Below are 72089 nucleotides of genomic sequence, written 5' to 3'. Positions count from 1 at the left end.
GCACCAGAGCAGAGTGACACCCAAGGCAGGAAAGAGGAACTGCACGGGATGTGACAGGTGCAGGGTGCTAGAATGAACACTTTGTAAGTCTCTGAGTGCATCATTCCCAGGAGAAAAATGTAACGATACTGGATCAGAACCTCTATACACTCCTTCCTATACCTTCTAATGATGACGCTAATTTGCGTACGCAGTCATACAGTAAATAAAGACTTAGACCTGAAATCTGTGGTTCCAAAGCACAAGTATTATTCAAGTAAAAGTTCAGACAGTTACACGCAATTGATCCAGACACAATTTAAGCGCAAAAGGAATTATACAGACCCAAGTACAGTATACATACGCAGCGCTTCCGGTACCATGTGTTAGGCATCAGCAAGAACCCCCTCGTCTATCAGCATGCAGCCACGAAGACTAAAAACCCAGTGTTTGAGCACCCATATTTATACTCCCAGGAATAGACAAAACAATAGAGACGTTTGTTGCTGATGCTATTGGTTCCCAAGGGGGATCCGTCTGTTACGGAGCATTTAACAGGCTGGTTCAAATAGACTCTCCCTTCCCGCCCCCTGTAACATCCTAACAGTTAATACATTTTGTTGCTTGAAGTCTCTGCGATCCATAACTCGAGAATGCATGATGCGATCTCCCCACCGATAACACCGGAATACTGTGGAAAGAGTACGCATCAGTACGAAACCAAACACGGCTTGTTTAGCATGTATAAAACCTTAGTTATCAAATATCTTTATTTCACAGCGTTTATATTAACTGAACCAACTTAAATCGTATATCTTAAAGCTAATGGAACCTTGTAAGTGAATATGTAATGTGTGAGTGTACGGGGTTTGCTATGAAGACGCTACTTAACTTGGTGCGGATGCATGCGCATTTAGCTACTAAACAGTGTTTTCATTCGGGGTCTTGTGCATTCGCTAATATGCGACTAGTTAACAGCGCTATTATGCGTATTATTGTGTATATGAGAAATGATGGGAGATGCAATCGCATGGTGCTAATAGTATTATCGCCACATGTACTAAAAAGTGAGTTTATCTAAAATGGCGCTTAGGCGGCCATTCGCAAAACGGCGTCTTTTGCGATCTCATTTTCAAGATGGCGTCTTGCGGCAGGTCGCAAGATGGCGTCGCCGCGATTCAATTTTAAACTCAACTTGTCTCAGCCAATTACTCAGCTTCGACAAATGATAGCTAGATAGCTAGATATACCATGTATGACCACTGATGCGTTTGTTTTGATTTTTCAGCCTAATAATGGCTTGCTTCACCGATAGTGACAGCTCTTTGGATCTCATATTGATAGGGGTATTCAATATGGGTGCGATAACATCGTTTTTTGCGTTAATATCGCACTTTTTAACTTTTTTGCGTTAATATCACTGATTTTAGTTTTACACTGTATTCAATTTCAAAGACTTATTGCAGTTTTGAAAAGTCTTTGATAAAAAACGGTGATAACTTTTCACCATTGAATAGGTGTCGAAAAAAAGTGCAGAATTGGGGTTTAGGGGTGCAGGCTTAAAAAAAATAGCCTGCACCCCTGAGATTGACATTTAAAAAAGAACTGTGTAAAAAAAAGTTTTAAAAAAAATAGGGACACCCCAAAAAATTTATTTAAAAATTGGGGTGCAAAAAAAAAAAAATTGGAAAAAATTGTTAAACAATAGGGAAATAGGTTCAGGGCTATTCTGCAAGTATGCGGCAGGTGTTTTCTAGAATAGAATTATAGCGGCAGGTGCACAAATGCAGAATTTGTAAAAACTGACTTTAGGGACTTAAAAATATGCTAGTACCCATTTTCATGTACCCCAAATTTGATGGGACCACTTAAAAAAACAAAAAAAATAACCTAAGTGCTCTTCTGCATCACTTCTTCAATGTCGGAAAAAAAACACCTGCTGCAGCTATTTAAATCCCCGACTTTCAATTAAAGGCTAAAACGGGGGTACCCATAGTGTTCCCCCATGTTTTTACAACTTTAGGGGGGTCTTACAATTATTTAAAGGAAAAATTCGTAACTTTACGCAAATCCAACTTCAGAGTTTTCCGTTTTCGTTAATTTTATTTTGAATACGGGGATAAGCGGGAGCGCGCACCATACCTTTACGCAGAAAAAAACTCTGATATGAAACGTTAACTTCGCCAGGGAAGTTAACCTTTCATATTGAATACCCCTGAAATGGGAGGGGCTGGGCTGCACATCCTAATATTAAACATGATAATAGGTGCTACTATGCTGAGACCAGTAGTTCTACAGCAAAAAGGAGAGGGAGGGGGGGGGAAGGAGCAGGTGCACACTATAAGCACTAAGAATACAAATGATCAAAATATCTATAATAGACTGCAATAATTACCATGGTTTTAAATGTAAGGTTTCTTAGTACATGTTTGGCCAAAGATGTTTGCCCACCTACCACGTCACGGTGAACCTTATACAGGTGGGTCCCTAACATCTCTAATACTGACACACTAATTAATTTATCAAGGACTTACCTATCATAGAGCCCATTAGATGTGTGTACTGCAATGCAAGGACCCAAACCAGTTAAAATCACCTGGGGCAGGCAGGAAGAGTGTTAGCCCAAAGAAGGGGTCTCACCTTCAGAATGTACCTTAAATACAAACACAGGAAATGGGAGGGTCTGGGCTGCACAGCCCCTCCCATTTTGATATTGAATACCCCTCTCAGAGTCGACAGCTACTGATTCCAAATGCAAATGTTACACCTAGAATCAACTCCAGACCTTTTACCTGCTTAATTGATAATGAAATAACGAGGGAATAGCCCACACCTGTCCATGAAATAGCTTTTGAGTTGACAGTCCCATTACTTTTGGCCCCTTAAAAAGTGGGAGGCACATATAGAAACCGTTGTAATTCCTACACCGTTCACCTGATTTGGATGTAATTACCCGCAAATTAAATCTGAAAGTCTGCAGTTAAATCACATCTTGTTTGTTTCATTTCAAAGCCATTGTGGTGGTGAATAGAGGCCAAAATATGAAAATTCTGTCAATGCCCCAATATTTATGCACCTGACTGTATATATATATATATTTTTATATATATATATATATATATATATATATATAGCTAGTATGAGTGGCACTCCAGATGGCTTTAACAATCACTTAGAACTGAAAGAACTGTGAATTAAGTTCTGAAATGTTGAAAAGTCAAAGGGGCTCTAAGTGATCGTTACTGACGTGGTGAGTGTCGCCCATGCAAGCTTTTTATGAAGTCCTTTCCTTGCAAGGAGATGTAACATTTGGCAGGTCACCGGACACAGTTACCTTTATTACAGTAGTAACGGAGCCAGGGCCGGTTCTCCCGTTACGCATGGTACGCAGCTGCGTAAGGCGCCACATAGCGAAGGGCGCCTCAGCTGCGTACCATGCGGGCCGCGGGCAGACTGTGTCTCTGTGACACAGCTGCACCGCGTGTGTAGCACTGACCGGACGGAGTTCAGTCAGCACTACACAGCACAAACACACAGCCGCCGGCGCCGGCAGCCTGGTGTTTGATTTAGCAGCTGATGAGAGTCTGACAGACTCTCATCGGCTGCTGCTCCCACTGCCGGAGCCGGACATCTTCCAGCTCCCGCAGTGGGTAATGGGAGTGACGTCATGATGTGACGTCACTCCCATAATGCAAAGCAGCGGACAGAGGAGCTGATATCCGTGGCGGGACCAGGAGCAGGAGCGGGTTTCAGGTAAGTGTTTTTATTTTTTTAATTTTTATTACGTCTCTACTACGGGGGGGGGAGGTGGATTACTACTGGGGGCACTACAAGGGGGGGCTACTACTGGGGGCACTACAAGGGGAGACTACTACTGGGGGCACTACAAGGGGGGGCCACTACTGGGAGCACTACAAGGGGAGGGCTACTACTGGGGGCACTACAGGGGGGGAATACTACTGGGGGCACTACAGGGGGGGAATACTACTGGGGGCACTACAAGGGGGAGGTGGGAAATACTCCTGGGGGCACTACAAGGGGGGGATTACTAATGGGGGCACTACAATAGGGGGGACTACTACTAGGGGCACTACAAGGGGGGCACTATATAAAGGGCACTGTATAGGGGGTACCACTACTGGGGGAACTGCATAGGGGGGGAGTACTACTGGGGCACAAGGGGCACTGCACAGGGGGGACCACTACCAGGGGCACTGCATAGGGGGTACCACTACTGGGGGCGCTGCATAGGGGGACTACTACTGGGGGCACTATATAAGGGGAATACTACTGGGGGCACAAGGGGCACTGCACAGGGGGGACCACTACCGGGGGCACTGTAAAAGGGGTACTGCATAGGGGTTACCACTACTGGGGGCACTGCATAGGGGGACTACTACTGGGGGCACTATATAAGGGGAATAATACTGGGGGCACAAGGGGCACTGCACAGGGGGGACCACTACCGGGGGCACTGTAAAAGGGGCACTGCATAGGGGGTACCACTACTGGGGGCACTGCATAGGGGGACTACTACTGGGGGCACTATATAAGGGGAATAATACTGGGGACACAAGGGGCACTGCACAGGGGGGACCACTACCAGGGGCACTGTAAAAGGGGCACTGCATAGGGGGTACCACTACTAGGGGCACTGACTAGGGGGACCACTACCAGGGGCACTGTAAAAGGGGCACTGCATAGGGGGTACCACTACTGGGGGCACTGCATAGGGGGCGCCAAAAAATACACTCGCTTACAAAAAAAATTGGGCTAGGGCCGGCCCTGAACGGAGCTCAGTATGCCATACATGGTAATCAAATTCCCAACCTCCTACACCACAGTCAGACACTTAACAGATGAGCTATTTGCTCCTGTACTGCAAAACTAGTAACACTATTAGACGCATATGAAGCTAGTTGTAATTGTCAGTTTAAATTTTATTGAGCCGGCCACCGCTGGTGCAATGAAGTTAGACTCCCCATATGGACCTTGTACATGCCTGCGATCTGCTGATTATGCAGTTGCCCACAGGTATTACCTGTGGGCCCCAAGGACCCCTAGAACCTCAGTACAGCTGTGCCCCTAGTCTAGTGTTGGCTAACCTTGACACTCCAGCTGTTATGGAACTACATAACTCAGCATGCCCTGCTACAGTTTTGCTATTAGGGTATGATAAAACTGTGGCAGGGCATGCTGGGATATATATTTCCACAACAGCTGGAGTGTCAAGGTTAGCCATCACTGCCCTAGTCCCTCCATTGCCAGACCTGCCCACACATTGTACCAACAAATAAGCATATTTATACAAATAATCGGGTACACAGACATGGAGCCTGATTCATTATGGATCGCAACTGCAACAACATGCGCAGTTGGCCGATTGTTGCGCACTGTGCATGTGTATGCATCGCAGTGCGCGAATGCTACACTGCGATCACACTGCAATTACGTAGAGCACGGTAAGCCATCGCAGAGTGGGTGACCGGTAATCAGCGTTTGGGGAGTGGTTGGAGAAACGCATGCCTGCCTGTCCGTTTGAACGCCATTGCATGGGCGTGCATAATTTAGCCAGTGCGATGGCATACGCAGCTTGTGCACTTACTGCGTGCAACAAGGTTAGCAATTTCTGAGTAAGGTCAGGGCTGCTGTAATTCTGCGTGAGGGGCCAATGTTACCGATGTATACACAGGACTGCAAGGTATTACACATGTGAGATAGCGGCAGTGGGCCTCCCACTGCTGTGCGACCGCATTGCGATAGCAATCATTAGTATATTTTCGCAGCAATAGCGAATCTTACTGATTCAGGCCAACAGTTTGCCGTGTTTAACACTTAGGTGGTGTATTAATAGCATTCTGTTTTCTGTGTATGGGATAATCTGGTTTGGTTGCTGAAGAGACTTTTTATGTAATAAAAAGATACTTTATATTGCTGTATAATTCACAGAAGTCACCATTATCAACAGAATCGATCTATTGTTGACCTTTTTCTACTTTTATCTAAACTCGCATACTTTTAGGTTATTTGGAAGACGCACAGTAGCCAATAGAAATACATATATTCTGTGCTTTTCTTCTGATGTTACTCTACAGTACGCAGTACCGTCACCTGTTTTTGTGGTATCATTTTCCATTCTTGTAACTAGTTACAGAAACTGGAAGAAATCAGTGAAATCATTTAGTAATTCAATAAAGTAATTGGGGTAAATGTAATAGGTTTCGAGAACATGCAAACTCACAGTAAAATCACATAAATTCTTCTCTGGGAAATTTCTGGTAGCAGCAATAAGGGGCGGGTCTGTGGAGGGGGCGGGAAACTATGTCCTGATTCCGGTGCTACAAAGCCCTTCCCTGGTGTACATCCGTGCGTCCGCATATGCAAGGACTGAGACGCCCACTGACAGATGCTTTGTGCATCTTTAAACACCAACATCAGTCTCTGTATAGCGCTGCGGAATATGTGTGCGCTATATAAATAACTGATAATAAATTAATAATCTGTCTGAGTATGGCCCCCAATGTGAGCGATTCAGCGTCTCTGAACGCAACCACTTTTAGCAACACACGTGTGTAACACGCCCACTGCTACATCTGCGTCTGATTAGCCAAACCGCTGTAACCACACAGGAAAGCCCAACACATTTCTGCTGCACTTTCTGTGTCTGTATCTGTACTGCACATCTGTACAAGCACCATCGGGATGTATGCACGGTGCAACTCAGACAACAAACTTCACTGCGTCCAACATCGCTGCTGCGTCTGACTCAGAATACGGCCCATAATGCTGTATACTGTGCCATAGTGGTGCTCGCTATATAATATAACTACATAAGGGACATGCATATTTACATAATGTCACTGCCAGGACATTACAGTGACCATCACACCAAACATGCTGCAGCATACTATATCATGTATTGAAAATATATGTCACATATACTCTATCCATCCATCGTCTATCGGCACAAAAGCCAAAGGGTATATTATTACAATATATATAACTCACTAAAACGATTGGACACCACAGATTACATGACTGTGCATTATTCCCCAATGACTACAATATCCAGCATAACCGCACACCTACATTACTTCCAACTGTCACAGCACCATCTGTAACCAGGTCCAACTATAAACACTAACATCACTCACAGTGACACTACTGACAAAATGGCAGCACATCACCGCCTCACTGACAGCAGCAAGGGAGTAACTAGGTATTTGAAGGTCTCTTATTCTGTGTGGGGGACTTCAATGAACCGTGATAATGTGAAAAACACACTGTTCTTGTGCGAAAAACCGCTTATCGCATCTATGGATGTGGGAGCCAACCGGGAAACTTGCCCTCTCTTGCAGGGAGCCCAGAGCACCACCCGATTTTCCTGAGTTTCCCAGCCATTGTGGGAGGGTCAGCAAGTGCTGTCTGCGTGTACAGGCTGCTTGTTGTTGCAGAATATAGGGAGATGGTCCTGGGGGCGGGCTGGGGATGCGCTGGAGGCGGAGCCATCAGTGGTGACTGACGGGCACCAGAAAGGCTTATGGGAGGAGCTACAGCAGTTCACCCATCACCATTGCTCTTCAGTAAGCTTCTGCACAGGCGCAGCTGCCTATTCGGAGCTGAGCTCTGATTGCGGCAGCCAGGCCAGCGGAGCGATGGGGTGGGTGAGTGAAGGGCGGCCACCGGCCAATAGAGGGAACAAAGGGACCGGCCTGGCAAAAAATGTCATGGCGGTCCAATCCGCCCGTGAATACACCGTCCAGATGTTTTCCATGTTAAACATTCAACTCTCCGTGTACGATAGGTTGCAAGTCGTAAACTCGCACAGAACTAGCAGTAATACCATTGTATGCACTAGTGCACAGTTTTCCTCGTAGGAAAAACACACATTTGCCCTGTTCTGGTTTTGCCTGGGCCACATGCTGTAGGGTTTTCGTCTACCTCCTCTCCACCCTACTCCACTAACTCAGGGGGGGCCTGTAAAACCTCCTCCTCCTCCTCGGAGAACACTTACTGTATAAATAAGGACAGTACTAACACTTACTAGCACACACCCCTTACACAGCTCACACTCACTAATAACACAGCACAACACAACAGACAGATATTAGACAAGGACAAAAATTTTTGAAAAATAAATGAAACTCTTCTTTGGATTCGTGGGTGTTGACTGTAGCAAAGCTGCATGCTGTCGCAGGCGTGTTACGTAGCCACCTTCCAACTCCAGTGCTATTACATGCTGACCGTTTCGGTACAAACTCGAAGCACAATATGATTTATATATATATATATATATATATATATTACTATCTTGAAGCACAATATGTTTTATTTTAAATATATTTTACTGATCCTTCCTACCATATTTGCTTATTGAAGCAAAAAAATATTTTACATACTGTATGTTTTCATTAAGTTAATGAATGGACATAAGACTTTAAATGGCAACAATAACTTCCAAGCTATTATTCCTGCACCCTATGCAGATATATTACACATCCTGACTGGAGATTCATATCACTGGTGTTACCCACCTTTCTAATACCTACATTTCTGTTACCTATGCTCTAAATATTAACACTATATGCATATAGAACAATGGACCACGACATCCCAGCAGTTTCCTATTAGGAAGCCGTGTCTAAGCCAATCCCTCCTCTCCATTGGTTCCCCTTGAATGCTTGGGGACTAATTTCATCCAAGGGCTCACAATGACAGGATGCTGCTTCTTAACCCCTGGTTGTCTGTTTCCTTTCCAGCTGGGCCCTGCTTGCCCTTCATGAGTTCAAGGGTTTAAGTCGAAAAATCTGGAGAGAACTGAGGGCCTGATTCAGAGCAGCTCGTAAGCGGCCGCTCATTCGCTCCGAGCGATGTTTGCCCAACTGCGCATGCGTACGGATCGTTATACGCATGCGCGAACCAGTCAGTGTGGTCGAAATTCATGTGCTCGCAAAATAGCGAATGCCTGATAATTTGAGTGACAGAAAGAGGCGTATGTGGGTGGTAGCGGGGGAAGGTGCTTGAAAACGGGGAGTGGAGATCCGAACGCAGGCGTGCTTAAAGGTCAAAACGGGCGTTTTATGGGTGTGCAGAATTAAAACAGCAGCGTCATTGACCACGTCACTGGGTTATTTTATAGTCAGAACTGCTCGCAAAATTGTGGTAGGAAAAACCAACCCGAAGAATAGCGAGCAGTTCATACCCTGGTCGATGTACTCGATTAATCTAATAAATAGCGGACATGACGTAGGATGCGAGCGGCCAGGGGGCGTATTTTTAAAAAAAACGACCGCAAGTTTGGTTCACTCGTTCAGACCTAGAGGTGTGAACAGACCGCAAAGAGCGAACGGTTGATTTGAATAGCCACCCCTATTTTCTGGACGAGCGAGCGCTAATTGCGTCCGGCTCTGAATCAGGCCCTGAGTCAATAATTCGGTCCTTAAACGCCCAGGGCGTAAAAGCCGGGCATGGGACTATGTTATCGTCCTAAACCTATCACCTACCGTCTCAGCTTCTGATGTTGTGGCAATAACTCTGTAAGGCAGGGGTTTCCCAACCGCCGTCCTCAAGGCACACTAAAGCTCTGTACACACGGAGCGATCAGACATCGATGTCTGATCATCCTGCATGTGTTGGATGTTCGATATCGAACATCCAGCACATGCACCAACCCCCAAACAACTATAATGACCTACGATCAGTAACCAGGCTAACCTGGTTGATATCGACCATCCATGCCTGTACATCGACCATCATTTGGGGGTTGTAAGGGACCAAAAACAGGACAATATGAACGATAACGATATAATTGATATCGTCCTTATCGTCCTGTAATATCTGACCGTGTGTATGTAGCATAACAGTCCAGGGGCGGGATGCATGACACATCGCACTCGCGATGCATTCCGCCAGTCATCGTATGCATGCCGGTGTTGGTAGCACCGGTATGCATGACGATCACCGCAAAGGACCGCTCTGTTGGTAAGAGCGGCCCTTTGCAATGGAGGGACTTCCGGGTCTATGACCCAGAAGCCCCTCCGGCGTCCTTCTGCGCACGCGCCACGGGGGGTGCTGGGAGGGATCAGATTGGATCCCTCTATCAGCACACTGCAGACAGAACCCCATAGGCTTCTATGGGTAACGCGTCTGGAAGATGTCATTACCCACTGCAACTGAGTCCTGGAGTGCATCGCATTCCGGGGCTTAGTTCATATGAGAAATGTGTTCAAACCCGCATTTTGCGGGTTGGACCGCACTTCTCCCCTTCCTGCATCTTGCCCCAGGTTTTAAGGATAGCCATATTTGAGCACAGATGACTTAATTAGTATCCCAGTTATTGATTTAACCATCTGTGCTGAAGCATGGATATCACTAAAACCAGGACTGTTCATGTGCCTTGAGGACAGAGGTTGGGAATCACTGCTGTAACAGCAGCTGCGTCTTTCCCTTATACACAATGACGCACACTTATGTTTTCTCGTCCTGTTTTCCTGTCACTCTGCACTGCAATTCTTCAATTGTTCTTTGAGAAAAATAGTCCCAAGTAAATATTTTTGTGAGAACTTATCTGACATTCAAACATGGTAAGTCACAGTTATTGGCTAATAGTCATGGTGTTTTCTTATGTATTTCCCTGTTAAGCAGGTTAAGGGTGTACATTGTATATTCACAATAATATGTCTGTCATTGAGATGTTACATATGGAGCCACCGCAATGACTCTGCACTTACAGTATACCCTGCACACCTGCTGGCAGCCATTTTGTGAGCTGAACCAATATTCATTGCAGTATAGCCAATCAATTGACTAGGAACCAATGACATCACTGAGGCACCAAATCTAGTTTCTAGGGAATAGTCTCATGACTGTTATATACAGGTATCAGCATGCAGGCCCGGATCAAGGTCTGTGGGGCCCCTGTACAACAAACGTGTGGGGGCCCATATATATATATATATATATATATTGAGTGTAGACACACATATATATATACATACACACACACAGATAGACACAGTACACATATACTGAACATAACTTACTGTTTCAGAGGCAGGGAAAGGCATATTGGCCAGCAGCAGAAGGGGGCAGAGCCAAATCCGGGCGGCGGGCCTTAATCGCGGGCCGCGGCAGGCGGCTCCGATGAAGAAAAAGAAAAGAAGACTGTTCATCTTGGGAATTGGGGCCGGGGACAGTGAGTGGGGGCCCGGGACGACCACTCCTGTCACCCTCCCTATGATCAGGCCCTGTCAGCATGGGCGTAACTACCATAGGTGCAAGGGGTGCACCTGCTATGGGGTCCACAGCTGACGGGGCTGTCTCCATCTTCCTTGTCAAAAGTTACATATGTAATATACATTTTTCACCATTGGGTGTTACTTAGGGGCCCTTACAAACTTTTGCTATGAGGCCTTCAAATACCTAGTAACGCCCCTGGGTATGAGGTGTGCTTTAAATAGATTGTAAGCTAACAAGTATAGGGCCTGATTCAGAGGTGGACACACCGATTTTTACGCAGACTGAGCGATTGTTCGTCATTGCGCATGCGTGTCAGCCGCACTGCGCACACGTAGCAATCGCTCTGCGATTATGCCCACAAGAGGACCCAAGATTTTGCCCGTACTGCTTCCTGTCTTTGGAACTCTCTCATCAGACTCTCCACCTCTCTACAAATCTTCAAACGGGCTCTCAAGACCCACTACTTCTTCCAGGCCTATCAGCTCTCATCCTAACCCACTACTACATGCTCTTTGCTCCCGGTCTACCCATCTTGGTCACACCTGTTTGTCTGCCCCTCCCCTTTAGACCGTAAGCTCTCACGAGCAGGGCCCTCTTCCCTCATGTGTTTCTCCTTATTCTTTCTTCTACTCCTTACTCTCCACGAGGGCATCTAACACTTCATTGCTGACTCCCTGCTGCTTATTTTGAGCGTTATGATCACTAATGCAGCATGTCCTTGTCCTGTATTGTATTGTACTGCAAGTCACTGGTTTCTTGTTCACTTATTTATGTACTTTGTAAGGCGACGCAGAACACTTGTGGCACCATATAAAGGATAATAATAAAGTGAGTGCAGATACTGTAGCAAAAAATATAGTGGTCGCTCACATCAGCTTAATGATATTGAACCACAGAAAAGGGTATTCCCTCCAGCACACTGCAACAATATCAGCAAAAAACACTTTAACCCTACACGATAATAGAAATTCAGAGGTATTAGTTGCATACATTTTCTGTGGTTCAGTGTAAACCCCGCCCTTTACAAGCACCTGTGCAATATCATTAAGCTGATATGCAGTTCTGAGAGGCATGAAGGGAGCCAGCATTGGGAGGATGTGCTGGGCCGTATAGTGCCATTTGGAGGTTTCTAGGGTACCTCCGAGGTGAGTCAGCTCTCGGCTTATATATTTATATATTTGCTGTTATTATGCAGCACATTAATATGTAATTATATGCTACTATTATGTAGCATTACTTATTTTGGGGTGAAAGTTTGGGCGTGGGGCCCCCGAAGTGGCTCTGGCTGGGCCTTTTTCAGGGCATCACCACTTAATTCACATAGATACTTTTTCATCACCTTTCTATTTGTTTGTTTATTATTTATTTATTTTAATTCTTTATTATATTAAAACTTATTATCTTTGCACATCTATACTTTACACTTCACTATCTCCTTTTTTCCATTTTTCGTGTGATGCCCTGGGGATGGTCCTTGGCTGGATTCTTTTGGGGTGCCCTGCGCCTCAGATGTGAACCCCTGAATGTTTGGGACACCGGTATAGAGGAGTCTTGACGCTGGCCCGGCCCTTAATCATGTATTTGCAAATGTATGCAACTAATTTCTATTATCATTTAGGGTTCAAGTATTTTTGCTGATATTGTTGCAGTGTGCTGGAGAGAATATTCCTTTTCTTCTGTGGATCAGAGTAAACCCCGCCCTTTACAAGCACCTGCGCAAAATCATTAAGCTGATGTGCGCAACCACTATTTTTTACTTACATATTCTATTGAACCCATGTTGCACCTTATACATTAAAGATAAAAAATAATATACTGTCAATACGATTTAGGGCTGTATGCATAAGGGCAGTAATACGCTATTGTTTGCACTTGGCATAATACTGCATATATGCGGTTGATACTGTGCTGATCTGGAGATGTGCTTTCTTCTGTATATGGCAAAAATACATCCATTTTTATTATAAACAAGTAAAAGAAACATCCCGAGTAAGTTCATGCAGCCAGCGGGGCTGGAGATAGCAATGGCGGGCTTGGGTAACGGGGAGGCGTGGCCAAATCCTGGGGGCCTAGAAAAAAAGAGCAATAAAGATTATGTGCACCACCATACATCACCAGTGCACACCAAGGAACCAAGGAGTGGTTCTTTAGACAATCCCGGGCCTGAGTAATTAATACCCGCAACCCCCTCCTCTCGCTGTGCCCCTGGCAGCCGCAATCTACTTGGGTATGCTGGAGCTTGTAGAACTACAAGTGCCAGCCTACTTATGGCTGATAAACCATGATGGCACTTGCAGAACTATAAGTGCCAGCATGCCCTGGCATGCACACTGTAATAACCACACATGCATCGTTACACAGTTGGAGTGTAACTCGTTGCAGTTAGTGATAAGATCACACATGAGGTTTTAATTAGAGATGTGCGCTTCTGTCCTCTAGAAATCCGAATCCACCTGAATTTCGTGAATCCAGATAAATCAGAGTTGCGGTACTGATCTTTTCGCCAATCAGAATTCAGGTTTTAAAGCCGAATTTCATGTTTTGGTTTGCATAAATTACATGAGTTATGCTGGACATACACTATACAATTATCTGTCCAATCTGGCTGGTTGGAATGAAAACCTGGTAATGTATGGGAGCAAATGACAATCGATTATATGGTTTTAAACACTGGAAAACAGACAAAAAAACGATTGTTAAAGTTTAACCAATTTGTTTTATTTAACCAATTTGGCTGAGCGTCCATTTTTGTCTGTTTTCCACTGATTGTGAGCAAATGTTCGATTGTAATTTGCTCCCATACATTATGAGATTTTCATTCCAACCAGCCAGATTGGACAGATATCTGACAGATAATTGTATAGTGCAGGCCTGGCCAACCTGTGGGTCTCCAGCTGTTTGTGAAACTACAAGTCCCAGCATACCCTGCCACGTTTTTGTTATTAGGAAATGCTAAAACAGTTTGCAGGGCATGCTGGGACTTGTAGTTTCACAACAGCTGGAGAGCCACAGGTTGGCCAGGCCTGTATAGTGTATGCCCAGCATAAGCCGTTATCAAATTATTATTATTATTTTTGTTAAACCCAGATCCAAAACCAAAACACTTAAGGCCGGTTTTGCAATACCAAAACATGAATCCAGATCCAAAACCAAAACCCGGGTCTCTGCGCACATCTCTAATAATAAGGTGTGTGACACTTAGGAGCAGGAGACAGGAAAACATTCCATAAGCACAATATTTAGATTTGGCACAAAATGACTTTTGTTTTCTAACAATGGCCGATGCTGTAAATAACAAAACATGAAGAATGTCTAAAACACATTAGCTTGTGGCAACAGATATGAAAAACAAGTAAATAAAGGGAAGAGGTAATGATTGGCTTCCTGTAGGTTTGTGTCTTGTGGTTAATGGCAATCGGAAGAGCGTAGGATGATATGTCCGCTGCGAGCAGCAAAACAAGAAGCAGGCTGGGCTGACGTATGGAAGCGCAGACCGGAGGGAGCTCGTCTTCCTTACCCTGCTAAGGAGAGATCCATCATCTTATGGGACCCTTTTAGCATCAAAGGCAGACAGCAAGAAAACACAAGATGTTTGCAAATAACACAACACCAAGCAGCAGAACTTATACAGTCACACGATTATCCAGGTGCTTCTCTTGCCACAATATTATGTGCTATATGTATAAGCTGGGTACACACTGCAGCGATTAATGAGGGATGGAACGATCACTAATTTCGTCCTTATTAATACGCATGGTGACGTATGTGATAGCGTCAGGTTTGATGTTTGGGTGGAAATACTGAGCAAAACCCTTCATCAAAGACTATTTACCTAGATGGAGTGCAGTAAACTCTGTGGCCTTCTTCCCACGCCCACTAACCCTGTCCATCTGTGCTAGCATGCCAGGTGGTGACCAGAGGCCCAGACATGGGTTAGGGAGAGGGGACCCTTCTCTCCCATGCAGCCTACAAGGACAACAGCACTCTCTGTGTGATGCACTGCTGTCATTCCCTGTTCTTCTAGTGCTACTGTAGTGTGAGAGGAGCAATCTGTAAGCTACTGCTGGGTGCAAACGCCCAAAACCTATCCTTTATATTTATTGCATCAAACTACACGTAGGAGCAGTTATGTTCTCATGTAAACACTAGTTGAAGTCTATAATAAATACAAATATATAACTGACCAAGATGATCATATGCCCCATTCCACCCTTACTTTGCGTCTAACTCCATATTTAATACATGCAGAGCATACGAGCATACAAATAATATACAGCTAAGCATGGTACATGTACTTTATTGCACAATACTGTATGTTTGACTTAAGAACTATGCATAGCCACCTAGTGGTCATACATGGTATATCCATCTATACATTTTCTCCTGGGAATGATGCAGAGACTTACATAGTGTTCATTCTAGCACCCTGCACCTGTTACATCCCGTGCAATTCCGCTTTCCTGCCTGGGGTGTCACTCTCTGCTCTGGTGCTTCTAGCACACTCAGCTAATGCTACAAACCATTGAGACAGGGACAAGTGTGCTAGAAGCACCAGAGGAGTGTGTGACACCCCAGGCAGGAAAGAGGAACTGCATGGGAAGTGAAAGGTGCAGGGTGCTAGAATGAGCACAATCTTACACAACAAAACTACTAAACATAATTTAGTGACCCAGGATACAGCCAAAAACACTGTTCCTGTCCTGTTACCAAACCCCCAACATATTATTAGCACCTGGCAGCTAATATGTTACTAGTTTATCCTACTGCCAGCAGCTCACTTTATATACAGTGTTTTGTGATCAGGAGGTCGAAATAAAGTGTGAAAGTTTGTATTGGATGACACGGATACATAAAATTTTCAAATTATATTATTTATTATAAAAATTTCACATTTCCATACATTTAAAAAGGCACCAACATTAATGACAGCTAGAAAAACACAGATAGTGCCAGTCTATATAAAGCTTATTACAGCTCACAGGGTTTCTTGCAGTGTACTGGATCTACCCCATTGTGCTCAGCTTGTCACCTGTACAGTTTCTTTGAACATTTTTCATGAGGGCACCGTGAGCGGGTAAGGGTACGCAATCCCAGCGCACACAAGGCCGGCGGTCAGAATCCAGATGATGAAATCCCAACGTTGGAAATCCCAACACATGTAGGCAAGTAATCAAACCCTAACCCACCTTTCCCACAGCCTAACCCCTACGCCCAACGCTAATCCTCCCCCTAGTGCCTAACCCTAATACTAACCATCAGGATCGCAGATGCTGGGATTCTGACTCCTGTCGGGATTAGAGCGTCGGGATTCTATGCGCCGGCATTGCGTTCCCTGGGATGTCTGACTTCTTCCCCCGTGAGCTATCCTTCCCAATTAGTATAATAAATTTACCCATAAACTAAACCACATAAACAGTCATTGGTTTGTGTCATTTGTAAATGAACAATTCCAAAAAGAAAACGTGCTGAATATCAGTAGCATACAGCTCATATGAAAACATGGACTGCTGCCAGTAAGTGCTATTAATGTTACACTGCTCATATCAGGACAACCATGAATAGCTCGTGTATTTGTGCGTAACAAGGATATTACCCTGATAGAATATTGCCGTACAGTAATAAGGACTATGATACGTTCTTACACGGATATCGCCTAAATTGACAAGATGCATATAAACACATCAACTTTTCTGTTGCCTTTGGGTGGAACAATAAACACATACCGTGATAAACAAATCAACCAATTTGTTTATGTACTATGTAAGGCGCTGCGGAACACTTGTGTCGCCATATAAATAAACGATAATAATAATAATAGAATGACAGATAGATAAAACCTAATTGTGTGCCGGAGATTGCAGAGGACATTTATCATGTGTGACTCTCATTCCTATAATAATGTTCCTGCTGTCAGGGTAACCGTTTGCGCTGGAGAAAAGTCCCATCTTTAAATCTTGTTTTCAGCCGTAAAGCAACAGAAAAAGTGTTGTGCAAACAGTCACGTTCATTGTTCAATAAGAGGATATGAATTTAGAAAAGAACAATAAGATACAAAATTGCCTTATTCTTTAGAATTTGGGACTAAGTCCTGCCAGGGTTTTGTATCTCATTTGCAACAATAGTACAACGCAGTACCCTGGACACTGACATTGCATGCAGCTGTTGTGAGCGACTCGGACGGTACCCTGGGTAAAAAGACAAAAGACTGACGACCCATACAAGTGACTTGTGCCATGTATCCCTCCATTCTAGGCACCTTGCTAGCCAGATGAGGCTAGCAGACAAAAAGCTCCGGGGGCCAGATCAAATCACTCCGCGGACCTTATACGGCACCCGGGCCTGAGGTTCCCCATCCCTGGTTTAGATGCAGCTACAGAGCAAAGCTAAGGGAGAGATTCATTTTGGTGAGTCCGGGGATACCCCGCAGCTAATGAAAGAACTACTCCATTTAATTAGCTGGGGGACCTCGCACGCTATGCCCCAGAGGCAGGATATTTCCTCGCAGCCTCTGGAGCTGCGAGGAAAACAGAATGAAAATCCAGGAACCGTTATCTAAGAGTCATGCTATGGGTCTGAGCTGCACACTAACCGCACGCAATGCGGACATGCAAGCAGCTTTCCGATGTTGTTAGTACTGTGCTTGTGTCCGAGAGCACATCTGTATGGCATTGGGAGAACATTATGGCATTTGGTTTAGATTCCATTGTGACGGAAAAGCTTAGACTATAATTACAAGGATGAAATGCTTTGGTGTCTGTGAAGCTAATATTCCACTTACTCGTGAATAGGCTGCTGGATGTCTGGAAATATATCAGCGTCGCAGCCAGGTAACGGTTTGGCTGCTATATACTGATTGAGCAGCATAGTTCTGGTTGTGGTACAAAGCAGCAGCATTTGTTATCCTCACTCTTACTATTCACCCTTTGCAGTTACTATTTGTAGAGGAGCAGGATTAAGGCACATAATGCACATTGCTTGGCTACTATTTCCGTCATACAGCCTGCTACCACCATACCCAGACATAGCCCCCTAGTAAGAACATGATGCAAATCTCTGCAGGGATTAGTGTGTCATGGCTGTGACTAGAGGCAGGAAGCCATAGGGACATTGTTGTGTGGGAGCAGGAGAGTCACATCCTTATGTGTAACGCCACCGAGACAATTCATAGAGAGTAGCATAATAAATCACACCTGAGGCTCAGAAAGTCCAAGGATCAAGCTTATCCGTCCTCTCTGGGCGACATTAAGTGCTTGTGTATGAGAGGACCATGATCATCCAACTCCAATAGCTCTTAGAGAGGCCAATGGAGGGGCCATGCCCGTCACATGAATAGGTGGCAGAAGGTAGCTGCCACCCTCTGCAGGGGACATAATGAACAAGTTCCCGGTGCTCAGGGAGTGAGGTAGGCCCAGGCTGCTTGTGGTCTTCGGTTTTGTCCAGATGTTTATTCTCTCCAAAACAGGAAGGCAGGGGCTGGAGGCTGCTGCTCGCAGACTGGCCAGGGGAGAGCTCGGCCCTGTGAAGGAAACACATGAATAGCTTCAATATACAGGAGACAACAATGGCACAGGAGGAAAGGAAGCACCGTGCAATACAGAGCAACAGGAAGAGCCTGGGGGGAGAGACGCAGATCTCAGGAGAGGAGCTTTAAATGACTTCCATCATCAATACTTAGTAGTGGCTACTTGTTTTTGCAAAGATTATTAGAAATCAGTTTCAGGCTAAAAAGAGAGATATATATATATATATATATATATATATATATATATATATATACACAATCGCACACATATACATATAAACATACACACACACTGTACAGAGCATGATGGAGCCTGAACCTGAGCATTCCCTAACTGTGGCGCACTCTGCTGGTAATACAGAGGAATGACCACTCAGAGAGCAGAGGTTTCTGGAGATCTGCATACTGTGCTTTATGATCCTGTTGGATAAAGGTTACAGTAGATACCTTAAATTGTTTGCCTAGCAAAATCATAGGCCGCGAAAATGGCTGTTTTATGGTGTATGGGTGACAGGAGCACTCCAGAGGGGCTAACAACATTTAATAGTGCCCCCATATGTGACTCAACGATGGATCCAAACCCCTCCCTGCCCACTTACGTCTGCTGTTACCTAGAGCAGTGGTTCTCAAACTCGGTCCTCAGGACCCCACACAGGTCACATTTCGAGGTCACCCAGAAGGTGCACAGGTGTATTCATTACTCAATGACACATTTTTAAAAAGATTCACAGGTGGAACTAATTATTTCACTTGTGATTCTGTGAGGAGACCTGGAAAACATGTACTGTTTGGGGTCCTGAGGACCGAGTTTGAGAACCTGTGATCTAGAGGGAGGAGTTCCGGTGCCTCTAGCACCAAGTATTGTTGCCATCTATGGACAGAAGGTGTGTGACTAATGTGCACTGACTTGAGATGATTCTCATGCAGATGCTGCATTTGTTGCCCACCATAGTCTGAGTAGCTTTCATTTACCTGCCCAGATCAGGCTGCTGCGAGGACAGCGTGTCACTGCTCCTTATCCCTAAAGCTGGGGAAGCAAACAGGTAACAGCAGTCAGATTGCTGCTCTGTTATCAGGGAATGACCCTACCCACAGGCAATCCTTTGCACATGGTGAAGGGGGGGGGATGTAAATCATGAAACAAAGTTGAAGATAAGAGACCAGGGGTAAATTTACTGAAGTGAGAGTTTTTATAAGTGGAGATGTTGCCCATAGCAACCAATCAGATAGTAGCTATTATCATCTAGAACAGGGGTGGCCAAACCGCGGCTCTTTTGAGTTTCCGATGCGGCTCCCGGTTCGGCAGACCCCCACTAGTACTGAGATTGCTGGTCTCTGAAGCGATCAGAGACTAAAGAAGCCTCTGATCGCTTCAGAGGCCAGCGTTCCCAGTAATGCAGTGCGCGGGTGATGTCATGATGTGAGGAGCCCCCGCATTTGCTGTATCCAGTTAGATCCAGCAAGCAGCGGAAGCAGCAGCGTAGGCGGGACTCGGGAGCCCTGACGGCGTGGAGTGGGGCCAGCATGAAGAGAGGTAAGTTTCTTCATAGGGGTGTGGGCGGGCAGGGGGTGCTAGTACTGGGGGCGCTACCTTAGGGAGCACGAATTCAGGGAGCATTGCAGAAGGGGCACAACTACTGGGGCACTGCTTAATGGGCACAACTACAGGGGTCATTGCAGAAGGGCCACAACTACTGGGGGCATTGCTTAATGGGCACAACTACAGGGGGGGACAGCATAATGGGCACTGGCTTTCGCAATGTATTTTATGTTGTTCTGGCTTTCAATATGTATTTTATATTGTTCTGGCTTTCAATACGTATTTTATGTGGATCTGGTGAATGTGGCTATTTCAATGTTTTCTATGTTGCTCTGGCTTTTTCGTTCACTTCACCAGTGAAAAAATTACATTGGGAAGTTTATGTAAAATGTGTATTTTCAATGTGCTGGGCTCGCCCCCAGCGTGACTAAAAACGGGGGTGTGACAAGGTCATGCTCCTGCGACTGTCATACCAAAGGCGTGCGCACAAAAATGGGCCGTGGCCTTGTGCCTTCGGCGCGTGCATGCGATCGGCTTTTTAACTTAACTACAGATATTTTTTGGCTCTTTGCCTCTGACTGGTTGGCCACCCCTGTTCTAGAAGGTGCTATTTAAATGTTAAGTAGAATCTGATTGGTTGCTATGGGCAACATCTCCATTTCTAAAAACACTCACTTTAGTAAATATACCCCCAAGGATAAAGCAGTCACACCATGCAGCCTGTCTATTGGTCTTACAGTGGTGTTACATGGCAGAGCTGGAACACTGCAATTGTCTCCAAGGGTGAACTTTCCAAACCCGGCACACTAAAGCGATCCAGCTCAGAGAATGTTGGATGCGCCACCTTTATAACGTCGTTCAGAAAAAGGGGCCGGCTATTTAAATTGAGCGCTCGCTCTTTGCGGTCTGTTGACGCCTCTATGTCTGAGCGAGCGAACGAAACATGCGCTATTTTGTAAAGACGCACCCTGGCCGTTCGCATCATACGTCATCTCCGCTATTTATTAGATTCATCAAGTAAATCGAAAGGCGTCTGAACTGTTCGCAGTGCTTGTGGTAGGTTTTACTTCCCGCAATCACTGCGAGCAGTTCAGGCTAAAAGACAACCAAGTGACATGGTCGATGACGCTGCTTTGTTAATTATGCACACCCATTAAACACCGTTTTGACCGTTTGGCACGCCTGCGTTCGGATCTCCACTCCCCGTTTTCAAGCACTTTCCCCTGTTACCACCCACAAACGCCTCATTCTGTCACTCAAATTAGCAGGCCCTCGCTGTTTGGCGAGCGCACGATTTCCAACCGCAATGACTGGTTGGCGCATGCGCATTACGACCGATACACATGCGCAGTTGTGCAAACATCGCTCGGAGAGAGCGAGCGGGTCTGAATCAGGCCCTTAATCCCCTAATGTTAAAAGGGAGACGTTCCTCCTTCACTTTAACCTGCTGTCATGGCAGTGACAGAACAGTCATGACCGCCAGATGGGCACTAGAATTGCATGTCTAAGCCACAGTACCAGCTGTCCCTTGTCTGCATTATCATCTCCACCCTCACACATTGTTGAGAAGAGAGAGTAAATATACATAGAACTGACAGGTTAATAGCCCTGGATCACTTGCTAAATTTAACTGATCTTTATATTGACCTCTTTTCACCTCTATACATAGAGAAGGTTTATTTAAAGGGATGCTATTGTTCACAGGATCTTCCTGTTCTAGTTGTGGGATAGAACACACATGAGAAAATCAATTTAGCAAACAAAATATAGTGCTTCAAAACTGAAGATGGATGGATGTCATCAGAGTGACCCACCAGATTATTTGTTCAACATGTGATAAACATGCCTTATTGACAGGTCTGATTAGGTGATCTTGCCTAGCAAAACACTATGGCGCATATTCAACACTATGGCGCAAGGATTTTCACGCAATACTTAATGCAGATATGACAACCAATTTTCTATTACCGAGGGTATGTGCGTTCCCAATACCCGCGGTATCCCCCCAAAAATATTTGGTCGCAATCATTTTTTTTTTTTGTGCAAAACTCCACGGGAAAATTATTTTTGAAAAAAATTGGGGTACAGCCTGAACACTAAAAAAATAAAAGAAAAATTGGGTAGCAGTAATAATGGTCATTACTGACCCAAAGAAAAATACAGTCTTTAAAAATACATTATATGGCCGATTTGTGCTTCTTCCTTTTTTTTACAAATTTAAAATAACTTATAAAAAAAAAAAAAAAAGCTGTTTGTTTTGTTACAAAGAATAAAACGAGAAGGCAAAAAAAAAAATATAAAAAAATAAAAAGTGATTTTGAGGGTCAATTACAAAAATAAATACATTTAAAAAAAAAAAAAAATAAAGCAATTATTTTTTATTTAAATGCTTTCATTAAGTTTGAGGTGCATAAATAAACTTAAAATTGGGGTAATTTGATGCCGTTATTGGTTTTAACAGCCAATATAATTATTGGATGAATTAAGCCAATTCAAAATTTCAAATTGCTTAAGCTGGGCATACACGTCCAGATAAAATGCCTGTCAGACCGACAGACGTTTTATCTGGCAGCCTATCAGCCGCAGATGTTCGCGGCATACACACAGTGTATTCACCCGACATCTGCGTTCCGTCACAGGGGTAGGAGACATTTCCCTGTTCCTTGGGAAGGAACACAGGAAATGCCTGTGTCGGCCGCGGCTGGGCATACACTGCCCGATGCGGCCGACAGTTTAACTTATAAATATCACATCGGATGGGCATGCTGGACAATCCGGCATGCCCGACCAAGCACACACGCTACAATTATTGGGGCGATCCGCGGATATCGGGCGGATCGCCCCGATAATTGTAGCGTGTATGGCCAGCTTTAGTCATTAGGTGGGGTGTCCTAGGGGTTCAGAAGCAAATACCAACAATTTTTCCTTAAAATAACAATTTTAGGAAAACTCGGACATGCTCTGAAGCTGTAAAAAAACAAGCAGTGTTAATTTCTATTACAGCGCCTGATTTTCTTGCCAGTAATTTTATAGGAAAAACATTGCGGCTGTGATAACAAACAAGGATTTTTGAAAAATTTCTCCCGTAATTGAATATGCCCCTATGAGCACTCTGAATTGGCCGGAGAGCTAACAGTATACAGTATGTGGTCATCACTATATCTAGATTTGTATTTGATTGTCATATTGGAAAATGTCACAGTGAGCGGAACATAAGAGTAGTGGGTAGGTGCATTTAGCACATAGTGCATCCGGAAAGTATGAGCTTTTTGCAAATGTAATAAAAAAAACTTAAGAAAACAAGAGATATGGTAAGAACTTACCTTTGTTATCTCTGTTTCTACGAAGTCCATAGGGTCCACAGGGTGACCTTGGGGTATAGCTGGATCCTGGATCCTCGGGCACCACGGAGTTAAAGCTTTTAGCTGCTCCCAGGATGCACTTGGGTCCAACCTCCCCTATACCCCGCCCCCGAGCCACAGGCACCTCAGTTGGTAAGCAGCCCAGGCCGGAGGAGGAGACGAAACAGAGAGAAGGAAGACTGGAACACACAAGAACCATACTCACAGAAATGGGAGACGGAAAACCGGTGACCAGTCACAGAGCCCATATGAAGCCAGGTGCGTCAGGGCGGGTGCCCTGTGGATCCTATGGACTTCGTAGAAACAGAGATAACAAAGGTAAGTTCTTACCATATCTCTTGTTTTCTACTTCAGGGTCCATAGGGGTCCACAGGGTGACCTTGGGGATGTCCCAAAGCAGTCCAACTAAGGGCGGGGACGCTCCTGTGCTGATAGGAGAACCCGGCGCCCAAAGGATGCATCCTGAGAGGCAAAGGTGTCAAACGCATAGAACCTCAAAAAGGTCTGAATGGAAGACCAGGTGGCCGCCTTACAGAGCTGAACAGCAGAGGCGCCACGGCTAGCAGCCCAAGAAGGGCCCACGGACCGAGTGGAATGAGCCTTAACCGAGGCTGGAACAGGTAAACCCTCCTGCATATAAGCCTCAATAATAACAGAACGAAGCCAACGGGCTAGAGTCTGTTTGTTGGCAGGCCAACCCCTCTTGTGAAAACCAAAGAGGATAAACAAAGAATCCGACTTCCTCACAGAACTAGTCCGGTCCACATAAACCTGGAGTGCCCTTACAACGTCTAAGGAAGTCTCCCCAGCCGAAAGATCAGGTGACTGAAAGGCTGGTACAACAATTTCCTGATTAATGTGGAACCTGGAAACCACCTTAGGCAGGAAATCAGGACGAGTGCGAAGCACCGCTCTGTCCTGATGAAAAATCAGAAAAGGGGGACGACAAGAAAGCGCCCCCAAATCTGAAACCCTCCTGGCAGAAGCAATTGCCAAGAGGAAAACAGTTTTAAAAGTTAGCCACTTGAGCTCCACTGACTCCAAGGGCTCAAAAGGAGGACCCTGTAAGGCCCTAAGAACCACCGCCAAATCCCACGGGGCCACAGGTGGCACAAAGGGAGGCTGGATTCTCAAAACACCCTGGAAAAAGGTGTGTACGTCCGGCATAGCAGCGATCCTGCGCTGGAACCACACCGACAGACCAGACACGTGTACCTTCAGTGAAGAAAGACGTAATCCTAAGTCCAAACCGGACTGAAGGAAAGCCAGAATACGCGAAACTCGGAACACCTGGGGATCATAGTTTCTGGCCTCGCACCACTGAAAGTAAGTGTGCCACACTCTGTGATAGATCCTCGCGGAAGCAGGCTTGCGCGCCCTCAGCATGGTGGTAATAACGGAGCTAGAAAAGCCCCGAGACCTCAGGACGGCTGTCTCAAGAGCCACGCCGTCAAAGATAGTCGACCCAGATCCGAGTGAAGACAGGGCCCCTGAGACAACAGGTCCCGCCGTTGAGGTAGGAGGTACGGAGCGTCGATGGACAGGCTCCGCAGATCGGAGTACCACGGCCTTCTGGGCCACGCTGGGGCCACCAGGATCAGTGTGCCTCCGTCCTGTTTGAACTTGCGCAGGACCCGAGGCAGCAGAGATATCGGAGGGAACAAGTAAGCCAGTTGAAACAGCCATTTCACCGACAGCGCGTCTATCAGACTTGCGCCTGCGTCCCTTGTCCTTGACCCGTACACAGGCAGCTTGTGATTGTAACGGGACGCCATCAGGTCCAGTTCTGGCAGCCCCCACTTGTCCACGAGTAGTTGGAATACCTCTGGATGAAGCGACCATTCCCCCGGGATGCACATCGTAAAGGCTGAGGAAGTCTGCCTCCCAATTGAGGACTCCTGGGATGAAAACTGCCGAGAGAGCTGGAAGATAGCGCTCCGCCCAAGCCAGGACGCGGGACACCTCCGACATCGCAGCTCGACTGCGAGTCCCTCCCTGGTGATTGATGTACGCCACCGTGGTGGCGTTGTCTGACTGCACCTGAACGGCCCTTCCGTGAAGAGCGGTGCCGGACGACTGCAGGGCTCTGTATACTGCCCGCAGTTCCAGGATGTTGATGGGAAGAATCGCTTCCTCCGCCGACCAACGACCCTGAAGTGACAAGGAGCCTGTCACCGCCCCCCAACCCCGGAGACTGGCATCTGTCGTGAGCAGAACCCATTCCGGGATCCAAAAGGGGCGCCCCTCCAGGAGATGCGCTGTCTGCAGCCACCAGGCTAGGGACAGACGCACCTCCGAGGACAACACCAGCATCTGAGAGCGGATCCTGTGTGGCAATCCGTTCCATTCTGAAAGAATCAGCCCCTGCAGGGGCCTGGAATGGAACTGGGCAAACTCCACCATGTCGAATGCCGACACCATGGACCCCAAAACTCTCATCGCTGAGTGCACCGACACTCTGCCACCGCTCAGACAACTGTGAATCCGCAGCTGTAAGGAGGAGACCTTCTCTGGAGTCAGAAAAATCCGTTGCTGACGAGAGTCCAGCAGGGCCCCCAAATGAACCATCCGTTGTGATGGGATGAGGGAGGATTTCTTCCAGTTGATCAACCAGCCGTGCGCCTGTAGACAAGCGACCGTCAGGTGGAGATGCTGGATCAGTACCTCCGGGGAGCTTGCCAGCAAGAGGAGGTCGTCTAGATACGGTAGCAACCGTATCCCCTGGCTCCGAAGGTGAGCCGCCATGACCGCCATCACCTTGGTAAATACCCTTGGTGCTGTGGAGAGACCAAAGGGTAGAGCCCTGAATTGGTAGTGGTTGTGGAGAATAGCAAACCGCAGAAACCGTTGGTGCGATGTTGCTATAGGCACATGGAGGTAGGCGTCCTGGATATCCAGGGAGACCATATAATCCCCCGGTTCCATCGCCAGTATGATGGAACGCAAAGTTTCCATCCTGAATTTGGGAACCCTGAGAAACCTGTTCAGGGACTTCAAATTGAGGATGGGGCGATGAGAGCCATTGGGTTTCTGCACCAGAAACAGCGTAGAGTAATACCCCATCCCACGTTGAGACTGTGGTACGGGTATAATGACCCCCGCCGTCAGCAAGGCCTCTATGGCTTCCTGAACCTGCAAGGCCTTGGTTTTGTCCTGAGAAGGACTTGTGCAAAAAAACTGACAAGGCGGCCTGTGCCGAAAAGACAGGGCGTACCCCTGGGAGACCACTTCTCGCACCCAGGCATCCGTGGTGGTATTGTGCCAGCACTGGGCGAATTGAAGAAGTCGGCCTCCCACTCTGGGGTCCCCCAGAGGGAGGCCCGTCCCATCACGCAGAAGGCTTATCTTCTGGCTTGGAAGAAGGGCGCCTAGCACTCCAGGCTTGCTTCTTTGGCTTTGAGGCGGTCTTGGGTGCGGACTGCCTCGGGAAGGACTGACCCTTTGCCTTGCCCTGAACCCGAAAGGAACGAAACGCCGAGCTCCGGAGCTTAGCAGGTGTAGTAGCTGAAGGGAGGAAGGCTGACCTGGATTTTGCCAGGGTATCTACTATTTTGTCCAGGTCCGGACCAAATAGTAATTCCCCATTAAAAGGTAAGGCCTCCAAGCCTTTCTTTGAATCCGCGTCTGCTCTCCAAGACCGCAACCACAAGGATCTACGAGCAGACACTGCTGCCGCCGAAACCCTAGAGGTCAACAGGCTAGCATCCAAAGATGCTTCTCCAATGTAGGAGGCGGCATCTCTCATCTGTCCTAACAACGCCCTCTGGACGTCCGGAGATTCATCCGTAAACGTGTCCTCCAAGGCGTTGGCCCACCCCTCAATGGCCTTGGCCACCCAGGAGATGGCCATGGACGGCCGGGCTACAGCCCCTGAGAGAGAATAAATAGACTTTAGACAAGTCTCCACCTTCCTGTCCGTAGGATCCTTCAGCGAGGATATAGACGGCAATGGCAAAGTAGCACTCCTGATGAGGCGTGTTACATGGGAATCGACTGCAGGCGGAGTTTCCCATTTCTTACAATGCGCTTCCGGGAATGGATAATTGGACGCCAAGCGTTTCTGTGGCAGGAAACGCTTACTGGGCGTCTGCCAGGCCACCGCCATGTGATCAGTCAACTGATCAGACAAGGGGAACGCTGTAGAAGTAACCTTAGCCTTTTTAAAACTAGGATACCTTGACTTGGGAGCGGGTGCCTCATCCTCAATCAGAATAGCCCGCACCGCCTTAACCAGAGCCCGCACATTGATGGAAGACTTAGTGTCTACCTCCTGGACTGAGGCATCTGAGGCTGAGTCATCCTGTACCTCACCATCATCCGAGAACCCCTCAGAATCCGAAAGATGCGCAGCCTGTGCCATGACTGAGCGTTTAGACGCCCTGGAGGGCACGTCACTGCGCAACATCGACTGAAAAGCCGAAGATGCTGCCGCCAAATCTTGGACAGTGTGGGAAAGCGCATCCACCCAGGGTGGAGGAGCTGTCACAGGAGCCTGAAACGGCACCACAGCCGGCTGTGCCACAGGGGTGGACTGAATATACATTGGCAACCCCGCATAGGGACCAACAGGCTGAGACCCCGGGGGAGTCTGCAATAATTGTGGGATACCCGGGGAATGGGGGATGGCAGGCTGGGGCAACGCCCTAGTAGGGGCGGCAGTCGGGACCGACAGACGGTCCACGATGGACACCAGCACCTGGGAAAACATCGCCCATGGTGGCTCCTGCGAAATGGGAGGTTTAGACGTACCAGGGACCGCCTGGCACCGTCCGTCCTGTGACAAATCCTCCCTATCCACTCCTGCAGAACAGCGCCTGCAGGAGAACAATACCGGAGCCCCGGAGTGCTCAATCTCCTCCTCAGACATGACTTAGGAAGAAAACGTGCGCACTCACCAGTGTGCTGAACAACAGCCCACAATATGGCACCGTGTAGCACACAACTGTATGTGACGGACCTCACAAATACGTGATCTATATAGGTGAGGTCAGTAGAAACACCCCTCCCCCACACACCTGTAGGGCTTGTAGGAGAAGGAAAGGGATAGGTACAGGCTGACAGTAAGTAGAAAAAAGACACAGACAGGCAGCACTAGCAAAAGTCACATACCATGCAGGAAGATATACTCACTGCACCTTTCCACTACAATCAACCTCCCAGATTCAGTGTCTGGGAGGGCTATAGCGCTGTGTACACTGTCCTTCTGCAGGGGAGAGGTACACAGGGGGACCGGTCCGCGTGCTCCCTGAGAGTATCCACGATGCCACAGAGAAAATGGCCGCTGGAGACCTCAGAGGAGGAGTGGCCGAGTAGCTGCAGCTCAGCGACGCCAGACTCCGGGCTGAAAGGCGCGCTGAGCTGAGGGGAGGAGCCGCTAGACAGGGAAGGCTTCCTCCCCTGGCTAGCATATTAACCCCCGGGTTGCCGGCATCCCGCTTGCCGCGATATTAACCCTGGTGGTCTAGTGGTCTGGCGGGGTATGCCTCCGCTGGAGGGGGGGCCCGCCGCCACCGCTAGCGCCCCCGGTCTGTCCCCTAGACCGGGGGCATGGGACTGCATTTAAAAGGAACCCGCGCACCGCCGCTAATCAGCGGTGCGCGGCTTACCTGATCTCCCCGGCGTCTTCCGGCAGCAGTCCCGGGGGAAACCAGAGTCCGGCTAGTACAGACTCTGGCTTCCCCCGCCGCGATCCCCAGTTCAGTGCTGGCGTCGCGGCGCCAGCAGGGAGAAGGAGCGGCAGCGTGGGCGTCTGTACAGACAGCCCAGCGCTGCTGCTCTAGAGAAAAAACTAATAGTAAAAAATAAATAAATTTAACTAAGTTAAATAAAAAATTAAAAGCTTTAGGGGGCTGCTCCAGCAGCCCACCCCGCAGGGTGACCCGACTCCGGCCGGGCACCATCTAAAACTGAGGTGCCTGTGGCTCGGGGGCGGGGTATAGGGGAGGTTGGACCCAAGTGCATCCTGGGAGCAGCTAAAAGCTTTAACTCCGTGGTGCCCGAGGATCCAGGATCCAGCTATACCCCAAGGTCACCCTGTGGACCCCTATGGACCCTGAAGTAGAAATCACATGTACATAAGTATTCATAGCCTTTGCCATGAAGCTCAAAATTGAGCTCAGGTGCATCATGTTTCCACTGATCATCCTTGAGATGTTCCTACAGCTTAATTGGAGTCCACCTGTGGTAAAATCAGTTGATTGGACATGATTTTGAAAAGCATACACCTGTCTATATAAGGTCCCACACTTGACAGGGCATGTCAGAGCACAAACCAAGCATGAAGTCCAAGGAATTGTCTGTAGACCTCCGAGACAGGATTGTCTCGAGGCACAAATCTGGGAAGGGTACAGAAAAATCTGCTGCTTTGAAGGTCCCAATGAGCACAGTGGCCTCCATCATCCATAAATGGGAGAAGTTCGGAACCACCAGGACTCTTCCTTGAGTTGGCCGTCTAAACTGATATCGAGGGAGAAGGGCCCTAGTCAGAGAGGTGACCAAGAACCCGATGGTCACTCTGTCAGAGCTACAACATTCCTCTGTGGAGAGAGGAGAACCTTCCAGAAGGACAACCATCTCTGCAGCAATCCACCAATCAGGCCTGTATGGTAGAGTGGCCAGACGGAAGCCACTCCTTAGTAAAAAGCACATGGCAGCCCGCCTGGAGTTTGCTAAATATGCACCTGAAGGACTCTCAGACCATGAGAAACAAAATTCTCTGGTCTGGGGAGACAAAGATTGAACTCTTTGGCATGAATGCCAGACATTATGTAGAGAGGAAACCAGGCACCGCTCATAACCATGCCAATACCATCCCTACAGTGAAGCATGGTGGTGGCAGTATCATGCTGTAGGGATGTTTTTCAGGGGCAGGAACTGGGAGACTAGTCAGGATAGAGGGAAAGATGAATGCAGCAATGTACAGAGACATCCTGGATGAAAAGCTGCTCCAGAGCGCTCTTGATCTCAGACTGGGGCGACGGTTCATCTTTCAGCAGGACAACGACCCTAAGCACACAGCCAAGATATCAAAGCAGTGGCTTCAGGACAACTCTGTGAATGTCCTTGAGTGGCCCAGCCAGAGCCCAAACTTGAATACGATTGAACATCTCTGGAGAGATCTGACAATGGCTGTGCACTGACGCTTCCCATCCAACCTGATGGAGCTTGAGAGGTGCTGCAAAGAGGAATGGGCGAAACTGCCCAAAGATAGGTGTGCCAAGCTTGTGGCATCATATTCAAAAAGACTTGAGGCTGTAATTGCTGCCAAAGGTGCATCAACAAAGTAGTGCGCAAAGGCTGTGAATACTTATGTACATGTGATTTCTTATTTTGTTTTTTGTTTTTAAATTAAATTAGCAAAAATCTCAAAAAAACTTTTTATACATTGTCATTATGGGGTATTGGGGCAGATGTATGAAGCTCTGAAAAGTGATAAAGAGCAGAGTGATAACCGAGCAACCAATCAGCTCCCAACTGTCATGTTTCAAACACAGCCTGTAACATGACACTTCAGAGCCGAGTGGCTAATCGGTTATCACTCTGCACTTTATCACTTTTCAGAGCTTCATACATCTGCCCCATTGTGTGTAGAATTTTGAGGACAAAAATGATTTTATTCCATTTTCCAATAAGGCTGTAACATAACAAAATGTGGAAAAAGTGAAGCGCTGTGAATACTTTCAGGACGCACTGTATATAGAAGGTGGATCAAGCACTGACAATAGGAAACATTAAAACAAGTATTCCAGGAATGTATGTCCTCACCTTCTGTTTGATCTGTCTCCATCTCTAGCACTCTCTGCTGAGCCTGCTGATGTCCTGATTTTGCAGCCCTTTCATAATGTTTTAACGCCTCCTGTCTGCTTGTAGGTACGCCAAATCCCCTTTCATAACACACTGCAAGGTTATACCGGCTTTGTACATCCTAAACAGAGAAAACAGAACCCATTAACAATAGATGTTCTGAAGATGGGGAGATTTCTGTATACACAGCACACTAAGCCCTGACCTCCTGTATGGGTCATTCCATGCCAAATCATCACAGCTTCCAACACGACCATCTCAGATTTTCATGAAATTTGGTAGGATGAGAGATGGCATACAGTAACTTTCATATGTAACATGTTAGCCCTCAGTGATACACGGTGTTCATGCTACAGGGCTGCAAACATGGAAAAAAAATTTAAAATTTATGTTTGCAAGGTCAACTAATATGAATCATAACTTGGCTTCTAATTGTGGTAGAACTTTCATGTTGGTCTTGTTTTGAAGCAGGACCAGAGTTTTCATAAAAATTAGTTTTATATTTAAATATTGACTTTTACATTTCAAGGTCACATAATGTGACCTTTGACCTTGAATATCTTAAGTGTAGGTTTAATTTTTTTGTGCATAAAGAATGTTTATACACTCAAATACAATCTCTCTTTGGTACAAGTTACATTTTGGGAAGTCTTTGGGAACATCAGTAAAACCAATATTAGGTACGACAGTTCAACCCTTCTTGCACTAACCATGCAACTGGCAAGTTCAGACTTGTGGAGCACCACCCGATTTGGGAGAGTAGGCAAGTATGATACAAGGGACTAAGGTCCTGATTCAGAGGCGCTCGCTCTGAATCAGGGTGGATTTTAAAAAAAAACCCTGCCTACAAAACGGGGTGAGCTGTCAATCAACATCGACAGCCGCGCCGTCTTGTAGCGAGCCCCGGAGCGAGTGATTTCTCACACTCGCTCCGGGGCTCGCATGTGCGCACTGCCCGACCATCGACCTGCTTGCGAGCGCTATCAAACATGAAAGTTCTACCACAATTAGAAGCCAAGTTATGATTCGTTTTAAGGTGCCTACAAACTTGGCGATGTCCTCATGATCTGACGATGTGTCCGATTTCCCCTTGAACTCTCCCCAGCAGCTCCCGGCAGTCGTGGGCACGATTTGGTGTTAAAAACTGTCCAATGTGACAAACGATCTATCGTGCCTTCTAACTATTCCAGTAAGATGCGATGCGCGACCTGCAGGGACGCACAACGGTATCGTGATCGTTAGTGGACACTCATGATTTGGGCATATTTTACACGATTTGTCGTCACGATGCGTCGGAATTGGGCAAATTGCGTAAAATGTCGCTAAGTGTGTAGGCACCTTTAGTTGACTTTGGCAAGCATACATTTTTTGTCATTTGTTAATCATGCTGCGGCTTGGTGTAAACCCGTTCTGCAAATGCGCAGGACAGCTCCTGCGCAGACCCCTAACCATCGGAGATGTACATTCATCATCGGATGACCATATGTCTCTGAATCAGGCCCTAAGTCGCACACAGATGTAACAAAAGTGTCACATATCATATTAATCAGCACAGTATCCTGGTGCGTCCTAGTCGCATTGTATTGTGACAGATGCATTTTAGGGAAAAAAAAAAAAAGATGCCCGGCACTAGCAGAGTCTCACAGGACCAGGCTCGCCGAGGGGAGCTGTTTGGAACGACTGCAGCAAAGACGAGTGAGGACACATCTGTACATTATCTCAGATCACGGAGGGGGCTCGATACTTCCAGTCTCTTCGGTAAATGTCCGTGCAATAAATGTACATGAATCTCAGTGTAAGATGATGGAGTGGATTGTAATGTAAGCCATGAGCAGCACACGAGTTGGGCAAGATGTCATCTGTTTTCCGGCTAAAGGGACGTTCCAAAGTGCACTCAGGAACCCTCTCGTTGCCAAGCCGGGCTGTTATATTAAGGGGCAGAGTTGTGGACAAGCTAGGCTTTTTAGTGTATTACACGTATGGTAATTTTATCCAAAATCCGGTTACCCAGGATGTTCAGTAAACAATTAAATCACTCAAAATAATAACAAGCGATGCTTGGTAATGTCATATATAAAGTACACCCCCAATAGCATTCTGCACCGGCCTGTGGCCATCCCCCCACCCCGACACTGCACCGGCCTGTGGCCATCCCCCCACCCCGACACTGCACCGGCCTGTGGCCATCCCCCCACCCCGACACTGCACCGGCCTGTGGCCATCCCCCCACCCCAACGCTGCACCAAGTTGTGACAGCCCCCCAGCCGCAATAGCACACTACACCAGCCTGTGCCCCCCAACCCCCAACAGCACGCTGCGTAACCCGAATGACTTCTAGCACACCCTTGCCTTGCTGGGAGCCATTACACCTGGCTTCTGTATCTCCTCTGCACAGCGCTACCATGTTGTGATATTACAGCAGACAGAGTAGCTCTCACATCCTTGGTCAGGGTCTCTGGCTGTGGCTACTGTAACAGCACAGAGTGACAATACTATGCATGCCAGCTCTGATGGGAAACCGAATACCCCATCACTCGCTGGAAGTAGGTACCCAGTGACGTATTTTGTACGCTATTACTTACTCCATTTTCTGCTGCCATCCAGAAGTATCTCACTGCTTTCCGAGGGTCAAAGTGAGATTCCTTACTGTAGTAGACTCCCAAATAGGCTTGTGCCTGCAAAGGATAATGCATAGGGATCATTTTATCACATTAGTAGGGTTATCCGCATTCTGCATAATGGGTGCTGCTATATAATCCATAATAATAAACGGGGGAGATGTATATTTCTAATGAGGACAGGTGGAGATGTTGCCTATAGGAACCAATCAGATTATAGCTATCATTTATCTAGTACATTTTATAAAATGATTGCTAGAATCTGATTAGTTGCTATGGACAGTGACACTACAGACAAACAGCACAGTGATGGGCTAGTGACACTACACACAGACAGCACAGTGATGGGCTAGTGACACTACACACAGACAGCACAGTGATGGGCTAGTGACACTACACACAGACAGCACAGTGATGGGCTAGTGACACTACACACAGACAGCACAGTGATGGGCTAGTGACACTACACACAGACAGCACAGTGATGGGCTAGTGACACTACACACAGACAGCACAGTGATGGGCTAGTGACACTACACACAGACAGCACAGTGATGGGCTAGTGACACTACACACAGACAGCACAGTGATGGGCTAGTGACACTACACACAGACAGCACAGTGATGGGCTAATGACATTACACACAGACAGCACAGTGATGGGCTAATGACATTACACACAGACAGCACAGTGATGGGCTAGTGACACTACACACAGACAGCACAGTGATGGGCTAATGACATTACACACAGACAGCACAGTGATGGGCTAGTGACACTACACACAGACAGCACAGTGATGGGCTAGTGACACTACACACAGACAGCACAGTGATGGGCTAGTGACACTACACACAGACAGCACAGTGATGGGCTAGTGACACTACACACAGACAGCACAGTGATGGGCTAGTGACACTACACACAGACAGCACAGTGATGGGCTAATGACATTACACACAGACAGCACAGTGATGGGCTAGTGACACTACACACAGACAGCACAGTGATGGGCTAGTGACACTACACACAGACAGCACAGTGATGGGCTAGTGACACTACACACAGACAGCACAGTGATGGGCTAGTGACACTACACACAGACAGCACAGTGATGGGCTAGTGACACTACACACAGACAGCACAGTGATGGGCTAATGACATTACACACAGACAGCACAGTGATGGGCTAGTGACACTACACACAGACAGCACAGTGATGGGCTAGTGACACTACACACAGACAGCACATTGATGGGCTAGTGACACTACACACAGACAGCACAGTGATGGGCTAGTGACACTACACACAGACAGCACAGTGATGGGCTAGTGACACTACACACAGACAGCACAGTGATGGGCTAGTGACACTACACACAGACAGCACAGTGATGGGCTAGTGACACTACACACAGACAGCACAGTGATGGGCTAGTGACACTACACACAGACAGCACAGTGATGGGCTAATGACATTACACACAGACAGCACAGTGATGGGCTAGTGACACTACACACAGACAGCACAGTGATGGGCTAGTGACATTACACACAGACAGCACAGTGATGGGCTAGTGACACTACACACAGACAGCACAGTGATGGGCTAGTGACACTACACACAGACAGCACAGTGATGGGCTAATGACATTACACACAGACAGCACAGTGATGGGCTAGTGACACTACACACAGACAGCACAGTGATGGGCTAGTGACACTACACACAGACAGCACAGTGATGGGCTAGTGACACTACACACAGACAGCACAGTGATGGGCTAGTGACACTACACACAGACAGCACAGTGATGGGCTAGTGACACTACACACAGACAGCACAGTGATGGGCTAGTGACACTACACACAGACAGCACAGTGATGGGCTAGTGACACTACACACAGACAGCACAGTGATGGGCTAGTGACACTACACACAGACAGCACAGTGATGGGCTAGTGACACTACACACAGACAGCACAGTGATGGGCTAATGACATTACACACAGACAGCACAGTGATGGGCTAGTGACACTACACACACAAGGCACAGTGATGGGCTAGTGGCAATAACCTGAAGATAATACTATTAATAGTAGTGATTGTAATTTGGTTTGATGCCTGCTGAAATGCCCTTACAGTGCATCTGTATAACCCACTACCACCCACCTCCTTCACCCCAGCTTGAGCGACTTCTTGAAGCATTTGCACTGCTGGTTGGGCATCCTCAGGCTTGGAACCAAGCAGATGGCGGGCATAACGATACTTGGCTTGCTGATGGCCACCTCTGGCAGCCAAGAAATAGTACTCTGCAGCCTGCAAGACAGGAATAAAGACCTTACAGTCAGCAAAACATGCAGAATGGTAGTGCACCAGGTCCCAACCTTCTATTACTAGCTCAAGAAGCTAAATCCCTGCAACCTATCGGCAGCCATTCATTTGCAGCATATAAAAATATAAGCAGCATGGGGTGTAGTTATCTTGACAATCACAAGGTTGACAGTCAAAAGGTCCACACCATAATGTCGACATGGTTAAAATGTCAACACCTGCGAAATGTCTACAATAGAAATTTTAGGGTTAGGATAAAAATTAGGCGTCAACATTATATAAGTATAGAGATTCTGTGTACATTATGGTGTCTATATAATGACTGTCGAGCGTCTTTTTCACTCGAAATGTTCATCTTATTTGCGTAATTGAAACTAAAAGCGACAGAACCACATTGAAAGAGTACGCTAACCACTGGGGCTTGCGCAATTTGTACATCTGTGTGCAACGGAGTCTAAATCTGTGTAAAAAGGGCTCAGTTACAAGGAGCCGCGGCCTTTCCTCATGCCACGTTCCATTGTGCGTCATCTGCGACTTTGCACGTCTTATACCGATTGCTGTGCGGTTAAGGTCGCCGCCTGGCGTCTCTAGTACACTGTGAGCAGCTTTTCGTTGCAGCTGCAGTGTGACTAAGATGTAAATCTGAAAGATAAATACGCTACTAGTATCGGAGTGTCTCGGTCGCGCCAGACTGACACCATATGAAGCAAAGCGCTTACAGGGGTATTCAATATGGGTGCGATAACATCGTTTTTTTGTTAATATCGCAATTAATATCGCAGGTTTTACTTTTACACCCTATTCAATTTCAAAGACTTATCGCAGTTTTGACAAGTCTTTGATAAAAAACGGTGATAAGTTTTCACCATTGAATAGGTGTCGAAAAAAAGTGCAGAATTGGGGTTTAGGGGTGCAGGCTTAAAAAAAATAGCCTGCACCCCTGGGAATGACATTTAAAAAAGAACTATGTAAAAAAAAAGTTTAAAAAAAAAAAAAAAAAAAGGGACACCCCAAATTTTTTTTTACAAAAAAAAAAAAAAGGAAAAAATTGTTTAACAATAGGGAAATAGGTTCAGGGCTATTCTGCAAGTATGCGGCAGATGTTTTCTAGAATAGAATTATAGCGGCAGGTGCACAAATGCAGAATTTTTAAAAAATTACTTTAGGGACTTAAAAATATGCTAGTACCCATTTTCATGTACCCCAAATTTGATGGGACCACTTAAAAAAACGAAAAAAATAATCTAAGTGCTCTTCTGCATCACTTATTCAATGTCGGGAAAAAAACACCTGCTGCGGCTATTTAAATCCCCGACTTTCAATTAAAGGCTAAAACGGGGGTACCCATAGTGTTCCCCCATGTTTTTACTACTTTAGGGGGGTCTTACAATTTTTTTAAGGAAAAATTCGTAACTTTACGCAAATCCAACTTCGGAGTTTCCCGTTTTCGTTAATTTTATATTGAATACGGGTATAAGCGGGAGCGCGCCTGATACTTTAACGCAGGTAAAAACTCCAATATGAAACGTTAACTTCGACAGTGAAGTTAATGTTTCATATTGAATACCCTCATTAGTGTATTAGGACACATCTGTAGAAAACATTATGCTAGAAGACATCTAAGTCTTTAATGGAAAAAGACAACTTCCAATTTAGGGCCGTATTCAATCAGTGGCGAAAAAGGCTGTTTTTCGGCTACATTTTCGCCCCAAAAAACTGCGAAAATGGCATACAGGCAAAGAAAAGCTTTCTCCATCCCTGACCAGGAGAGACAAAAAGCAAAATCCCTATTTTTGGTTAAAATGTGGAATTTCTTTCAGAACCCTTTGGACACGACCCCCTAATGATAAATTACCCCTACATTTTTTTTTTAAGTTGCATACTTTGGCGGCCGCGCAAATTTTGGGTGAAAAAAAATAAACTAAAAATTGTTGAAAATTAAAGAAAGCTACGTATTTTCCAGGCAATTACTGTTCCACGTAAATTGGGGGTATGTTAAAATGGATGCAAGTATATTTTCGTGTCGTAAGAACGCAATTTTAAAAATATAAAAAAAAACGACTCGTCCAACCGCATGCAATGTTTAAAAACACCTGACGCATCCATACTGCCCCCCCCAAAATCAGACCAAATATGTTAAAACCATTTTCAACTATTTTTTTTTTCACTCAAACTTTGCGCGGTTGTTTTTTGCCAAAGTACGCAACTTACGAAAAAATTTTGGGGTAATTTATCATTCAGGGAGTGTCCAAAGGGTTCTGAAAGAAATTCCCACATTTGTAGCCAAAGATAGGGGTTTTGTATTTTTTTTCTCCTGGTCTGGGAAGGAGAAAACTTTTCTCCAATTTTTTTTCTCCATTTTCGCCTGTTTAACGTTTTCTCTGAGAAAAAAATAACAGTCAGTATTTGCCGCTGATTGAATACGGCCCTTAATAGGAACTGTGCTCACTGTTGCATGATTACATTACTATTGGATCTGCATAATACATAACAAAGCCTAATAATGAGCACCATGCCTACAAACAGTAATGCCAGCAATCTGTCGATAAAACTGAGAATGAAGCCTTTAACTGTACTAGAACCCTGGGATATCGTTGAGACAGTCAATGAGGAATAATTATGTAGGAGGCGGTCTTTAATGTGCAACCAATGGTTCACACCTTTGTCACATACCTTTGTCAGGTCTTTGGTGACGCCATGTCCATTCTCATAGCATACGGCTGTGTTGTACTGGGCCTTGCTGTAGCCGGTCTCTGCAGACTCTTGGAAGAAGCGGAAAGCCGCTCTGTAATCTGCTCTGTCCCTGGCACTGACGATACCTGACAAATTGGTGACAAAATAGTGACTTTCTCACCTGGTCAGTGCCCTGCATAATGCATGGTTGTAGGGTCAAACAGGTGTAGTATGTGCTTGTTAATGTGTAATTGTGATAGGCATTTGTCAGCTAATACAGTGTAGGTGAGTGTTGATTGAATGGTTTATAGAATAGGTCCAGGATAACAAACAGTGACAACTGCCCAAAGCTTTTCTTTTTTTTTTTTAAACCAGCGATTTAATTGACTCTGCCTATTGCAATAAATAAAAATAAAAAAGTGTTAAACGGCTCCTGCTGAAGGTGTAAGATGGCAGACACAACAGGTATGCTCTGTGCCAAGCTTCAGTCTTAAGTATTTATGCCCCGCCCCCAACTCCTCCCACACGTAATTTGATAGATGAGCCACCCCAGGGACAACGTTCATTTGTGTGTGATCTCCAACTTTGTACAAGTGTTATACCAATTACCGTGCAGTTAAAGTCGCAGCCTAGCGTCTCTGGAACACTGCGAGCAGCTTTTCGCTACGTCTGCAATGCGATAAGCTGGGTACACATTGGAGCGACATCGGCCGAATCGGAATGACGCATCGTTCGGATCGTTCAGGGTGTACCGCCAATCTCGCTCTCCCGCAGTCGTTAGCGATATTTTCCAGTCGGCCGCGCTGCATGGCCAGCCGGACGATTTTGCATGTGGCACCGTGCAAGATAATGAAGGATGGAACGAGAGATAATCTGTCCTTCATTACATCGTTCTGATGTGTAGCGCGGATACGATATGTCGGCCACCATATCATCCAGGAACACATCGCTCCAGTGTGTACCCAGCATAAGACGCAAAAATTTAAGAAAAATATGCTACGCTACTAGTCTCGGAGCGTCCCAGTCGCACCAGGCGTCTCACACCGTATGGCGCAAAGACGCTTAGTGTACGAGATCACGCCTATAGTGAACATTAAGCTCTCCAGTTGTTGGCAGAATTATCCAAACCAACTGCTTCTCTGCTACATCAGAGACCTAGATGTGTCTAATTAATAAAGGAAGCAGTCGATAAAATGCTTCCACTGACAGAGAAACGGAAACCATATTAGAACTTACGGTACTGTACATGTTTTTCAATGAACGTACTATGATGATGTATGGCACTTACCAAATATGTTCAGCACGGTAGGTAGGGTGCTCTCAGTTACATCCAGCAGGTGGGAGGCAGCACCCTGTAGAGTGTCTCCAATTTCTTCCTTTGGTTCCAGCAGCTGAAATAAAAGCAAGTGGATCCATATACAATAACTTAAGTAGAAAAACACGTTAGAGGCCTAGAAATTCACATGAATCAATGAACGCAGCTTATTACTGCTGTACTGCGTTGCTCTGTCACTTATAATATATTTTGCGGTCATAAAAAATGTAAACACGCCCATGACCTGACAAACTGATTCGCAGATCATCCCATGTTCACTTTAAGCTGTGATACGTTCTGCATTATTACCGACTGAGCAGGTTCTGATGCCTTCTCCTCTTTGTTGTATAATCCATACAAGTAGCCAACATCAGGCGTCTCTTCGATCTGTGAAGCTCCTGCAGCAGATAAAATACAGGTTACCCGGCTGCATAGGGCGAGGTTGCAGTGGTAGCAGTACAATGATGCAATTATCTCAGATTACCTGGCTCAGCCACTTGGGGAAGTCGGCCCCTGTCACTAGAGGGTGCTGAAGAGGAGTTCTCCAGAGAAGAATCTGCACCCTGCAGACTAACTTCGCCTTGCAGTAGAATATCATTCCAGGTACACGGCTGGACACTTTGTGGCACAATATGGCTCCTCACAACTATAACAACTTAAAAACACATAAACTGTAACTATTTGAGTACAAATTCTAGAGTTTGTCAAACACATTTGTTTACTTTATCCTACAAAACAATCTCACAACTCCGTTGTTTCTATTTCTAGACATCCCAACCATTTCCCCATCCACCACTTCTTTTGGCTTCCCTACATTTCCTTAATACATATGTGAACTTGGACTTCCTAACTAAATGAGGAAGCAATGGGATATCAGATGGCGCTGTCTAAGCTGCAGGTTCAAAAGGGGGTAGTCAGCCCCCTATATAAAGAGAAAACACAAAATGGTAGAACCGCGCTAAGAATTATTAGAGTGAATATCAATATATGTATATATTGTGTACAAGTAATTCACATAACAATAAACTCAATGCAATGAATATTCCATAGGCAAACAGAGATATAGGTATGGTAAAAAAATATAAATATGGCTTGGTTGAAATAATCAATAAAAATAGTTTAATAGCATCAATAAAAAAACATTAATGGTCTAAAAAAATCAAGAAAATGAGATATAAGTCTTATTGGGACGCATAATATTGTCCACTGATGGTAAGTCAGTACAAAAAAAAAAAAAAAAAAAGGAGTATTGCTTCAAAAGTCACGGAAATAAAGTGAAATGTTGAAATAGACATATATCAGTTCTCAATCCGGTTTAATGTCCAGCTGTAACTGTATTTACCAGGCTCCAATGGAGCATCACGTCCTTATTGTAATTCCACCAGGTGATATTCGGCGTGGTTCCAAGGTATGGATTTGGCTGGATAAGCAAAGTCGCTGGTCAGGAATAGAGTCAGATGAATTCCCACTGGGATGAACGATAAAGGAAACGGCTAAACGCGTTTCGATGTGGAATAACCCACACCTTCCTCAGTAGCAGAGTTCCCTTAGACTGAAATTATGGCTTTTTATACCCCTAATGGGATGTAAATGGTATCAGTGGTAATGGGTAGCTGAAACATGTTTTTTGGATGACTGCACGTGCTCCTCTTCTTCTGGGCACTTGCACAATGCTTCAGATTCCAGGGTCTTGGTCTACAAATCTACGATAAGTTTAGTCTAGCTGCGGCTCTTCAAGTTCTTACTTCCAGCGCTGTCTATGAGTGCAGGGGACTTTTGAAGCAATACTCCTTTTTTTTTTTTTTTTTTACTGACTTACCATCAGTGGACAATAATATGCGTCCCAATAAGACTTATATATAATTTTCTTGATTCTTTAGACCTTTAATGTTTTTTTATTGATGCTATTAAACTATTTTTATTGATTATTTCAACCAAGCCGTATTTATATTTTTTTACCATACCTATATCTCTGTTTGCCTATGGAATATTCATTGCATTGAGTTTATTGTTATGTGAATTACTTGTACACAATATATATACATATATTGATATTCACTCTAATAATTATTAGCGCGGTTCTACCATTTTGTGTTTCCTAACTAAATGAGGCTGACCCCTATGCAAAGTCCATCCATTCACAAGGAGCCAGTGATATCACTTTGAATGAAGCTTATCCATTCACAAGGAGCCAGTGACATCACTGAGAATGAAGCCATGCCATTCACAAGGAGCCAGTGACATCACTGAGAATGAAGCAATACCATTCACAAGGAGCCAGTGACATCACTGAATGCGGCCTATCCATTCAAAAGGAGCCAGTGACATCACTGAATGCTGCCTATCCATTCACAAGGAGCCAGTGACATCACTGAATGCAGCCTATCCATTCACGATAAGCCAATGACATTACTGAATATGCAGCCTATCTATTCTCACTGAGCCAGTGACATCACTGCGAATGAAGCCTTGCCATTCACAAGAAGCCAGCGATATCACTGAGAATGAAGCCAAGCCATTCACAAGGATCCTGTGACATCACTGATAATGCAGCCTATTTATTCTCACTAAGCCAGTGACATCACTGAATGCGGCCTATCCATTCAACAAGGAGCCAGCTACATCACTGTGAATGCAGTCTATTCATTCTCACGAATGCCAGTGACATCACTGTGAATGCAGCCTATCCATTCACAAGGAACCAGTGACATCACTGAGGAACTTTACTAGACTAGACTAGACTAGACTAAATTGGCAAAAATTCCTATTGAGTGACCAGGCTACATTTGCCTGCATAACATCTGCCTCTAATGCTGATCATCAATAAAAGAAATCACATTTTTAACCTAATAGTAAATATTCTCCCATAAATTTGCACCATTAGTATGGTAAACTAGACAGAAAAAAAATTATAAAGGCTCCATAAAATGTACTACTTACAGGGATTGTTGTGCTGGGAGAGAGAGGAGAGGATCTGTCTTAAATAAGTTCGTCCAGGGCATCTGTGTTCCCGAGATTTACTGGTAGGGTAATGAAGCGTCACCTGCCGAGCCAAGTGCAGGAAAAACACAGCCGCTGCTCCCTGTGTCACCGGTAGAGAGCAGTAATTACACCAATGTAATAGGATACATTCACTTAATAAATTCATAAATTAATTAATTAAATTAATAAATTCATTTTAATAAGGATCAGAACAATAAAACAACTGTCATATCTGTGTATCTGACAGTGTACAGGGAGACGCAGCTAATAGAAATCTACGAGCAGCCTATAAAAAAGTTCCAAATATAACTTTAAAAGCCAAGTTAGGCATATAGAACATGATCTATCCCTGGTCATTATATGGTCAGTCATATCTATAAAGTCATTGTATGTAGGCTCTCACTACTACATGGTCTGTCTGCACTTGGTACGCGCAGAGAAATGTCTGGCTCTATAATGAGCAGGAGCCTAACTGTGGCCGGGCTATGTGTTGTACAATGGGAAACAAAACGCAACTGGAAAACACTATCTGCTATTAATAATGGCACTGCCACATTCTCTTACCAATCCAACAGCGTCCAGCATGGTATACTGTGGCACTTGCCCAGCGCAGAACTGAAAGCTCCCTCTTTTCTTCTGCTCTCGTCCATTCTGACCGCTTTCCGGGCCTGATGATTGGGAGCTGTAACTGAGAGATAGGAATCATGGCGTTGATGCATTTCTCTTAAATATGAACAGGTAAAGTAGAGGCATACTATACCAAACATTAACACATGCAAGTATACCATGTTACACAGTGCAAGCGCTAATAATCCATGATCAACTTATAGCGGTTAAGAATTTTTAAACTACTCTCCTATCGTACTCCATCAGTTGGCTCTGGGTGGTGACGTATTGATAATTCACATTAGAATACAAATAGTTGGTAAGAATGTTATCTATGGTTATGGTTTGAACACTAGTGATAATAAACTGTACAGTGTGTCTTTGTTCTGTGTAGGTAATGGGTATTCCAAGTCCTCACGTTTGGGCATGTCTTACCGATTGGGGGTCTGATACAGAATTGTACGCAATACTGATACTGACACAGCTGAGAGGTTATCGTAAACGGCGCAGAAGTCTAATTCACACTGCGCATGTGTCAAGGGTCAATATGGCTATTCGCAGTGTGATTGACAGTCAGGGTGAGTTCATGGGAGGTGACAAGGAGTGGCGGCAGAGAATGTAGGTGTGTTGCGACCGTTTTCACGGCGTGTCACGGGCTGCGATCCCGTACACAGTGAAAGTGGCTCCGGTGTCTCAGTTCCTGCGCTCATTCTGAGTACAGATGAGCGGGTTTCGGTGCTCAGAACCAAACCCACCCGAACTTACCACATCAGAGTCGGATCCGAGCCGTGACAGGGATTCTCCCCGCCATTTACGGACTCTAAATTGAGGGATAACATCATCCGGCGTCTGATTCTCGCAGGTTTTGGATTTGAGCGCCGATTTCAAAGTACCATTGAAATCAATGGGCTGATTGCTGATTGGCTGAGGGAGCCGTCTCTCAAGGCTCTCAGTAATGGATCCCTGCATTCTCATCCACGAGAGGCTGCTGCTGCAGTGACAGTCAGGCATTACAGGCACTGAGAGAGCGCTGTGTACACTACAGTGCTCGGACCATCATCATCCTCACAGACACCCAACAGGGGCATTTATCATCGAGGGGACCCTCCTGCCTGCAGTCATAGTAAGTGCACTATTGGTGTATTCAACCCACACTGTATCCAGTATTACTATCCGACCTGCAATGTATCCAACCCGCGATGTAAGCTGCACTGCATCCATCCCGCACGGTAAGCTGCACTGCACTCAACCCGCACGGTACGCTGCACTGCACCCAACCCACATGGTAAGCTGCACTGCACCCAACCGGCACGGTAAGCTGCACTGCACCCAACCGGCACGGTAAGCTGCACTGCACCCAACCGGCACGGTACGCTGCACTGCACCCAACCGGCACGGTACGCTGCACTGCACCCAACCGGCACGGTACGCTGCACCCAACCCGCACGGTACGCTGCACTGCACCCAACCAGCACTGCATCCAACCCGCACTGTAATCCACTCAATATTTAACTTTCTGTCCCAAAGTATTCTGCACTGTACCCTATAGGTATGGAACGCTGTTTTTATGGTAGGGGAGAATTTGGGGAGCTGCTCAACAAAAAGATTGATTGATCTGGGCTTTACATGGGCACAGAGTGCCAGTCATCAGTGGCCCAGGGCACCCAGGAAGGAAATACAGATTGGGCACTGGAAATGGGCATGTGCACTTGTGTAGGGGGCATCCATATCTGCTGTTGCTATTTCTCCTTCATCCACTAGGGGACACTGGAGTTCAAGACAGTGGGGTATAGACGGTGGTAGAGCAGAGCCTGGCACTTTAAATAATTCTGAAGTGTGACTGGCTCCTCCCCCTCTATGCCCCATCAGCCCCAGTTTTTAGAATGTGCCCGAGAGAGCCGGTCACATAGGGCTGAGCTCCAGCCCACACTTAGTATTTTTTCTTTTATTTCAACTTTATTTTAATTTCTAGCTTTCACAAAGCATTGAGGACAGGCTGAAATAGTGCTGCGTCTGTCAGCCTGCTACATGGAGGCATCAGGAGACCCGCCACCACTAAAAAAGAGTGCGTGTCGGAGTCCCAGGCACCCTGGCAGTAGCTCAGGGAGGACACGCCACAGCTTAATATAGAGGCTGTGTCCGTGCTTCCGAATGCCTAGCCGCAGCCCTGATGCCAGCAGTGGTAAGTATAGCTCTGTTCCCCTTATGGGGAACGGAGTTTAATCTGCGGCCCCTCTGCCCCCTCCCAGGCTCAGGTGGTATATACTGTAGTATAACCCCTCCTGGAATCCTGTTATAACGCCGCTAGCGTTATTACAAGGGGCGGAGCTACCCCGCATAGAGCGCGGATACATGTACAGGGAGACTGTTCAGACAGTCTGTAATGTTGCTGCCTAGCAGCGAGCCCTGATATCCCTGCACTGAGCGCTGTCTGACTTAATAGAGCTGACAGCGCTCTGTTTGTCTGCTGCTCTCACGAGAGCCGAATCCTCCCTCTTCTCTATCTCCACGGGGAGGGAGCCTGCCGCGTCCCGCTACTCCCATAAGGGAGTCTACATTGCGCAGCAGCGCGGCTGTTCCCTGCCGCGCTGGCGCTTGAAGAAGCACTGGCGCTGGCTTCTGCAGGGGGAGGAGCACAGCCGCCGGAGAGCGAGGCTGTTATTCACAGCGCTCTCGGCTGCTGGTTGCGGCGCCGGAGATTGCACCGGCGCTGGCTACAATTGAATACCAGCCATTGTTTGCGCCCCGCCCGCTTATTGATAAGGGGCGGAGTCTAGTCCATGCTGGCGTGCACAGATGCCGCCATTACCTCCAGCGAGTATTCTAAAACAGCATATGCACCTGCCTTAAAAGGAGCCGGGGCTTATTGCCAGCATCTCCTGCATCCTCACTCTGGAGTTCTGTGGGGGGTTTTATTCCCAGTACGTCCCTAACTGTTTGGAGTTTGTATGTTCTCCCTGTGCTTGCATATGGCCTCTCACGTTTTTTTTCTTTACTTAAACCTACAGCACCTGGTCTTATTAGGTTTAACGGCACAACTGTGGAGTTTGTAATTTAACCTGCAGTCTTTATATAGATTCTGGCTCTGCCTCATCGCTGTTATATTGCATGTCGGTAGTTCCCCTACGGAACTGGGCAATGTACTGGTTTAATATTATATTTAAAAAAAAAAAAGAATGAAGCACAGGGAGGAACATGCCACAGCATAATATAGAGGTTGTGTCCATGCCACTTTGCCCACCACATATCTATCAGCGCCTATGGCCACACGCCCGATCTCGTCTGATCTTGGACGCTAAGCAGCGCCAGGCCTGGTTAGTACTTGGATGGGAGACCGCCTGGGTATACCAGGTGTGGCAGGCTTATTACATTGAACATCTGGGGCAAATATGCTTGATGTGTAACAGAATAATGCAGTGTGTTTCTTGCATCTATAGCTGCCAGAGATCACTCTGCCTAAATGTGTATGGTATGCATAGTCGGGGCCACTGTTCTGGCTGCTGCCAGAAATTACGGTTATTGCATATCTTTAACTCAAGGTTACAAAAAGGGTGCGTCCCATCCTCAGGCTTATGCCTCACATTGGCTCACCTTAAGAATGAGCCGTACTCTTCTCATGCACATATGTGGCTGCACATATGTTAAATCTCAACAGCCTTCGGTGCTTACCTTAGAAGGTATGCATCTGTGCATCTATATGGATTTATATCTTATTTATTCCCTTCGGCAGCACACACAACACGAAGTAGTAACATATGGCCGTTGTGGTGGTTGGCATTGCTGTCTCGCATCACTGAGGTCATCTTTTGATTTCCATCATCTGGAGCCAGAAGGGCACACCTGATAAGGCGAGTACACCGGTAACGGAAGGGTCCCAGGATGGCAATCAGTCTGGGATAGTAAGTTGCTAACATTTCCTGCCCCAACGCCGTAGCAGAATGACAGCCACGCGCGGCACATGAGCAGTCTCCCTGCGTGGAGGTAAGCCACATGTATGTATATACTTGTATTTTAAACTAAACCTGGCGTTAAGACCTGGGGCTCAGTTCCTTCCATGGCTCTAACTATTGCCCATGTTATATTTTTCAAATTATATAGTCACCTACTAATCTTGTATGTAGGTACGCGTAGGCATGTGGGGAAGTGTGTGTGTGTGTGTGTGTGTGTGTGTATATATATATATATATATATATATATATATATATAATATAAATTGCTTCTTATCCTTACCATTAAAGCAGGGGTAGGATATGTTCTTCTCAGTTTTATGTCTGATACCTAGCATATTTAAAGAGGATGCTGCGATGAGAGGCTGGACTCTCCTGATCCGGTAGTTTGTTCTATAACTCCGCTTACACCATCTCTCCCTAGGGATTGGGTGGTGTGTGTGTATATGTATATAATTATGGATATGTGTAGGTATGCCTATACTTCCACAATCATTAAGGTACATATTATTCCATGTCTGGAAAGCTGCCAGGGTTTACCAGAAGCTGTCTGTTATATCCATACATATTATATGGTGGCTCTATAGACTAGAGTCATGTTCTGCAGCTTACATAGGATAGTCACAGGCTCCTACGGCATTGCTTCTAGTATGGACTCTATACATGTCCTGGGGCCTTCCTGTATGTCCACACATGTATATAAGGATATGTACTTACACCCGCCTCGGGTTATAGTCCTGTTTCCATCAGTCTATATCTACGGCGTCCACTTCGGGGGACCTATTAATTACAACTACACTCTAGGGCGCACTTAGTAACCAACTTGTAAGACACTAGGAATGCAGTGTGTGTATATATAGATATAGCATGCTGATCTCCTATTGCGGGATATATGTGTGTGTGTGTGTGTGTGTGTATATATGTATATGTATGTAGCGTGCTGATCTCCTGGTGCAGGAGTTTGACAACTGACTTACTATGTCGGTACTAACTCTTCCTTTCAAAGAGTTTGCCTTTTCATGCAGCTATGTTTATGTGTGTGTATGTGTATATATACTGATATATTCCCGTTCCTTGTATGAATTTTCCTAATGATTGGAGAAATCTGTTTTTGGCCCTGACTGGCGTTATCACTACATATATATGTATATATATATATATATATATATATATTAGGGATGTGCAGGCTCGGATAGGTTCGAGTTTGCACGTGGAGTTCGGATTTTTCCCTCCAAAAAAACGGAACTCAGAACGAGGCAAAACGTCATCTTACATGGACGAACATCATCATTCCTGGTCTTTTGTCCAGGAATGATGATGTTCGTCCATGTAAGATGACGTTTTGCCTCGTTCTGAGTTCCGTTTTTTTGGAGGGAAAAATCCGAACTCCACGTGCAAACTCGAACCTATCCGAGCCTGCACATCCCTAATATATATATATATATCTCTCTCTCTTCTTACTTGGGATAATTAACGCATTCTATGTCTATGTACAGGTACCTTTCCCAGTATCGATTCTGGTACTTTATATTATTGTCTTGTCGCATATCTCAATAAAATGGGTATCTGAAGGTCCCTTGGGTACATTTCCTATCAGTACATAGAGAATCCAGGATCTATTCCATCCTCATAGCTTATTTAGTTAATTTACATGAGGCCTAGGGCCACCCGCCGATATAGGCAGGGTCTGGCCTGGGTTGTATCAGATTGTGGGCGTAATACACACTTCACCATTATAAGTGTTAATGGAAGGATACACTAGCAGACCGTTTTTGGGGTATGTGTAATCTCTATATGGATACATATCCCTAATGGAACAGGCTCAGGTATAGCGTCCTGTTGTACGGCCTTCTTGTCTCCACTAACAATTTGCTAGTTTCTACAGTATTTTCTTCTGCAGCATCTCCAGACTGAAGTCCTTGCTGTAGAGCATTGATCTTTGCCCACTGAGGCTACTCTCTGTACCTGTCGTGGTGGGTTGCTGTGAGATGAATAAGGTCAGTGACATTCTACATAGCGTCCAGAGGGCTTCTGGTCGCTCACAGGTAAGCGGGCTTACCCCACTAATACCTCGGAAGATGCTTCCTTTTCATGCATCCTGACATAGCTGTTATTCTCTCTTACGCACCCTAGCTGCTGTCCTAGCAGCCTTCAGTCCTTTTAAATCAGTTGGCTGTACACTTTAGAGCTTTCCTGGTGTGTAGGTGCATAGTTGTAACATTGAGATTTGTGACCCTATTCTACTGGAATCTGTTGGGTTTATGGACTGAAGCGCATCTATGGGCTAATGCACATTTTTACTATAAAGTGTGACAGTCTCTATGTTCCATACAGGGGGCCTGGTTTGTTTCCTGTTCAGTATCTGTCGATAAATTCAGCACACTGACAGGTACCTGAATGGTGCCTTCATAGTTGTCCTAGTGCTTTAGCCTTGCGGATGGGATACTTCCCTATATTGGTAACTCTCCCTGGGTGGAGGTGGCATCCGTGCTCTTTTTCTGCTAAGGGTATCCTGGGTGTTTTCATACTATGTTCAGGCCAGTAGTTGGTACTGATTACACTCTACCATCATGTAGGAAGTTGTCTGCTGTTTGACAGGAGGGGTGGTACTGCCGTCTGACCCACTGGAAGGAATTGTAGTCTCAATCCTCTCGTATCCGTCTCATGCCCAGTGGGATCGCCACTCGTTGACAACTTCTATGGTCTAAACCTTCCACTGGTTACCAACCCTTTAGTAGTTGGACCTCGAGAATGGTTGAGGGCGACTGTTAGGTCGTGACTCTTGCCTCCTTGTTTGCTTGGTTAGGAGTCTGTGGACGGGTTCAGCTCCGTCTCTGTATATTGGTATCATTATACTTTTATCTATATGATTGATGTCCCGCAGTGCTGGGATTCTGCTGTCTGAGACTGTTGCAGCTTCCTGTAGTTGTCGCTGGTACGGTTTTCTCGAGTTTTGTTCTCATGTTACTGCCATTCTATGGATTCTAGTAGGGGTTTTCTGCTCCCAGCGGTCTTGCTTGGTCTGTATTTGGCTGAGCTTACGGTGTTCTGATGCTTCTCATCTGCGGCTACTCTCTAGCCGTATTCCATTGAATTTACGCTGTAAGTTGTGGAATGTCTGTGACTGTTCAGCAAGGAGCTCTGATTGTTTCCTGGCTCTACGACATGCCTCCAGTCTTGGGCTGTCCCTGTTTCGGTTGGCCGAAAGGTCGGCAAGTTCTCCGCGCTTCCCACCCGGGAGGTTGGCTTTGGGACGTCCCCACTGTCTTGAACTCCAGTGTCCCCTAGTGGATGAAGGAGAAAACAGGATTTTGGTACTTACCGATAAATCCCTTTCTCCGATTCCACAGGGGACACTGGACGCCCGCCCAGCGCTGCGTTCCTGCCGTTTTGTTGGGTCCTTATCTAGTTGTGTGACTGCATGTGTTCCCTGCAGTGGGTTCCTCTGTTCTCCTTCAGTCGGTATTGTTCCGTTCTGTGGTCTTCTCCTTCCCGTCTCCTCTCGGGCTCAGTTCTTAAAACTGGGGCTGATGGGGCATAGAGGGGGAGGAGCCAGTCACACTTCAGAATTATTTAAAGTGCCAGGCTCTGCTCTACCACCGTCTATACCCCACTGTCTTGAACTCCAGTGTCCCCTGTGGAATCGGAGAAAGGGATTTATCGGTAAGTACCAAAATCCTGTTTTTACACAAGGTTTACGTTTTTTTTCTCTGCTGTTTATTAACTACTACAAATTTTGTACAAGGATATTCCACGCACGAGTCTTAGTAAATGTCTGTGTGGTATTGTTTTCTATTGAACGTACTTGTGAGTTTTATTGCTAATACATCACTAATTTGCTAAACATTTGTAAACAGAAATAACTGCCGTGTGTTTGTGCTGCTGCTCTGGTGGTTGCTTAGTTTAGCCGGCCAGCCTTTGGCCTTTGTTGGTGAACAATATTGTGAGCTGCGAGGTGGTCAAAATTGTCTGGAAGTGACTGTTATTGAGGTTAATACTATAGGAGCAAAAATAGGCCCAAATTATGTGATTTTAGCCGTTTTTATCCTCTTTTGGGGGAAAAAAATACAGATCCAAAACCAAAACCCAATGACGCATTAGAACCAAAACACTGGGGATGGTGCACACCGCTAATTCTGAGAAGCCACAGGGTTACTTAGAACTGTGATAATGGAATGATGTGCGAGCAATGCTGCGCCATTGTATACAGATGCTTGGGTTTGCACAGCCGCAGGTGGGAGTCTCCATACAATTCTCTGTACCTGCGACATTTGCCTATTTTCGCACAGCAGCTGCGTACATCTCTGACTCAGTCCATAATGATTAACACACAGGGATGAAAAGACTCTCCTCTGTGTGAGACTCGTTATTAAATTTTAGTTTATGCATTGCTGCAACTGACCACTAGAGGCACAGGGCTCGATTCAGACCCACTTGCTAGATGCGTTCGCACGCTAGATGTATATGCAAATTTCGGCAAGGCATGCGATCGCACGGCAAGGCATAAGCATGCCCACAATGTCTTGGCGTGCGATCGCTCTGTGTATGCAGATGCCCACCAGCCTGTCTTAAGACATCCACTTGCGCACGTCTTCTCCAGGAAGTGTATGCAACCATCGGTACATCGAGTACCATTGGAAGCGCTTGTGGCTGACCATACCCTACCACAAGCACTGCGAGTGATTCAGTGTGAAATACAACCAGGTGACGTGTACAAAGACGCTGCCTGTTAATTATGCCCGCCTCTGAAACGGCATTAAGACGCTCAGACACACCTGCGTTCGCACCTCCACTCCCCCGTTTCTAGTGGCCTGCCCCCGTTACCATCCGCAAATGGCTTCTTCTGCCACTCAATTAACCGGGCTGTCTATGCATAGAGAGCGTACACTTTCCGATCGCTCGCACTGGTTCGCGCAAGCGCACTGCGATGCTTACACATGCGCAGAATGCAAACAATCAGCTGGCTGCGTCCGAACACTTCCTAGCGAGCGGGTTTGAATCAGGCCCACTGTTCCCTAACAATTTTTATATATCGGCTGCATGTTAATAGACAATATGCATATAATGGGGCTCCTTTAAACAGAATAATTAGCGCTCACACATTTCTTATTAAATAAAAAATAGACTTTTAATTTCACTAGTTTACCTATTATTGAAATGTACTTGTCACCTATGCAACAAAAACAGACAATTTGAAGATTGAACTAATATTTAATCTATTTCTTCCCCAGAAGTTAGTTATATCGCTGAGACATGAGGTACGAGGCACTTGGTGAGGTCACTTCTTGTTGCTGAATTAACAGGTTCCATAATGTGTTATTTAATTTCTGGGTGTATATATTTTATACCAGAGGGGAGGGGAATTCTCGTGAGGCGGGCTGCGCTCTAACCGTACACAGGGGAAAAGACACCTTTGCCGACTTCTGCTCGCACCTCCTAAGGTCACAGAGGGGAAACAGTCTAAATACACTGTAAAAGCCCTGTTTTAGGTTGCAGTTGCTGACCGCGACTGGGCTAATTAACCTGTGAAAGCCCACAAGTGGCGAGGTTCGGACGGAACCTTGAGGCTAACGTAATTCCCTCCTAATGCTGGCCATACACTAGTACGACCAGCATAGGATGAGATTCATCTTACGATTTCCCTTGAACTCCCCGGCAGCTCCCTGGCAGTCCCGACCGCACTTTGGACACACGATGTACATACGATCTCACGATATGATCGATTGCGTGCCTGCTGAAAAACTGATCATCATTCTTCAAAATGTCACTGAAATGATGCCGGTCGGACGCACGATGCATCGCATGCACAAATACACGGCACGATCTGCATACCATTACGATAGATAATATGGGCTGCACATCTGATCATACGATACGTTTTTAGAGAGCGGCGGGAGCACGTATCAGATGGTATCATACCTAAAAACAACACAATTGGCACAATTCATCGTACGACACGTCTAAAATCGGACAATCGGCCCGGAATCGCAGTATGGCCAGCATTAATGTGATGTGAAATATTCTGCTAATTCCCAGAGATAGTTCTACTTTACTTCCAAGTTATTTTCAAACAGAAAACGGGAGGTACATCTGAGGGAAGGGGTTTTATTCACGCACATGAAGCGGCAAAGGAACACAATCATTAAAGAGCACAGAACTCATTTTACGGGAGAATGGGGTGATACCAATAACCATTATTGCTTTTTGATTTATGTGTTACAGCTCATTATACTCCATGCAGTGTGCAAGAGGTGACCTTTCCTGAAGAACATTGGAAAACCATCCACCTACTGCTCTCCTGTCAGGATGATTGGTGAAATGGACTTTCCCCGATGCTCTGAGAGACAGCGTGACTGGCAGCATGCCAGCCTGGCATATATATAGCACGTAAAATCCATAAAGCAACAGATCCATCTGCAGGTTTCTTAGCCGTCGCTCAACTCGTACAAACACAACAATCCAGCTTGCCTTCTGCCCTGCCGACATCACAAACCCCCTTGGTCTGTTCAACCCAACGGTATTTCAGTGAAAGAAATTTAAATGCCAGCGAATCAGCAAATCTAAACGTGTTTCACATGTGGTACTTAATGAGCGCTTGTACTTAGGGAGGTTGACCATCTTTGCATTGAAAACAAAGAAAGGGAGGTATGGTGACGCTAGAAGCAAATGGTTCCAAAGTCACCCTACTTTTATAGGGATGTACTCTAGTGTTCATTCTAGCACCCTGCACGTGTCACAACCCATGCAGTTCCTCTTTTCTGCCTGGGGTGTCGCTCTCTGCTCTGGAGCATAGGGCCTGATTCAGACCTGCTCGCGAGCGGGTCGATGTTAGGCCACTGCGCATGCGCACGCTGGAGCCGGCTCCGATGTGCGCATGCGCTAGACCCGGCTAGCGACGGGCGCTCCGTTGCTCCGGGTCTCGCACCAAAAGGGGGCGGCTGTCGATTTTGATCGACAGCTCGCACCGTTTTGGAGGCGTGGTGTGGGGGTGGCTTCACAAACGGAGGCGCTCCCATGCGAACGCCTGCCGTTTGCGGGCGGCCCCACTGACATCACCAGTGATGTCATTGGGAGAGCTTCTGGCTCTCTTAGAGCCAAAAGCTCTGTGGGGCTTGCGGCCACGAGACCCTACCACAAGGGTCTCGTCGCAAGCCAGATGGTCGCGATAACCATCATCCTGGCCGCCCGCAATAGCTGTGGGTGGTCACCCACAACTATGCGAGTGGCCATGAGGCCGCTGCAAAAAAAAAAAAAAAAAAAAAACGCCCTGATTCAGAGCGAGCTCTCTTTCAGAGCGTCCGGCTCTGAATCATGGCCATAGAGCGATACTTCAGGCAGGAAAGAGGAACTGCACGGGTTGTGACAGGTGCAGGACACTAGAATGAACACTATATTAAACAGTGGGTATTAGGCCTTGCTGACAAGGCTTCATGTAAACTTAATCTGAGAATGTATTACACAAACAGCAGCGATGCTGAAATACGGTCCCAGCTGAGAATGCATTGGGGGAACTCAAATCCTTGCAAAGTGCCCGAACACCGCTGCAATGTACGGCTGCACCCAGTACCATCTACTATTGTAGACACTCTTCACTAATTTACCCTCACACCTATGTGGGGAATGAGAAAATATTAGCAAAGATACTAGTCAAGAAGTGCCCCTGCCCAACCATTCTGAAGGCACTGAAAACGGTCTTCATATAAACCCCAAAGTACTGGTGTAGTAGGTATTACCCCCGGCCTCATGGCATGACAGCGGAAGCCCGGCAGAGGTGAAGATCCCGATCGTTAATTAGGTAAGTATAACTAACCCTATTTTCCCCCCAACCCTAACCCTCCCTTAGGGGTGCCTAACCCTAACCTCCCTCCCTAGTGCCTAACCCTAATCCCCCCTCTAAGTGCCTAACCCTAACCCCCCCTTCCCCGCAGCCTAACCCTTAATCTCCCGGGGCGGTGCCTAACCAACTCTGTGTGGAGTTTATATGTTCTCTCTGTTTCTGTAGGTTTCCTCCCACAATCTAAATTCATACTGGAAGGTACAGTAAATTGGCTTCTGACCAAAATGTAACCCTACTATGTGTCCATGTAATAGGGAATATAGACTGTAAGATCCACTGGGGCAGGGACTGAAGTGAATGACTATATATTCTCTGTAAAACGCTGCGTAATGTGTGCGCTATATAAAATAAGAATTATGGTAGACTTACCTTTGTTATCTCTTTTTCTTCGAGGTTCATAGGGTCCACAGGGATACCATGGGATATGTAGTTGGAGTAATCCATTGCACCAAACTACAGCTTTCAAGCTCCCAGAATGCACAGGACCTAATCCCTAAATACCCCGTCCCCAGCCACAGGCATTCAGTACGTAAACAAGCCTAACAGTAAGAGACGGAAGGTGGGGAAGGAAGTACAATGTACACATGAAATACTCTCAAAAAACAAAGAGGGAATCAGTGACAAAAAAGAAAAAAGAAACAGATCCCAACTGAGGCCAGGTGCGTCAGGGTGGGTGCCCTGTGGACCCAATGAACCTCGAAGAAAAAGAGTTAACAAAGTCTATTTTCTTCTGCAGGTTTTATGGGGTCCACAGGGATACCATGGGGATGTCCTATGGCAGTTCCCTTAAGGATGGGATCGCTCCTAAGCAGAGAGGAGAATCCGCTGCCCAAAGGAAGCATCCCGGGTGGCAAAAGTATCAAATGCATAGAATTTGATGAAAGTGTGGACCGAAGACCAAGTCGCCGCCTTGCATAACTGTTCTGCAGAGGTGCCATGTCTAAACGCCCACGATGGTCCCACAGACAAGAGTAGTGTGCTGTCACCGTTTTTGGAATAGGGAGATCAACCAGAGTATACACATGAGAAATAGTAATACGCAGCCACCAAGCCAGAGTCTGCTTGTTAGCTGGCCAGCCTCGCTTATTAAAGCCATATAACACAAAAAATGCATCTGACTTCTTGATGGAGCTGGTACGATCCATGTCGATACGAAGAGCTCGAATCACAATAACTTAATTCATATGAAAACGGGATACCACTTTTGGAAGGAAACCCACCCTTGTATGGAGGACAGCTCTATTCTGGTGAAAAATCAAAAATGGAGAGCAACATGAAAGTGCTGCAAATCAGAAACTCCGCGAGCCGAGGAGATAGTGAGGAGAAAAAAAAAGCTTCTTCGCTGTCAACCATTTGAGGTCCACTGTGTCTAGCGTCCTGAGAACCAAGGATAAATCTCACGGTTCCACCGGAGGGACAGACGGAGGTTGCAGACGGAGAACACCCTGAAAAAATGTTCTAAAATCCGGCAGAGGGGCAATTTTGCGCTGGAACCAAATAAGACCTAAGTCCAGTCCAGCCTGAAGAAAAGCAAGAACTCGGGACACCCTGAAAACCTTAGGGTCATATTTTCTGTGGGAACAGCAATTAAAAAAATGAATGCCAAATTCTGTGATAGAAGCGGGCTGAAACAGGCTTCCTTACCCTAAGCATCGTCTAGATCACGGAAGTAGAAAAACCTTTGGCCTTTAAGATGGAAGACTCAAGAACCATGCCATCAAAAGCCAACCTAGGGAGATCCAGATATAGGCAGGGACCCTGCACTAGCAAATAGATGTGGATTGAAAGATCTACAGTAAAAAGGTAGACAATGTCTAGATAGACACCAGTTGTTAGACAGACAAAAGGTCGACATGTAAGAAGGTCGACAGTTACAAATGGTCGATAGGGTCAAAAGGTCGACAGGCGTATGGTCGACATGAAAATGGTCTACATGTTTTTTTCTCTAACTCTAATCTTCACCCTCCCCTTGGTGCCGAACACTAATCCTCCCTCATGGTGCCTAACCATAACAGTTGGGGTAAGTGTCTAATCATAACCAAACAAAAAAAATTTCATGTGTCGACCATCTGCATGTCGACCTTTTGACCCTGTCGACCTACTTACATGTTGACCTTTACTGCAGACCATCCAGACCGGATCCCATAGCAAATCTGGCCATAGAGGCAATGGAAGTGGACTGTATGGATAGACATGTCAGATCGGTGAACCAATGTCTCCAGGGCCAGGCAGGAGCTATTAGTATCATCCTGCCACCTTCTTGCTTGAATTTTCTGATGACCCTTGGGAGGAGGGAGATTGGAGGAAACAGGTATGGCAACCTGAAGTCCCACCTAACCGCCAGAGCGTCCACGAGGGCAGTTGTGGGGTCCCTTGTTCTGGACCCGCACCTGGGAACCTTGTGGTTGTGGTGTGATGCCATGAGGTCTATGTCCGGTAATCCCCACTTGTCCACCAGGAGCTGAAAGACATCCGGATGAAGAGCCCATTCTCCGGCGTGTATGTCCTGACGACTTAGAAAGTCCGCTTCCCAGTTTAGGATTCCTGGGATAAATATTGCAGAGAGTGCTGGAAGATGGCATTCTGCCCATACCAGAATGTTCGCCACTTCTCTCATGGCTGCCGGACTTCGTGTGCCTCCCCGATGGTTGATGTAGGCCACTGTGGTTGTGTTGTCGGACTGAATCTGGACAGGCCTGCCCTAATGGCTCCTTGCACGAAGCTCCAAAATATTGGGCAGGTGACTTTCCTGAGCTGTCCATCATCCCTGAAAGGTGTGATGATCTGTCACCGCGCCACACCCTCGCAGACTTGCATCCTTGGTGAGGAGTACCCAATCTGGGATCCATAATGGGCGACTCTTGTTTAAATCAGTCTTCAGCCACCATGCGAGGGAGAGGCGAACCTCTGGCGAGATGCGGATTGTTTAAGACTTTATCATATGATACTTGATAATCCCAATGAGACAGAATCCAACGTTGGAAGGACCTGGAATGGAACTGGGCATAAGCCATTATGTCGAAGGTGGATGCCATGGACCCCAGTACCTGCATTGCTAAGTGAACTGACACTGATTGCGGACCAGTTTGTGTACTCGTAATTGTAGGACAGCAATTTTGTCCACTGGTAATAGAATCCTTTGCCCCAGGGAATCCAGCAGCGCCCCCAAATGTACCATCTGCTGAGTTGGAGAAAGAGAAGACTTTTTCCAATTGATTATCCAGCCGTGCTCTTGCAGACAGGCAATGGTCATTTGGAGATGGTGTTGTAAAACCTCCGGAGATTGCACCAATATCAGAAGGTGGTCCAAGTATGGTAGTATCCTGACTCCTTGTCGTCTGAGATGAGCCGCCATGACTGCCATTATCTTGGTGAACACTCGAGGAGCTGTGGACAGACCGAAGGGCAGAGCCTGAAATTGGTAATGTTGCTGACCCACATCAAACCTCAGAAACTTTTGGTGAAATCGTGCAATAGGTACATGCAGATACGCATCCCGTATGTCCAGGGAAACCATGAAATCTCCAGGCTCCATTGCCAGCATAATTGACCGTAGGTCTTCCATACAGAACTTGGGCACATGGATGAATTTGTTGAGAAACTTCAGATTCAGAATAGGGCGATGAGACCCATTTGGTTTCAGGATCAGCAAGCAAAGTTAGAAGCCAAAGTACCTGCATCTCCAACATACGCAGCTGTTTCTCGCATTTGGTAGAGATAAGACAGCTGTTCTCTGGTAGCATCTGGCATACTATCTTCCAGAGATGTCGTCCATTCTTCCATAGCCTTGGCCACCCAGGTTACAGCCATAGCCGGCCTGGTAATAACTCCAGATAATGAAGAAACGGATTTCAAATAGTTTTCAAGCTTTCTATCTGTAACCTCCTTGAGTGAGGATGCGGAAGGAATAGGTAATGTAGAGCTCCGGATCAATCTCGTCACATGAGCATCTACCGTTGGAGAACCTTCCCATTTGTTACATTCACCAAGTAAAAATGGGTACCGAGAAGTTAAATTCTTTGCTGCATGGAAACGCCTATCTGGAGTATTCCATGCTTCAGACATGAGATCCGTCAGTTGTTCAGACTGAGGGAAATAATCTTTTGCCACCTTCTGACACCGAAAGACCGAAGCCTTAGACTTAGGCAGATCCTACTCTTCCTCTATATTCAAGACAGATCTAACAGCTCTCACCAGAGAGGGGACATCCACTGAGGATTGGTGGTCTTCCTCAACTGAGTAAGAAGCAGAACTCTGAGTATCAGAGTCTGATGATGCAGTGTTAGGATCCTGAGGCAATGCCTGAAGGGATACTCTCTTATGCTTTTGCTTTACCACAGGAAATACACAGTGACAGATATATCTAACAATTTAGAAATAAAAGGCAGCACAGCAGCTAGCATTAAAGTCACATACAATACAAATATAACTTCATATGCAAATGTAAATGCACATGGGCTCTGAACCAACTGACCAAACCCCTGGGGGCTTGGTGGGATATAAAGCACTGTATACCTGACCCAAGGGAGAGACATACAGGGAGACTGACCCACACCTCTGAGAACCAACAAGCTTTCAGCAGAGCACCCTAGGTGGACTGTGAGCATCTCAATACACGAGGTGGTTAGAAATAACAAACCAGACGCGGGAACCCACACAGGAAGTTGCGTCTGGGTTGGGGGAGGAGTGGCCGGGGGAGCGCCCATCTCCCCTAAGGTGCGTGAACAGAACGGGTACGTTGGCCTCACAGTGGTAGACGCTACTAGTGTGCTGCTAGTGCATCTGAGTCATATGATAAGGCCCCAGCGGTCCTCACTAGCAGCAGCCTCCGGTGTGTCTCCTACACCGGAAACCAGGACTGTAGTTCACGTTTCCCCGACAACGAGGAATCACCTTACCTTGTCATCTCCTTGGATATGATTGCAGTCCAGGCCCCAGCGTCGTTGCTAGCTAAGCTTCGCTGTGACCCGCCAAAATCCCCAAGGCCCGTTGCAGGAGCTGGCGTTTCGTCATCAGCAGTCGTAGTACATGCGTCCTATTTGGACGCTTAGTACTTACTCAACCCAGTACACGCCTAGTACTTACTCAACCCAGTAGTATAAAAAACTAAGGTAAATCAAAAAATAAAAAGCCTGGGACTGCCTAAGCAGTCCCGCTGTTATAACAGGTCGTCTGGATACTTGAAGAGCAGCAAACAAAAAAACTGAATGCCTGTGGCAGTGGACGGGGTATATAGGGAGCAGGTCCTGTGCATGCTGGGAGCTTGAAAGCTGTAGCTGTTTGGTGAAATGGATTACTCCAACTACATACCCCATGGTATCCCTGTGGACCCTATGAATCCCGAAGAAGAAATACCTGTTAATAAATAGCAATCTGTATAAATGTTCCCAGCCTGTAGTCTCCTGCATTTCACGTAACACCAGTAACTTCTAGATGAGTACATTATACCATATGTGAACACTGCTAGAGTACTGGCAATACCCCTAGGATAACATGAAACATTATTTCAGTACCTTTCACAGTCTGCTTTAGTTATGGCGCTTTATTTTTACCGCCCACTATTGAGAGTTGGACACTAGCCACAGTTCTATACAATATAGACAGGTACAGCAAGATATGTACCTACTAATAAATGAACACTTTTGCTATCATTTCCGACAACACCGCGGCTTAGTAGCAGGAGGACACTAATGAGATTTGGCAACTTTTTAATACCATATCTGTATTCAGATGCTCTCCGTTCTGTCCCCACACAGAAAATGTTCTTGATCTCATTCACTGAAAATGGAACGTAAGCATCTGTTACTGCACTAAAATGACATTGTGCAATGAAGCAAGATGCAGTGGCGTATGCCACTTACCACACAACTCCGAGCTACCCAGCCGTGAAACAAGTGATTGACATTAAGAACAGCTTGGTTTATACACACCGGCCTGGCAACGGCACATGGGCTAGATCTAATTCTAAACAGGTAAAATAAGACTTAGGCAGAGACTATGAGAAATATCACCCTATGGCCCAGCTTGCATAGAAATATAACTCACATGTTCCAATTACATCAATCCCATAACACTTTGTTTTAGATTTACTATGTCAGCCGTGAGTATTCACAACGCCCAGAAGTACATTTTACGTCACAGATTTGCCTTAGTTAATTGGTGATCTATGTACAAACACTACTAATTTGGCACTTCCCTGACCACCATCCAACCAGGAGAAACCAACTAATAGGTCCCTGACCTAAGGCTCTCCGTTTTTTAACAGATATCTATTTCTACGTATCAGAGAAGGAGTAAAGTGTGCTGGGGAGAGTTGTCCTGACAATGCACCTAGGGATATAGGACACGTGCGGTTATACACAGGCAATGTACATATTACACTGTGTATAGGTTGAACACAGCCACAATAATAGAAATTAATCCAATCAAAATCAATTGGATCATCATTTGGCATGTTGGTGAATGTGGCAGGGAAAGATGACCACTATCGGCCTGAGATTGTGTCACCTTCTGGGTACAGTAACAAGCCTCAGGGGTGCTGCATATGATACAGCTATTTGTCTAATAGGCAAACGACCTAATTGGATACGTAATTGGATACATAATTGGATACATAATTGGACACTGATTCTACTGGTTGTCAACAATAGGTTTGTGTGTGGCCAAATTTAGTGTCTGCAAACACATGCTGGTTCCAAAGAGGACTGTAGCCATTCAATTTGCCACTACCCCTATCCCTCTTAAAACCCAGAGAATGACGCTATGCCTGACCAGCTTGGTTCAGGCTCGGAGCTTAAACCTGTATAGTGTGGCCTCCCTGGATTCAGGAAGTCAGCAACCTACGATTTACCCCTTTACAATGCCCATATATAATGAACACCAGACAAACAGAGAAAGGAAATCCCCATACCATGAAAACGTATTTCCTTACAGGACAATAGGCAAACTAAGCAGCCAACAGAAGGCTGGAACTTGGTATTTACTAACACTTTTCACTTCGGAAACACAAGAATAGATAACTTAGAAGAATATTCTGTTTCTAATACCGCATTTATATCGAAATTCCGGGTCTCACTCGGAGGTTGGAACAGGGTTCCAATCCGGATCAGACCCAGAATTTCCTCGGCGCCAACCCAGGATATTTCCAAGTCTGTGCCGTTCACACCGGAGCTGGGTCTGCAGTGACCCGGCTTTTCCAGCGTTGAAGTGGACGCTTGGGAATGACGTCATCTCCAAACACCACTGTAGCCGGCCAATCGACAGGCAAGCAGCACGATCCAGGTCACCCTGACCCGGATCTCGCTGTTTACCCTGTAGGGTTTCACGGGTTATTCCTGTGTTAAACTCTGCAAGTTACCTGGGTTGGATGGCCGGGTCACTCGACCCAGAAAATCCAACCCAGTCCCGGGGTTAACTCTGCAGTAACCCGGGTTTTAGCTCTGGTGTAAAAGGGGTATAAGTTGATGTCTATATTATCTGTAATACTTACCCTTTGCTACCTGCATTCTGCCCCAGTGGTATCAAGGATGAGGGATTCAAAGCTTCAGCCTCCCCATGTACACAGCCCTGGACATTGGCTGCATGGAACCGGTTCAGGACTGTAACGGAAAGAGAACAACTTATCAGTACAAGAATAAAACTCAGCTGGAGGAAACTGCACCTCCGATGTAACTTAAAGATACTCTCAGGGTTACACAATCTCCTTTTCCAGAATGCCTATAAACAGGGTGCACGGCGACTCTACTGCTTCTTACTCTACTTGCTCATATTGGTCCATGCTAATGGCCACCCTGCATGCATATAAACAAAGTACAAAGTATTAATTACATAAACTAAAGGCGGCTCTGCTAGTGTAGTAAGGGAATTCCCCTGGCAGCGTCTACACACACTGTGCTGTAATTACAAGTACAGATGGACATCGACCTAAAGATTAGGAGACAGGATGAGGAGCCAAAAACAATAAGCAACTTTGGTTTTTCTTAGTATGAATCAGATTATTAAAAAAAAAAAAAGTATTTGGTGTAAATGAAATCTGGGCATTATAACCTCCCAAGTGCACATCTGCAACCAGGATCTACTTAGAAGGGTAAATATAGAGCAGTGTTTTATCACTAAACCCACCTGGCTGACTGTCAATCAGAATAGCCTACTGAGTGCTCATAGGGGGTTTCCCAACTCAGGGGACTGGCTATTGGCTGCTATTTGCCTGTATCGGCCTGGCTTCCTACAGTGCTTTTCCACAGAGCCTTTAACCTGATAATGACCGGGATGCTTTGTAACCAGACCCAACTTAGCCAAGTGCTGGTTTAAATCACAATAACTTCATTATTTGCCAATGTATCAGTGAAATTTATATAAATGACTAAAGGGAAATAAATGACATTTCCATAATAGAAGCATTCACATAATTATGTTATTAAATACACCGTCCGATTGATTTTGACAATTGTCATTGTCTCTGATTTAGGGCCGTATTCAATTAGCCGTAATAATTTTGCAGCCGTCGGTGTAATGTACTTTTCGCTGACTTTTCGTGCGCGGTCCCGCTTTTCGCCCTCTTCAATTCCAAAGGAAGCGAAAATGGGACCCGGCAAAACGCAAACAGGTGAAAAGTGCTGTCAGATTTGGGGAAATCAGCCTGACACCCCCCAAAAGATGCACTAACATTGGGGATCAATCTAGATGTCCTGAATAGCCCTACTGAAGGTATTTGGGGCACTTAAATGCTCTCATTAGCTGTTAATTAGCGTATTGCACAAGTGGTGAAGAATAGCATTTAGCAGGGTTTTTGGAGAAAATAACTATTCCCAGCACATTTGGGTTACATGAAAGTGGGTGCTAGCATGGCTGAAAATCGCAAACGTGAAGTTTTAAAAAGCGCACCTTCAGCAAGTACCTGCAATCAAAAAAACACCCCCCCATACTTGCAGACCCCCCAAAAGCTTATTTCACTAGTTTAAGTTTGTACCCTGACTTTGATTTTTTTTTTCGCCCCCTTTTTCAAACTTATTTTTTGGGGTGTTCATTTTTTCAAAGGAGTTTTTTGACGCAGTTATACATTGTGGGCTGTTCCAAGGGTGCTGAGTGGTTTCCCGACGTTTGCACCCAAAACCGCAATTCTGCATTTTTTTTCACCACCTATTCATAGGCGAATCTTTTTCGCCTATTACACTGCATTGCGTTTTCGCATCCGCGAAAAGTATTTGGAAACAGAATACGGCGATAATTTCCGCCTGGCGAAATGATGTCATCGGCTAAACTCTTTTTCCGAAGACGGCTTTTCGCGTCTAATTGGATACGACCCTTAGGGTAACTAGCAGTGATTGTATGTATGTGTTTTTGTAGCGTTTATTACTTTACAATGTCCCCTTGTAGGGCACAGAATGGACCTTAGGAGACAATACAGATATTTTTCCATTTTCACAGCAAATGCTAATTTACTATAAGTGGAGCAGTCACACCAGCACCAGTTACAGCTGTTGACTTTCCTTTATTACTATGAGAGCTACCCAAGGCCTTCTCATACACTGTGACTGTAACAGGACATGTAATAGTGCTGAAGCTCTGACAATTTTGTTGCTGGATTTATGAATATTTTTAAAGCCAAACCGGTTTTGTCTTACCCTCAGAAAAAAATGTGCTATTTTAAATCTCACAGTCACTAAAAAATTTGCATTGTATACATTCGCTCCCTATTACACTCCACCCTATGTCTGAAAATGAATGCCGGACTGCTTTTGTATTTGATACTATTGCCCTTTGAATCGAGCGGCTGAAACCGGCATAGAAATCGGATGATCAGGCATCTAGGTTTAGACGAGAGATGATAGCTGATGATCCCATGTGCACACAGATAGTAGCTAACAGGTCACAGCGGTGCTGGAAGTGACCATCAGGATCAGCCCACGTGTGGCTCGCCTTACAGCAGGGGTATTCAAAATGCGGCCCTACAGCTGCTGGCGAACTACACATCCCAGCATGACTTGCCACAGTTTTAGCATGCCCTAATAGCAAAACTGTGGCAGGGCATGCTGGGATGTGTAGTTCCACAGCAGCTGGCAGGCCGCATGTGAACACCCCTGCCTTAAAAGGTACTGGGGAACATGCCAGATTAGGAAATAAGTAGTCAGTTTGTCGACAGACAATATGTTGACAAACTAGATGTGGATGGGAGAATGCCGACGTGGTTCTCATGTTAGTAACACAGTACCAACACGGGTCAGACCCCGGGTCGGCGTAGTTTACACTGCAGTGGTTCTCCAAGCACTGGGGATCCGCGTATTCCTATGCCGTGAACGGGACCTGGGTCGGATGACCCAGGCTGCCTGTTCACACTACAGGGTTACACCGGTCATTCCTGTGTTCCACCCTGCTCGCTACCCTGGTTGGATTGCCGGGTAAACGGCAATAACCCAGGTTATTTGGCCAGTGTAAAAGGGGTATAAGCATCACCCAAAACAAAACGTGAAGTGTTTGTGGAACTCTCTTCTAAACTGTAGCCGCCGTTAGGTAAAGCATGCTGAAGATTTTTTGTTCCCCAACATCTGGGATATGTACTGTAGTTCACCAAAAGCTTATAGAATACTGTTAATAGAATTCCCATTTCTTAGTCATGACTAAGATATCACCCAGCATTATGTATATTTATAATATGGAACAGATGACGTCCTGGCTTAATCCTACAACATTACAGATCTGAGCCTTAATGTTGTGGCTACTCCCTGTAGACCACCAAACACAACATTCAGGATAGGTGTCAGACAAATCTAGGAGTCACAGTCAACACAAGTGAATGGGTGACAGCCAATGACCTCTAGAGGAATCCTAGCAGGGTGTATTAGGGTCTTGTAGTGTGACAAAGGCTGGACAGCCACAGGTTGTCTGCCTGGTACAATGGGGGCCATTCAATTCAGGATGCTGTTAGGCCGACTAAAGGAATTCTTCTCGCACCCTCCTGAGGGTGTGAGCAGAAATCCAACTAAAGTGCCGGCTGCGATGCTGTTTTCTGGCTTAGCGTGGCGCTAACATCCTTGCGCCGCCGCTTTAGTCTGAGAATGCGCATTCTCCGACTTAAGTAGGACTAGTCGGACTTAACAGCGTGCTGCATTGAATAGCTCCCAATGTGTTATATTCTGCTGGGCAAAACGGGAAGGTGTGGTATAATAGATTGACATTCAATAGGTTGACACCACATAGTCAACAGGCAATAGGTCAACATGGTCAAAAGGTCGACAGCAACAAAAGGTTGACTGACAAATGATCGACAGGGTTAAATGTTGACACACAGAAGCCTAACCCTAACCTACCCCAAGTGCCTAGCCCTCCCCCTGGTGCCTAAACCTAACCCTAGCTCTCCCCCTACTGAATACCCCTAACCGCCCCCTCCGGAAGCCTAACCCTAACCCTAATAATTTGAAAAAACATGAAAAACGTGTAAACCATTTTTGAACATGTTGACCTTAACCTTGTCGACCTTTCGACCATGACAATCATCTGGTGTCGACCTTCTATTTGGATACCAAAATGGGATTTAACTGCTGCTACATGCTGTTCCCAAATGGCCTACGTATGTGTTAGGTGCTGCTGCTGTCACAGGTGCCATGCTCTGCACAGTGCAGGGAATAATTCAGCATGTAATATATATTTCTGGCTATTTGCTAGACATAATTGTTGGGCATGGTATGCTATGCCTGCATGTAGTGGATTTCATGCAGGACAATCAAAGTAAGAAAATGACATGCACACCCCCCAATGAAACCCCAGATGACGGCTTTTGCAGTAGCTGGCTACCAACTTTGGAGAACTATTTCCAGAAATGCTCTACAGCCACCTTATAACACTGTTACAGCAAAGTCTAAGTACCTTTTTTTTTTTCTATTTGAACAGGGTGTAGTAGGTATTACCGCCGGACGCAGGGTCGGCGGATCAAATCCCGACAGCGGCAGCCCGGCAAGGGTGAAAATTCCGATCGTCCCTAAGGTAAGTATCGCTAACCTAATTCCCCACCCCTAACCCTAATCTCCCCTTCCCCGCTGCCTAAACCTAAGTCCCCCGGGGGGTGCCTAACCCCGCCCCTTCCCCTAGCTTAAACCTAACCCTCCCGGGGGGGTGCCTAACACCAAGTCCCCCCGGGAGCCCTAAACCTGACCCTCCCCCCCCACCGTGGCTGCCTGCGCCCGGCTTACTTTCGTTCGGTATACCGGGCGTCGGTCTTCCGGCATCTGGTTAATGACAGGCGTCGAGTTTTCGATGCCTGTCATTAGTACCACGCCGGGATTAGAAAGTCTGGAAGCCGGCGGTTGGCATTTAGACCGTCGGCTTCCAAACTACATCCCATTTGGACATTAGAACACCGGCGCCAGCATCCCAACACCTGTCAGAATCCCGGCGCTGGCATCCCGACGGTAAGTAGCGGGGTTGGGGGGAGGGTTAGGGTTAGACACTAGGGAGGGGGAAGGTTAAGTTTAGGGTGTATGGAGGAGGAGGTTATGTTTAGGCACAAGGGGGGAGATTAAGTTCAGGCACCGGGGAGGGAGCGTTAGGGTTAGGGAAAGGGTTAGAATACCGACTGACAAGTGTCGGTATCCTAACCCTGTCGGCATGCCGGCGTTGGAATTTTGACCGCCGGGATCCCAAGCCCATCCTGAATATTACCATGGGGAAAACAAAAAGAGAGACAATAGTGAAAGTATAGTTGTTTATGACAAGCATACATCATTTTCAATGTGGACATTTCCTTTAAAGTATCACAGTGTTATTTCAATAAAAAAATGTCTTGCGTAATAGCATACCTAAACACACACAAGCAGTCACAAGTTCTGCTATTGTCAAACTGACATTACAACACACCTTTTCCTCTCTATGTGATATATTAACTTTAAAATTTTGATTTTTTTTTTTCCTTTATTTGAAATGATCCCGGCTACGATTCTCTTAAAGTGAAGTGGTGGCTGCAAATGCATTAGCTTTAGGCAGAAGATATTAATACTGGCTCCAAAATATGTTTGTCAGCAGTGTGTTCTCATTAACAGTCAGATGCCAGACACAACAGCACCTAATTGGAGGACATTCCAACTGTCCAATCAGGAGCCTCTTTCACATCTATACCCCTTTACAAAGTGTTTAGTCCTATATCCTTCAGTCAACAGCAGTGACCAGCCAACAAGGAGGCAGCAGTGACCAGCCAACAAGGAGGCAGCAGTGACCAGCCAACAAGGAGGCAGCAGTGACCAGCCAACAAGGAGGCAGCAGTGACCAGCTAAATCCCCCCGGGTTGCCCTAAACCTAACCCTCCCCTGCAGCTATGAGGACGCATGGAACGTACTTGCCTCGTTCGGTCCAGCGTTGTTCTAGATTCCAGCATTGCGATTATGATATGTGTCGGTATTTTGCGTCAGTATTTCATATCCCTAGCCGTCAGGATTATGACTGCATCCCTGTGGGTACACACTAGATGATATGTCGTCCAATCCCGCGGATCGGATCGACATATCAGGTACATCGTCAAGTGTGTACCCACGATATGCACGCTCCCGCGGGTCATAAGCGCCGTCGGCCCTACTGCGCCATCGACGTGGGGAAGTCACTTCTGATGTCATGCTGTAGTATGCAGCATGACACGCACACCCCTAACAACCCCCCCCCCTGGCTAATGTGTACCAAGCTTAAAATTTTCATAACAGGTCATGTTCTGTCTGTGTAAGCAGGTGGGATAATTACTGATCCAGCAAAATATATTAATTCACCTGTGCATGACTAAAGTATTCCACAAGACATGACCTGTTGGTGATCCTTGAGTATTAAAGCTGGGTACACATTATATATCATCCGCGATGAATCGTAATGACCATCGTATAGTGTGTACCCTGAGATCCACCCAATTCATCGTACGACAAATTGGGTGGTCACAAATCCCCATCGAATGTGCTGCACGAGATAGGACGATGCTGCAGACGTTAACGTGATAATAAATCGCACCGTCGTACAGCGAATTGTGCAGTGTGTAAGGCGATACTATATAGCATTACATCACATCGCTGGGTGGAATGGTTGTCCAGGTGTGTACCCAGCTTTAGGGATGAGAATCCCTTAGCTACAGGTAATATTACCTGCCATGCTGTCAGTGGTGATGCAAAATCTAAATTACACTGTTTACTAAATACATAACGTGCACAAAGTATGTCATTAGGATTGTACGGGTTCAGTATATCTTGTTGACATGGTTAATCGGTCAGCAATATATTTTTATACTAACCCTAAAGTCCACAATTTCCCGTCGACATTCTGTTGTCGACATGGTGACTGTATGTGATTGCACTGTGCCATCATCAGGCCCTCCCCGGGAGCTCTATAGGCTGCAGTTGGCTCACAATCTGCAATGGAACTACAAATCTCATAGTGCCCTGGCCAGGAATTGCCAGAACTCGTCCTTCTACCACAGCTGCGGCCAGTGTATGGGAATGTGGGCATAGAAAGCGTCCTAACAGCACCTACAATGGAGAATCTGCTCCTGTCCCACTCATAAGAAACATCCACACCCCCTGTCACACTCACCCCGGGCCAGGAGACCCGGAATCCGCCACATCCCGACCACCGTCCCGGTCACTTGATTTCAGACACTACTAGGCATGCGCGGGTAGGCGGCCTTATTGTCATAGAGTCCAGAGGAGCGGGATAGAAAGTCTTCAGTGAACACTGAACACGCAGTGGATGGCATGCTGGATACACTTACGCCATATTTGATATTGGCAAGTTTTCTGTTTTATTTATTTTTTTTATCGGTAGGAATAATGTTATTTCCGTTAGACCCGTCAGTTATTGTCAAATGATATTGTCAACACGTCTTTGTGTTAGCCCCCGCCCCCCCAAAAAATATATATAATGGGGAAGAGAGGTTAAAGTGAAGGTAGTGCCAGTGTACAAAGCTGAATCCATAACCCTGGTTGCTGCTATTTCCTATGTGGCTAAAGGACCTCTGTGACGTATCCACCACGTGATCGCTGCAGGAGGCTGGACCGCTCCTGCGTTACCATCCAGTAGGGCACAGAGATGGAATAAATATTTGTGGCGAGTGCAGCGAGCCACCGTGCCCGAAGCGTGGCGATTGAACACTTTTGGTCCCCCGTTAGCATCCCCGCCCCTCTCCCTTTCAGGCCGGCTCACGTGGGTGTGACGTCACAGGTCCATCAGCGCTCTATAGTCTAGACCTAACCATCCCCTGATGGTCAACATAAAATACAATGGGCATAATTCTAAGTCACACACAACTTCGTATGCGGCGCCATCTAGCAGTTTTTCGAAAACTGTGCATGTGTGGTATCCCTCAACGGTGAGGCACCAATTCATTGGTTTGCCGGGGAGGCACAGGCCACTGCAGCCTTAACCCTGCATCGGGCGCACCTTTGGGACTCCCACGTTCGGGCGCAGTGCATCTGACATAATATCGTCATTAGCACCTAATTAACTCAATTCTAATGCGCATAAAGTGATCAGTGACCTTCATTAGGATGTACAAAGAGAGAATATATGGAAATCTGATTCACAAAACCACATTTATTAACCTTAAAGCAAGTAAAACGAATGAACATGAGTACAAGTTTGGGCGCAGTGTGCCTAAGAGACCACCCTGGACAAACCTACATGTTTCCGCGCAACCTTTGTGTTATGAATTTTCATTCATAAAATGAGCAAAATACACAAAATTGTGAGAAAATAAAAAGAAACATGTACCTTCAAAAGTCGGACGAGTTTGGGCGCAATGAGCCCAAGAGGCCAGGAAGATCACTACTGCACTCCACGCAGGCGGCGGGAAAACTGACTAGGGTGGGTTTCAAACAGCATCTAGATATAGGAAGGTACTAGGAGGGTCAGGCCCCTGCGCCCCCTTGCGGCGGAGAGGTGAGTGAGAACAGCTTTGTGGCGCCTGTCAGGCCAGCTGCGTCTGACGCAGGGTTAATGATCGACTGCCACACAATTCACCAGGCTCATCTAGGGCACATGTACAGCCTGGAGTGACAGTTACAGAGAGGACAGTAGGGATGGACATTGGAAGCCCGGCATTGAATGGTTGCCAGGTTTCCGAAATCAAATCATGCGATGTGATGGCAACTAGTCATCGCGTTGCAAATATTCTATAGTATAACCATCGCGAGGGTTATACTACCATCAGAAAAGGGGGCGGAGCCTGTTGGAAAGGGGGCTTCCCCCAGGCTCCCCCTACACTGAGAGTAGATGCCGAGAGCATGCATTGCAGAGATGTGCGCTTCCACTCCACAGCTAACCATCGTATAGGCATTGAAAAGCTGCATCCGTTGGCTGGCAACAATCAAATTT

General features: G+C 46.2%; 1 protein-coding gene across 1 annotated transcript; it reads right to left on the bottom strand.

The window, feature by feature from the left end:
• Positions 1-16072: 16072 nt before the first annotated feature.
• On the bottom strand, positions 16073-70398 carry DELE1 (DAP3 binding cell death enhancer 1). Its single transcript, XM_088454747.1, has 12 exons — positions 70311-70398; positions 63247-63355; positions 43932-44055; positions 43326-43467; positions 40870-41040; positions 40695-40783; positions 40359-40461; positions 39071-39216; positions 36236-36382; positions 34027-34119; positions 31406-31565; positions 16073-18733 (listed from the first exon to the last, which is right to left on the bottom strand). Exons 1-12 carry the CDS (start codon positions 70339-70341, stop codon positions 18489-18491), a joined length of 1560 nt encoding a protein of 519 aa, XP_088310873.1. The 5' UTR covers positions 70342-70398; the 3' UTR covers positions 16073-18488.
• Positions 70399-72089: the final 1691 nt, after the last annotated feature.

This window comes from Taudactylus pleione, unplaced genomic scaffold, assembly GCF_031769625.1.
Source record: "Taudactylus pleione unplaced genomic scaffold, aTauple2 ptg000629l, whole genome shotgun sequence".
Lineage (NCBI taxonomy): Eukaryota > Metazoa > Chordata > Amphibia > Anura > Myobatrachidae > Taudactylus > Taudactylus pleione.
The sequence above is the reverse complement of the archived record's forward strand: the minus strand, read 5'-3'. Positions and strand labels throughout refer to the sequence as shown.

What these genes read in the sequence shown, in the direction of transcription:
- DELE1 (XM_088454747.1), bottom strand. Translation starts at nt 70,341, where the DNA reads ATGTGGCGGATTCCGGGTCTCCTGGCCCGGG. An exon ending in CATCAGAACCTGCTCAGTCG is followed by an intron (nt 40,462 to 40,694) that starts GTAATAATGCAG and finishes CTTTTATTTCAG; the next exon opens with CTGCTGGAACCAAAGGAAGA. An exon ending in GGAGACAGATCAAACAGAAG is followed by an intron (nt 18,734 to 31,405) that starts GTGAGGACATAC and finishes TTTCCTTCACAG; the next exon opens with GGCCGAGCTCTCCCCTGGCC.